The 72,089-nt window shown below is 46.3% G+C and overlaps 2 protein-coding genes across 2 annotated transcripts in view; both read left to right on the top strand.

The window, feature by feature from the left end:
• LOC136573670 (C-X-C motif chemokine 10-like) overlaps positions 1 to 1,657 on the top strand; it is a 15,636-nt gene extending 13,979 nt beyond the window's left edge. Inside the window, exon 4 of the mRNA XM_066574930.1 lies at positions 1,087 to 1,657. Coding sequence (XP_066431027.1) covers positions 1,087 to 1,129 — 43 coding nt within the window. The 3' untranslated portion in view covers positions 1,130 to 1,657. The remainder of the gene's footprint in view (positions 1 to 1,086) is intronic.
• Positions 1,658 to 29,540: 27,883 nt separating this feature from the next.
• LOC136573669 (C-X-C motif chemokine 13-like) lies at positions 29,541 to 60,148 on the top strand. Its single transcript, XM_066574929.1, has 4 exons — positions 29,541 to 29,676; positions 39,212 to 39,344; positions 49,113 to 49,191; positions 60,028 to 60,148. The coding sequence occupies exons 1-4, from the start codon at positions 29,613 to 29,615 to the stop codon at positions 60,073 to 60,075; spliced, it is 324 nt and encodes a 107-aa protein (XP_066431026.1). The 5' UTR covers positions 29,541 to 29,612; the 3' UTR covers positions 60,076 to 60,148.
• Positions 60,149 to 72,089: the final 11,941 nt, after the last annotated feature.

Raw genomic sequence — 72,089 nt, 5'->3', positions numbered from 1 at the left:
CACAATGTACATTACAAAGTGCATTAATATGGCCATACAGAAGTGTATAGACCCACTTGCTGCCTCGGGACAACCCCTTTAAACAAATGGCATGTTATAGTCCCATTATGTGGCCATAAAAAACACGGCTGCTTAACAGGTCGAAATGAAACCACTAATTTTGTTTAATTCCGCAGAGTTTGAATAACGTCGAGTGTACTAGCACATGCGCCTATGTGTTTTTGCTCTTAGGGTGGGTTCACACAAGAGTGTTTTTGTGCGTACATACGCACGCACAAAAACACGCTTCTATTTGCAACAATGCATTCCCTATGGTGTGTGCTTTAAATATAAGCTCTTCCCTGAAAAACAACCATTTTAGTGTAAAAAAAATATATATATATATAATATATATATATATATATATATATATATATATATATATATATACATACTTTCCTGTCCACAGCTGCCATGTCCCCCGCGGGGAATAAACAATTCCCTGCTGCACCTGTTACATCTGTGACAGCTGCAGCAAAGGAATTCTAAATCCCCGCGGGGAATAAAGAATTCCCTACCGCAGCTGTCACAGATGACACCTGCAGTAGGGGATCCAGCTGCCGGCACCCCGTAATTTTTTTTCAGGGAAGGGCTTTAAATATAAGCCCTTCCCTGAAAAACAAGGCAAGATAGTGTAAAAAAAAAAACCATACTCACCTTTGTTCAGCTGCCGGGGCTCAGCTGCGTCCTCTCTGCGCTGTCCCTGGCTCTGCAATGCAGTTCTTTGAGCAGGCGGGGATTTTAAATCCCCACCTGCTGAAAGAGCTGCTTGTGATTGGCTGAGTCACTCAGCCAATCACAGGCAGCTCTCGCCTGTCATTCATTCAGCGAGAGCTGCAAAAAAGCCTTGTTCATAGCGCAAAAAAGTTGTGCTAAGGCGTGTGAAGCCAGCTTAAAATACAAACCAATCATTTCATCAAAATAGTAGAAATAGTAGCTGACAAGATCTTTGTATTTGGCAGGGTTATTATGTCTCCCTTCTCACTACTTAGAAATATCTATACTGTAAAGACCTTCAATGATTTCATTGTGTTATCCCCTTTACAGAAGAGCGAGCAAACAACAAAAACCTCAGGACAAACAAGAATAAACTTCATTCTGAGATATTTTGCCTACAATCAAGACCTATTTTCCTCGGTGTGGTCTTGAAGATTAGATGCTACAATGAAGCAAATATAATGATTTGTATGCTTAAATGTTACTTCAGAAGTTTTTTTTGTAATGCCTTGGAAAAGGGTGGAAATAATTTCTTTATGCTTTGGCTGCAGCGTGACTAAAGGCTTGTTCATACTGGCCAATTATCTTCCTAATGTCCTCATCCCTGAGTAATCACAATGATAATCGGCCAGTGTATACGAAGAAGAGCAGCGATTAACAATAACGCTTTGATATGTATCATAGATCTTCATCAGTCGCTTTGCCATAAACATTTGCTTGGAGGTAAATGTCGCTCCTATCGTCTTTTTATAATCATGTAATAAAACTATTATAAAGATACAAAGTTACACCAAAAAGGAAATGTAATTTTACAATTTGGAGACATACAGCAGATTGTGCTCAAAACACCTAAAAGAGCAAATAAAGCATTTTGACAAAATAAAAGTAATTTTTGAACAATTATTTCAATGGAGTTGTGTAAAACCAAAGCATTGTATAAGTAGCCGCATTGTCAGCAATAAAGAAAATGACAAGTTATAATATATCAGCAGGGAAAGAAGTGATAATAACTAACGACAGTGTAAAGAATACCTTCAAACATGAATTACAGCAGTTCTAAAGAATCAATAGGGCATGGGAACAATTGGAAAGCTTGGTTTTCCCTATGTACATGGGCTTTCCTCCACAAACATAAGGCCTACTTGATTCCCAGGGCAAATCACAAGCCGGGGTCAGGAGTGGAGACAGGAACGTAGTCAAGGAAAGCCAATGTCAGGAAATCAGGGAGTCAAAACAACTTGAAAGCGCCTTGAGCAAACGACAAGGACCTTAAAACTCTGGCACCTTCCACAGGGAAGGATGCCTGATATAGGCAGGTTTCAATATTAATTGGAGAGGGAAGACTTTGTCTGAGTGCACTGGCCCTTTAAGAGTGCAGCTACATTCACACTCTCCAGACCACTGTCACAGCCAGTGCCAACGCCGCAGCCCAACTTCTCCTAGGATGAGGAATTGAAAACATGCCATAACCACCGGGATAGTTAAGGCCTCATGTCCACGGGCTTTAAATCCGCAGCATTTCTCCCGCACGCGGATCCGTGGCCCATAGGGATGCATTGGACACCCGCAGGTAGTTAAATACTTGCGGATGTCATTTTTCCCATCAGGCGCGGATCCGCGTGCGGGAAAAAAAATGGACATGCTCTATATTTGTGCGGGTCTCCCGCGGGGACGGCTCCCGCAGGCTTCTATTGAAGCCTATTGAAGCCGTCCGAATCCACGGGAGACCCGTACCAGAATTAAACTCACCTGCTCCGGGCGATGCGGTTCTTCCCTTCTTCGTGGCCGGATCTTCTTTCTTCGGCCCAGCAGATGTGCCCGGCGCATGCGTGTGGCACGCTGCCGGCATGCCGAGCACATCCGCCGGGCCAAAGAAAGAAGATCCGGCCGCAAAGAAGGGAAAAAACGCAGCGTCCGGAGCAGGTGAATTTATTCAGATTTTTAGGCCTCATGTCCGCGGGACAGGAGGGACCTGCTGCGGGATTCTACATGAAGAATCCATAGCGGGCCTGATTCGGCGGTAACAGTTGCACATTGTAATAAAACTGGTACTTTTATAAAAACATAATACACTAAAAGTCCAACATAGGTGCACCGAAATCACAAGCAACAAGCACAGCCTAACTGCCTTCACCCCTCTGTTCTTCTCCTTATGTGTTTTCCCCATTTTTTTTCATCTTCCCCCAACTGTTACTTTTGTTTCTGGACCATTTCGGCTGATTCTAACACCCCAAGGAATGCACCAATGAAAACACCACTTCAAAAACCAAATACCCCTCTCAACTTAATTCACATGAGCATATTTGCACAGTGGGATCCAGAGCGAACGTCTGGATCCCGCAGCAAATACTGCCAATAGGGCATGCTAAGCAAAATGCTTTTCCATGTCCACAAGCGGAAATTGACTGAGATTTTGTCCTATTCTAGTGCGAGCCTCGCACAGACCGCTTTAATTGTAGTCAATGGAAGCGGTCCGTCACGCGGCGAATCGTGGCAGATCCGCGTCATTGCCAGCGCAACTCTCTGCACTGCGAATGTGTGGCGGCGCACCAGCCGACACATCTGCAGAGCAGAGAGAAGACAAGACTGGTACACAATGCCGGGGCACAGGATCTGATTCCGCTGCAAGATCTCACAGTCGGAATCCAACCCAGCTGAGTCAGATTCCATATGCGAGAGACCACAGCAGAATCTGACCCCGTGCCCGGCCAGTTACCTGGCGTACCTGCCATTTTCTTCTTTTTTCGGTTCTTCAGATGGTCCAGCTGTTGGACATGCGCAGTACAGATTTACCCACGCTGTCACAGAACAAGAGATACCCAGGTTATACCAACATGGTCCATATCACTATATACAGGGAGATGTATAACTTATACCAGCTGTATGTATATAATTATATACAGGAAATACCCAGGTTATACCACCATGGTCCATATCACTATATACAGGGAGATGTATAACTTATACCAGCTGTACATATATAATTATATACAGGAGATACCCAGGTTATACTAGCACTATATACAGGGAGATGTGTATAGTGATATCAACCATGAGTAGTTCCTCAAAGGCAACAGGTATATATTTTTCTCAGTGATCTTACTCAGTCCCAGTAGTAGTTACATGGTTGAATGGAACCATCCTTCTCTTTCACTAAAAAGAATCAAGTTCCAGCTGGAGAAGAGGATATACTTACTGTTTGAAGCCCCTTTCCAAAGTTCCCTTAATGTATGCCTACATAGCTTCTATCTAGGGAAGAGACAGTGCTTTTACACAATCCCAAGGAGGGTTAGTGCCAGGTAGCAGTCATAAGGCCTGTAGGACCCCATTCACACTGAAAGATAATCACTCAAATGACAGTTTGAATGACAGTTTTGAGCAATCATCTTTGCAGAGTCTATAGTAGCTAGTTAGCTAATAAGGAGCTATGCAGGCAGCGCGGGACACCGCCCCTATCGCTCGGTGAACAATACAGCTGTTTTGCATAAGCAAACAGCTGCATTGTTCTCCGCGCTTACAGGTCGTGTCCCGCTGTGAACTACTGTATGAGCTGAAAAAATCTTATTAGCACTGCCGACTGTGATAACAGCCTGCACCGCTGATAAGAGTTCATTGCTCAATTCTAGAAAACTAGAATTGAGCGAGGAACGAATCATGCACGAAAACTTCATGATTTCTGTGCATTTAGACGCAACGGTTATCATGCAATAGATGGCTTTGAGCGAATTTTGAGTGAGAATTGCTGTGTCTAAATGGGCCTTAAGGTGGCAAAGTCTTTGCTTCCTTTTTTGTTCAAGACATCAGGAAAAATGTCTGAAAGACCAGACAGTTCTTTTTGTACAGGAACCTTTCAGACTAGACTCACTGAAGATGAACTACGAGGCTAACAAAATGGGCCCGAATGACTGATTTGTCTAAAACTCCAAGTGATGGAGTTCTCACTGGAGAATGTCTGCAAAGCCAAGACAAAACCAGGAGCAGAGCACTGAGTGACTTTGGCGGGGCATAGAAGCTGATATTCTCTCGAACCTAGAAAATCAGGTCTCCAACCTGGAGAATCAGAGCAGAGATAAAAAACTGGAAAACATCCATTCATGGAAGCGATGAGCAGTGGTTTTCCCAGACAAACTGTGATCCAGAGCCCCTGATTTTCACCCTTTAACCTCTACGATTGGGATTCGGTTTTTATCTGCAGGTATGCCTAGGCCATTACCCGAAGAGTAGTCTCGTTTATTGGTAGCTGATATGGGCAGCTCAGAAAAACCGTAGCACTATATCGAAGGGATGGGCAGAGAAGTAGTTGATATTCAGGCCAAGGTCATAATAGAGTTTTTTTGTGATGGTAAGGCAGGCAGAGAGTCAGGGCAAGCAGCGAACAGATATATTGTGGTTAAAGCACAAGCCGAGGTCAGGACTGGAAAAGACAGGAAAGCTGGGTGAATTGGGCACAAGTCAGAATCTACACCTTTGTAGGAACAAACAATACCTATTGCTGAGGCACTCTTTAGAGGGGGAGAGTACCTTAAGTTGCTAGGGATGGAAAAGCTGGCTGCATGGGTTGTTCTTTTAAGAGGCAGGCTGTGTGTGTGCGCACCTATGAGTGACAGTAACAACAGGGAAGATTGTACAGTGTCAGACATGCTCGAGTCACTGGCTGTGACTGACACAAGGGAGAGGTGAGATGGATCATCAGTTGTGGCTAGTAGCCACCGTACTTTCACGGATTAGACCATATCAGAACTTTCTACAATACAGGTAGGGAGGGAAGGAGTTCATTCCACGAGGTCCTCAGATATTGTGCATCTTGTTTCAATCAGACCTTAAAGGGATGTGTGGTGCAGGCAGTGAAATTACCGTCCTTAAAACAAGCTCCCCAGTTATGCTTGAGATTTCTTTCAGTAGATCCATACATTCTGTATCCTCTTGCCTAAATGATACTTTCTCTTGAAATCCCTAGAAATATAGAGCCTCTTTTTACCAATTTTTTTGTTCTCACTTTATATAAATAAGATAACAAATCGGGAAAGCAAAGAAGGCAATATGAGTCAATACATGATGCCCCAATTGCCATTGTTGGCTCTGAGGGCTCGGACCATCTCCTTAAGAAGCCTACCCACCATGGAGACTGCTGCTGGAGTTTGAAACAACAATTCATTTTCATTTCCAACTCCACTCTTATCAGCGGTCTCATGGTACTCTATCTGCCCCAAAACATTGCACCCAACTCTGCTACAGTGTATCCTTTTGTACAGGCACCCTATAGGCTGGTTTACACAGGCCGATGATCGCTCAAACGACAGTTTGAGTGACAGCCTTGAGAGATCATTTTGCATAAACTATTAAGTAGCTACTCAGCTACTTAATAGCAATTAGGTTTGCAAATGAAGCCTTAGCTGAAAGCAGTTAATAGCCCGAGGGCTCTAAACTGCATTCAGATCCTTTGTTCTCCAGGGGGAAACAATGCTATCAGCACTCCCATGGAGAACTGCTGATAAGGCTGAAGGATGATTTTTAGGTTGGACTGAATTTAACGATCAGCAAGCAGTGCCTGAAAAGCGCACGATGAGCGCACATTTAGACGCAAGAATTTTCGCTAAAGCAATCGCCGATTAGCGATTTTTTAGTGATCATTGGCTGGTGTAAATGGGCCTTAAGCCCATGGTACTTACCAGACGGCTTATAGCCTGGTGATACACATAGGTATGAGGCTGGTGGCATCATCAAAATGGCCACAACAAAAAATCATAAGAGCAGGGATATGAGTGTGATTCGGTTTTCTTCATCTGTGCAGACTGTCCTGTTCACTTTAATGTGACCATAAGGGGGCTAAATATACAGTGTGTACCCTTCACATCCTACTATTATTTACATAGATATATTTATCCTGCTCTACAATACAGTAGTGTTTGTTAGAATGTATTCTTTGCTACATACTTCCTCTCATTGTGATTTTCCCTAACTTACTTCCCATTTTCACTTAACTGGTAAGTAAAGGGGAGATTTTTCATTTTTCAATAAGACGACTTGTATTTCTATTCAAACATTCAATAGGCATTTGTATCTATTTGGCACAAACACATAATGTTTTCAGTATTTTAGTTCTTTATTAGCTTATTGTCTGTATTAACTGTTTTTTTTCATTGCTTTCTAAAGTTCTACTCCAATGTTTCCAAGTCTAAAAATATAAAAATCTGATTTCTCCAGGTGACTGAAGCTAAGAAACCGATTTCGATGAGGACAGGGAGCTTACCTGATATAGAAAGTTTGTGAAAGCCATAATTTACATGCCAGCATGTAGAGGAGATAATGAACAACTGGCAATATTTGGTGCTTCAAAGTGAATGGGTGGACTTCTAAATTGTCAAAGTCCACGTAGGTAAGACTTTGGAAGTGGGATGGACTTTCACCTTTTTGTCCAGGACAAAGGGTGCCTTTCTGCCATAGATCCCCTTTAATACATAAAACATACACTGATGTATAATAGATCCACGTTATAGTAGTAGAGAGGTTACATATGGCCTTAGCTTTCCTTAGAAGGTCTATGGAGAGTTAAGCCCAGATGTAACCTCTTCAATACTATAAGGTGGATTAATTACAAGTTAGTGTATGTTTTTTTTTTTACCAAAGGGGGTCTCTGGCAGGAAGGTGTTCATGTGACACTTTACACAAAGATTGAAAGTCCATTCCACTTCGAAAGTCTTACCTATGTGGACTCTGGTAATCTATAAGTCTATCCATTGACTTTGAAGCACCGAACATCTCTCCTTTTTGCCAGCTGTTCATTACCATTGTGTTATGGAGCTGTTAAGCAGGGTTGAGAGAGGGCTGCAGTTATATCAAAGTGGCGCTCGATCATTCACATCTCTGTGATTGGTTCATCAAGCGCTGGCACTGATTGGCTGAGTCAGCGGTGCTTGTGATCCAACCACAGCACTCGCTTGCTGGAGATGGGGTATTCAAAGCCCCATCACCAGAAAGAGAGTGATATGTCAGCACAGAGGACACAGAAGCCTGCCAGAGCGCCGGAGACTAGCATGTGGGACGCCGCTGGCTAGGTGAGTATAAGACACCCACTGAAAATAAGACACTGTGCCTCTTTTGTGGCAAAAATTAATATAAAACAGTGTCTTATTTTCAGGGAACACAGTAATAATAGTACTGTGTTTCCCCAAAATAAGACACATCCCTAAAGTAAGCCCTATCCTGGTTTCTAGCTATTTTAGGGCAGGCTTGAAATATAAGCCATATCCCAAAAATAAGCCCTATCTAGACTACTTAAAAAAATGAATACAACACCTAGCAGCAGTGGTCCGGGTCTCTTTCACTGCTCTCCAAAGTTCCATAGCTCCCCCGTGTGTCCTGTACTCCTCGGCCACTGACAGAACATCACTTGCTGGTCACAGGATTCCTAAAACCCTGCCTCCAAAAAGCGATGGCTCTGATTGGTTCAGCGAGTGCTGCTGTCAGCCAATCAATGCAATGCAGCACTCGCTGAATCAATCACAGCTGTCGCATCGGTTAAGCAAGCACTGATTGGCTGAATCAATCAGAGCCATTGTTTCCTGGAGGTGGGATGAATCCTGCGACCAGCAAGTAATGATTTGTCAGCGGCCAAGGAGTGCAGGATGCGCAGTGGAGCTACGGAACCTCAGAAAGCAATGGGAGGGACCTGATCCACAGCTGCTAGGTAAGCAAAATAAGCCATTCCTCAAAAATAAGACCTAGTGCCTCTTTTGGGGCAAAAATGAATATAAGGGTCTTATTTTCAGGGAAACACGGTACTACATGGCAAGCTGCTGTGTTTCTTGATCTAATATTATAAGGGCTCGGTCAGACAAGAGTGTTTTACGCGCTGCTACAGCAGTGTGTAAACCACGCTTCTATTGCAACCAATAGGTTACTATGGAAGCGCACATATGGACCCTTTTTAGAAGAGCAGAAAAGAGTCTTTCAGCTCCGTGGGGCACGCCATCCAGGCTGCCCGCATCACAGACATGTGACTGGGCTGCTCCACGGGGCTAGGGGCAGCCCATTCACGAGTATAATCCCTGCATGTCAGCAGCGTGGTTTACATGTTTCTTAGCAGCATGCAAACCACACTTGCCTGACCAAGCCCTAAAAAAAATCAAGGTTATCAGGCTTACTGTTGCTGAGAAACCTATTTGAATGTCAACAGAGGGCTTAGAATATCCTGCTGAAGTTTGTAGTCTTTGCAGTATAAATAAATGGTGGCAGTGAATAATTAGGAAGGATGCTGGGTCTAGAAAGTTTTAAGCATTTTATCAGTACCGAAAATAATCAGTTTTCCAAAAATTAGGAGACCAGCATCCTCACCACAATGTTAGCCTTGTTGAGTGCGGAATAGGATGCAGACATATTTATTTAACCTCTTAAGGACGCGGATCTTTTATTTTTTCCATTTTTGTCTCCCCCCCTTTTAAAAAATAGGTAACTCCTTTATTTATTCATCGACGTCGCTGTATGAGGGCTTGTTGTTTTTTGCAGGATGAGTTGTATTTTTCAATGGTACTACTTAATGTACCATATAATGTACTGAAAAACTTTTTAAAAAATTCTAAGTGGACTAAAATGAGAAAAAAAAAAGGCATTCCGCCATGTTTCAGTGCGTCTTGTTTCTACGGAGCACAAACTGCAACAAAAATCCCATGATAACTTTATTCTATGGGTCAGTATGATTACTACGATACCAAACTTGCATAGTTTTTTTTTTTTTTGCTGTACTACTTAAATTTTTTTTTTAAAGACATTTCATTTTTTAAAATTATTTTCTGCCGCCACCTTCTGCGTGCAATAACTTTTTTATTTTTCAATTGACATAACTGTAACACGGCTCATTTATTGTGAGACGTTCTGTAGTTTACGTTGGTACCATTTTGGAATACAGATGACTTTTTGATCACATTTTATTGCATTTTATCTGGGAGACCGGGTGACCAAAAAAGTACATTTCTGGCGTTCTTTATTTTTTTTCTTCATATGACGCTCACCGTGCGGGGTAAATAATACACTACTTTGATAAATCAGACTTTTACAGACGTGACAAATATGTATTTTTGTTTCACGATTTAGATTATTTTATTATAAATATGGTAAAAGGGGGGTGATTTAAACTTTTATTACTTTTTTTTTCCAATTAGTAAAACTTTATTGATCTTATTTTTATTTTCCTTTTTAGTCCTCCTAGGGGACCACAACTAGCAAAGCTTTGATCGCTCCTGTAGTATGATGTAATGCCATAGCATTACATCATACTGCAATCTGACAGGCAGTCTATCAAGCCTCCCCATGGGAATGGCTTGATAGTCAGTCTGCTAAGGCAGCCCTGGGGCCTTTCAGAAGGCCCCCAGCTGCCATGACACCCGCACGGCTCCCTGCAATCTCATCACGGGGGAAGGCGTACAGGACCAGGGGCTTTAAATGAGCGCTGTCAGAATTGATAGCAGCGTGCACCCCAGAGCTGACAAGCTCTTTTCTGCGCTTCTAAAAAGCTGATTGCAGCTATTAATCGCGAGTGTCAGCTGTAATAAACAGCCAGTGCCCACCCTGTATGAAGAGAGGTCACCCCACGATCTCCCTTGATACATACCCTGACGCTGCGGGACGTAACTCTGTCCTGTAGCGTTGAGGGGTTAAAACACCCCACATCTTGCCTGCACGCAGCTTTCTGGGTCGATCTTAATTTATGTGAGCTCTGTGCTGCCTGCTGATAAAATTACCTTTGATTCTTGGCGCTTCAGCATTGGAGAGGTGACTCAATCAGGGAAACAGCGCAGTGAAGAGCGATCCGGATTCTTCCCCGTCCCCTGAGCTGCACTCTCCTATTACTGTGGTCAATGCAACTCTTGGAGCAGTCTACTATATTGAACCTTTTTGTTTTTGAATAGCAATACTACATCTTCATTTGTAGATGTGGTGTTCACCGGTCTGGATTGTGACCAGTCTATATATAGGACCTATTATTTAACTTTTTTTCTGTTTACCCATCGCAATGGGTTTTATTTCCTCCTATTTTCAAATCAAGCATGAACTGGAAAATCCCTCCCGTTGATTCCCTAAAGTATGTACTAAAAGGGTGTTAAACAACAGGGTATAAGGTGCAAGCTGTAGACCTATATGAACACACCAACGAAATTATTGCTTAACTTCTCTATTTATTTTAAAGCCAGCACATATACACGCTTCGACGCTCGAAGGGCCTCTTCCTCTGTATTTGCTGGGGCACACTAAACATGAAACAATTTGATGAGAAAGGAATAGATGTGTTGCAGGTAGTAGAGAAATAAGATCAGAATATAAAACATAGAACAGAATAGTATTCAGTTACTACATAATAAAATGCAAAAAACAAATAACCAAAGAATAAAAATTAACCACATTCTTCTGTTGCATGTGAATATTTTTTGCAGAGCGGTGATGAGTTAATTAAATGAAATGAAGCAGGGGATGCTAAATTGTACACTTACCTAGTGGTTTTGCATATATATATATATCCCCTTCACAGTTTAGACTCAATAAAATATCAGATGCCTGTTCAGATTATGCGCACAGCAGAATAGTGTGCTGGCGTTAAAAAGGCGGCATAGATTATTCCAAGGTTGTGGGTGCTTAATAGCATCCAGATGGGAGTCTGTGTAGGTTTATGCAGCTTGCTGAACAGTGTAGAGAGGTCTCGATTGAATCTACTGGTTGTAGAGGAAAGTGGAACCTAACTTGTAGTAACGATATTCTCTACTAATCAATAACTATGATAATGATCTTCGACGCGTTTCCCTGTAAGATCAACGGTTCATCGGGAAGATTTGTATCAGTTAGGCCGCCTGCAGACAGGCGGGTCGGATCCGGCGGCGAGAATTCTCGCCGCGGGACCCAACCCCAGCGCCTGCAGGGAGGAGTGCGTACTCACCCGCGCCTGGCGGACCCGGCTCTTTCATGTGCCGGCTACCAGGCAGCCGGTGCATGCGCAGACCGGAGCCGGCGGCCGGGTGAGTGACGTTTCTGTGCGAGGCTCTGCGAGCCCCGCATAGAAATAGGACATGCCGCGGTTTGTTTGCCGCGCGACATTTCGTGCAGCCAAACCGCGGCCGTCTGCATAGGAGTGCATATTGTAATGCACTCCTATGCAGGCTTTCAGTGGCGGAAATCCCGCGGATAATCCCGCTGCGGGATTTCCGCCCGTGTGCAGGGGGCCTTAGAGAATGAATAATAAATAAAACGTCGATGAGGCAGTGGGAGGTAAGTATTGAGGGGGATTAACCCCTTAGAGTGTGCTCTTGGATACAGGAGTAAAAAGTGTGTGGTGAGGGGTCTATTCCTCCTAGGATTTGCGCGATCAGGGTCTGTATAATGACAGGACCCTGTCGTTAGCCATACGCTGAGCAGTAAAGTGCACCAAGGAGGGAGAGTCTAACTAGCCATCTGATATTGGGGGTGTTTATTCCTATTGTGACACCAGGATAATTTAAACGGCCTGTCTGATAGAGAAGCACTCCGACTGACATCACCGCACAGGGTTGCTATTCGGAGGCTAGCTTTCATGAGATTATTTATACGTCGACTATTCGTTCTATGTGTTGTATGTTAGGTGTGCCCTATGGTGGTTTATGTTTTTAAGGATTTACTATTAAACGTTATATTTTATTGAGTCTAAACTGTGAAGGGCTTCTACTGTAAGAATTAGACTTCTGCCCCCGTGAATTATGCATATATATATATATAGCTTAGTATTAGCTGCTAAAAAAATTTATAAAAACATTTTTTATTACATGTTCATATAAAAAATAATAACAGAAAAAGTATCGCTGCATGTGTACCTATATCTAATAACGTTTTTACGGCCATTCCAGATGTAAAGGGTATTGGTTAAAAAGATATGAACAATAATGAAGCTGATCACATGATCTAAGTTGTTCTAAATTCCTTCAATATTCAGCATAAAATGCAAAAAAATATGTATAGGTGCATTAATAGATATATTAATATATAAGAATGAATCAATTCATTAATTCAATGATCTGACAAATCTAAACAGTTCATTGTTGGAAAATATATAAATAATAAGAAACAATGTGTCCAATATATCTAAACAGCATGAAACCTATTTTTCGATATTTTCAAATACAAACCTTTAAAACAGTTCATTGTATAGAAGAGAGCTAATGCACAGATAAATAAATAAGGGCTCGGTCAGACAAGCGACTTTTTCACGCATATATAGGTGCAATTTTTAAATCGCATCTATATAGAACCAAGGGTTTGCAATGGAAGCGGTCACATGTGTGATTTTTACATGCGCTTAACCCTTTCCAATCCACTGTCTGATGTATGAAGGCATTATGATTCAAGGCTGTACAGCTGCGATGTATGAAGACGTCCGTTGGGGATCTCTTACTGTATATTGCCAGCCTCTCTGCTGTCGGAGCCTATCCAATGTATTACCTCATGCAGTACTGGCTTTAGCCAGCAGATAGCGCCGTTGTATAACGGCTTAAAAAGAGTAAGCCCCCTAGGAAAACCAGGATACAAATTGGATTAGAAAGGGTTAAAATTCGCACCTGCAAAAGATAGAACATATGGGTGTCAATGGACGTGGTCACGGGTAAAAATCGCTCGTCTGACCGAGCCCTTAATACATAAACAGAACATTGGATGTTAAATGAATGAATTGTAGATCTATCTGCATGAGTAATTAAATATTTTTAGTTTGGACCAAAGGACTTCTACAGAGACCGCAATCAAATGGACTAAATAGGTATATGGCTGTTTTTAACAGTTACCGTCAATTTTTTTTCAACTCACATCCCCATTGCAATAGATGTGATAGGATTTTAACAAACAGAGTACTTAATATGGAAGAAGAACTACTTCTCAAAATATTGGACAAACTTTATACACACTGTAATGATTATAAAATGAATAACACAACATCTCGGAAGAAAAAGAAACCGGAATTATGGTCCAGCCCTGTAACTACCCGGAAATACCCTAATACTAACTCCACTCAGGGGTCTGATGCAAACTGTAGACCAAAGATAACACAAATGGGAAATATTAGAGAAGCACCTCCCTTACCTACCTGACCCCTACTTCCACGTTCCTCAGATTAGGAGCCAGACCAAAAAGTCAAACTCCACAACCTAGACAGAATCTTTAAACCCTAGGACTGATGGACTATCAGAAGAACATAGAAAACCTGAAGAAAAAGAAACATCATGACAGATAATTTACATAGTAACATAGTATGTTAGGCTGAATGAAGACAATGCCCATCTAGTTCAGCCTGTTTCAACCCCCTTGTTGATCCAGGGGAGGGCAAAAAGCCCCAAAAGGCGGAAGTCAATTAGCCCATTCAGGGGAAAATTCCTTCCCAACTCCATAATGGCAGTCAGAATAATCCCAGGATCAACCTTGATAGTTCCTACCTGAATGTAAGACCCGGAACTACAACCCTGCTGGTCACCTAATGTCTGTATTCTGTAATATCATAGCGCTCTAGAAAGACATCTAGTCCCCTCATAAACTCCTCTATGGATTTTGCCATCACCACATCCTCAGGCAGAGAGTTCCACAGTCTCACTGCTCTTACAGTAAAGAACCCTCTTCTGTGCTGGAGATGAAACCTGCTTTCTTCTAGACGTAGCGGATGCCTTCTTGTTACCGTCGCAGTCCTGGGTATAAACAGATCATGGGAGAGATCTTTGTATTGTCCCCTCATGTATTTATACAGAGTTATTTGGTCGCCCCTTAGCCGTCTTTTTTTCAGGGTGAATAATTCTAATTTTGATGCCTCTCTGGATATTCCAGTCCTCCCATTCATTAATTTAGTTGCCCTTCTTTGAACCACCTCAAGCACTGCAACATCATTCCTGGGCACCGGTGTCCAGAACTGTACGCAGTATTCCATGTGGGGCCTGACAAGTGCCTTGTATAGTTGAAGAATAATATTTTCGTCCCTCGCCCCTATACCTCTTTTAATGCACCCTAAGACTTTATTAGCTTTTGCAGAAGCTGACTGACATTGATTGCTCCACTTAAATCTACAACCCACTAGTACCCTATATGACTTTATCCTAGCAGTACCCCATTTAGTGTATATTGGTGACATCCGTTTCTCCTGCCCATGTGCAGAACCTTACATTTATCAACATTGAACTCCATTTGCCATTTTTCTGTCCAAGCCCCCGGCTTATCCAGGTCCGTTTGTAGCCGTACCTTGTCCTCCGTTGTATTAATTGTCTCATATAATTTTGTATCATCTGCAAATATTGATATTTTACTGTGCAGCCCCTCTATCAGGTCATTGATAAATATATTGAACAGAATGGGGCCTAATACTGAGCCCTCATCACAGAGTATAATGCACTCAAATATGACCCCAAAATATGAATGAACAGGAACAGATTATTAGTAGAGATGAGCGAGCGTACTCGGAAAAGCACTACTCGCTCGAGTAATGTGCTTTATCCGAGTATCGCTGTGCTCGTCCCTGAAGATTCGGGTGCCGGCACGGAGCGGGGAGCTGCAGGGGAGAGCGGGGAGGAACGGAGGGGAGATCTTTCTCTCCCTCTCTCCCGCCCGCTCTCCCCTGCTCCCCGCTGCGACTCACCTGTCAGCCGCAGCGGCACCCGAATCTTCAGGGACGAGCACAGCGATACTCGGATAAAGCACATTACTCGAGCGAGTAGTGCTTATCCGAGTACGCTCGCTCATCTCTAATTATTAGATCTCCATTAGACCTAGCTAGCTCTAGCATTTGCAACAACTCCTTATCTTTTTTAGAGCTTCCCACATAACCCAAACTTCAACGCAACAGACCAAACTAAGCCCCGAAACATCTCAAATCACAAGGTTCTTCCACCTGATCGGCCAAAAGAGGTAATTACACACAAAAGGGGAAGAAAGAGAGGAAAAAGAGGAAGAAGGAAAACAATCAACCCCAAAGAGAAACCAAACTATACAATAAGGATATTTAATCACTCAAACCATGTTCTGTCAGGACCAGAATACAATGTTTTGAAAAAAGGCCCCTCTGTTTGATCAAATTAGAAGTTCAAGAAATTCAATTTAGACGGAAGAAATACATCGCCGAATGGAAAATCAAATAGAATTTCAAGAAGTGCAATCAATACACCGTCTCTATTCCATACGGAATTGAGGCCTAAGTCCACATTCTACCCCATACACCATAGTTTCATTGAATTCAAAGGAATTAATAGCTGTCAGCCGAAACATAATCTTAACCCTTTCCAGTCCACTGTCTGACCTCTGAAGACATTATGATTTAAGGCTGTACAGCTCTGATGTTGGAAGACATCCGTCAGGGTTCTCTTACTGTATATTGCCAGCCTCTCTGCTGTCAGAGCCTATCCAACGTATCACCTCATGCAGTACTGGCTTTAGCCAGCATATAGTGCCGTTGTATAATGGCAGAAAAAGAGTAAGCCCCCTAGGAAAACCAGAATACAAATTGGATTGGAAAGGGTTAAAAAGAAAGAACAACAGACTGTGTTGGGGAAACCTGGGTGTTCCAGAGTCGGGGGATCACCGTTTTTATGGCTAGAAGAAAGAATCTAAGAATATCCATTTTACTAGCAGTGATAGAACCAGTCATGATCGATAACAAAACAATCTTGGGGGTGAGTACTAGTGAACCCCATAACAGGGTGTTCTACAGGACCGTTATCTCTGACCATAAGCCAGAAATTCTAGTACAGGACCACCAGATATGTGTAAACATGCCTACCCCACCCAAGCACCTCCAGCACGCATCCGAAGATGCAGGGTGTATTCTAGCTCCTCCCCACACAAAACGTGCCCCTCCTCTTTTTAGTTTAAGAAAATAATTACGCAGGATCTGTATAGGTAAGATCTGGAAGAGATACAGAAGCTTTGGGAAAGAGTTCATCTTAGCAGTGTTAATTCTACCAAACCATAAGAGTGTTAATGGGCGCTATCTTTCGAAGTCTTCCACTATAGAGGGGTATATGGGCTTGTAGTTTAGGTCGTATAGTCGTTAAAGGTGGAAGATAGCACAACCCCCAGGTATTTTATGTGATTTTCACGCCATTTCAGGGGAAATAGAGACTTGAGTTACGTTATTTCAGCGGATGGAAGCGTTATATTTAGGATTTCAGATTTATGCAGATTGATTTTGAAGTTGGTGACCCTGCTATAATGATCGATTTCTTGTAAGATGGTGGGTAGAGCCTGCCTGGGATTTGAGATGTAAACCAAGAATTTGTCAGCAAACGAGGCCACCTTGTGTTCAGTTTGTGCTGCTCTGTAACCCCGTACATGGGGGATTGCTCTAATTGCATTAGTGAGAGATTCCATGACCAGCACATACAGGGTCGCAGAGAGTGGGCATCCCTGTCGCGTTCCTAATATTGATTGGGTGGGAGAGTTTTCCATTTACCCGTACCTGGGCCGTGGGATTGTCATATGAGGCCATTATCCGATTTCTCAATCTGTCACCCAAAACCTATCTTCTGTAGGGTGGCCTCCAGAAATGCCCAGCTTATTCGGTCAAACGCCTTCTCAGCGTCAATCAAGAGGTGGCATAGAGGGCTTTTTGCTTCGTGTGCTCTTTCTATCAAGGAGAAGGTCCTAAAGGTGTTGTCCTTGGCCTCTCAACCAAGAACAAAGCCCACCTGGTCTCTGTGTATAAGTCTAGAAACAAGAGGTTCCAGGCATGTAGCAATGGTCCTCGCAAAATTTTATATCCACGTTTAATAAAGAAATAGGTCAGTAATTCCCACAAGAAAAGGGGTCTCTGGATAACTGTAATGATTGGCGTGGAAAGGGACAATTCGCCGAGACCGCATTAAAGGCCCTACAGAGTAAGGGTTATTAATGTAGGATGTAGTTTTTGTGCATATTCGCCAGGATCTAGCCCCTTTTAGCAGAGCTGTTCAGATCTCTGACGTTATAGGTACAAAAGGAGAGACCAGTCATGGGGGTTGTCTGAGGATGTTAGGAAGTGCCGCCAGGGCACTCAAGGCGCTAGGCAGAAAGAGTGCAGGAATGAAGGAAGAGGCAGAAGACAAGGAAAGATTAAGGGTATGATGACAGAAGAGATGTGTTCTGTCGATTGGGGTACAGTATCCCAATCTTTCAGGGTGAGGTTCTTGCCTAAGGTCAGAATCAGACGGCATCATAGTGCCATCAACCCAGTAGGGAAGGAAGGTTGAGAATTCGGAGCAACCCTGCCTGCCACACCTATCCAACATCGAGAGCTCAATCTGATTACTCAAGTGTGTGTGAGAGAACCTGTATTGGAATATAAGCAAGTGTGAGGCAAACTGGCTACCAGAAGAAAAATAAGAGGGAAAGGGGTTTGAAAGTGACATAATCAGGCCAACTAAGAGCCTAGTGAACTAGGCTCCTGAGTCAGACCTGGGCAATGTAACATACTACAACATATTGAAAATATTTGTGAGGCAAACTAAGGAGAGGTAATGGACATCACGGAATAACAGTGTTAGTCTACATAGTGTCTAGAGATGAGCGAGCACACTCGTCCGAGCTTGATGCTTGTTCGAGTATTAGGGTACTCGAGATGAACACCACGCGGTACCCGCATGTTTAGTGCCATTTTTTAGCCAATAAACATGCGGGGAAGGCATTACCACTTCCTGCTGTGACGTGCCAGCCCTATGCCACCCCCCAGCAGTGATTGGCTGGGCCGATCAGGCGACTGCCAAATACTCGCCCACAGGTTAGGGAAAGAGCTGCAGCTGAGATAGGGAAAGTATTAGAGTAGGGATCCTCTCTTCAAGAACACAAACGGTCCTTCTTAGGGCTACTCCTCGTTGTGTGCATTACTTTTGTGGCTGGTTGGGAGCAGTAGTGCACCATTTTTTTTTAAAGCATCTAGGCCTGTGCAGAGCATTTCACCTATACCATTCTCTGTGTGCAGTGCACTAGGCAGAGTTCTCATTGCTAAACAGTACGCTAATTTTTCCTGGGCCACTGCAGAGCATTTCAGCTATACCGCTCTCTGTGTGCAGTGCATTCGGCAGAGTTCTCATCGCTAAACAGTACGCAAATTTTTCCTGGGCCACTGCAGAGCATTTCAGATATACCATTCTCTGTGTGCAGTGCATGAGGCAGAGTTCTCATTCCTAAACAGTACGCTAATATTCCCTGGGACCCTGCAGTGCATTTCACAGCTAGCGTTCCCTGTGTGCAGTGCATATGGCAGAGTTCTCATCGCTAAACAGTATGCAAATTTTTCCTGGGCCACTGCGGAGCATTTCACCTATACCATTCTCTGTGTGCAGTGCATTCGGCAAAGTTCTCATTGCTAAACAGTACGCTAATATTCCCTGGGCCCCTGCAGAGCACTTCAGCTATACCATTCTCTGTGTGCAGTGCATTCGACAAACTTCTCATCACTAAACGGTGTGCTAATATTCCGTGGTATATATATATATATATATTTATATATGCTAATATTATAGTTTTTTGCCCCTGTGCAGAGCGTCTCACAATACGCTTTCCTTGGGGGGGTTGAGGTAGCCGAAGTTACCAGCACTATCCACTGGCTTTATAGTTTTCTGCCACTCCATACACTCTCTCTTATCTACAAGTCTCTGTGAGCGGTAAATGACCCCTAGGTATCAGCGCAAGGCAGCGGTTTAATTTTTTCTGGTCACAGCATAGAGCCTCTGCTATCTACAAGTCTCTGTGTGTGGTGAATTAGCCCCAGTTCTCAGCGCTATACAGTTGGGTAATTTATTTTGGCCCTGCTCTTTCCATAATCCAACATGATGAGGATTAGGGGTAAGGGTCGAGGACGTGGACAAGGACGCGGGCGTCCAAGTGAGGGTGTGGGCACAGGCCGAGGTCCTGGGCGGGGTGAATCACAACTTGCTACTGAGGGATTAGGAGAGCACCAAGTCTCTACGCTTTCCAGCTTCATATCACAATTTTCAGGTCCGCATGGTAGACCTTTATTACAAACAGAGCAGTGTGAGCAGGTCCTGTCGTGGATCGCAGATAACACGTCCAGCAGTGTATCGAACCCCCCAGGCTTCTACGCAGTACACTGCTCCCGGCCTAGGGACTGCATCTCTGAATCCTCTGGCTACTACTCCTTCCTCCCAGCCTCCTCACTCCATGAAAATTACAGATTCTGAGTATGCAGACTCCCAGGAACTGTTCTTGGGTCTCTGCCCTGAGTGGGAAAAAATAGTTCCTCTCTTACCTGAGGAGTTTGTCGTGACCGATGCCCAACATTTGTAAAGTTTCCAGAGTCCGGCTAATGAGGCTGGGGACTTCCGGCAACTGTCTCCACAGCTTTTTGTGGATGAGGATGATGAGACAGAGTTGTCTCTCAGTGAGGTCATTGTAAGGGCAGGAAGTCTGAGGGAGGAGTGCACAGAGGATTCGGAGGAAGAGCTGCTGGACCATGAGGTGACTGACCCCACCTGGCTTGCTAAGCCTACTGGAGACAGGGTGTCAGAGGGGGAGGCAAGTGCAGCAGCAGGACAGATTAGAAGAGGCAGTGGGGTGGCCAGGGGTAGAGGCAGGGCCAGAGCGAAGAATCCCCCAATTGTTTCCAAAAGCACCCCCTCGCGGCAAGCCTCTGTGCAGAGGGCTAGGTGTTCAAAGGTGTGGATCTTTTTTAGTGAGAGCGTGGACAACAGACGAACAGTGGTGTGCAATCTGTGCCTCACCAAGATCAGCCGGGGAGCCACCAATACCAGCCTCACCACCACCAGCATGAGCAGGCATATGATGGCCAAGCACCCCACAAGGTGGGACAAATGCCATTCACTGCCTCTGGGTCACACCACTGCCTCTTCCCCTGTGCTACAACCTGCCACACAGATCCACTTCCCCTTGCAGGACACAAGCACGAGCGCCTACCGGCCTGCACCCACACCCTCACCTCTACAGTCCTCCACTTCATCCAGCAATGTCTCTCAGCGCAGCGGTCAGCTGTCGCTAACACGAGCGTTGGAGATATTACTCCTCCTCAAACAGCACGTCATCACGCTGAACTGCCAATTTTTCTGTGGGCCAAAAGGCTCTGTTAAAACCAATGTTTTGGGAGGGCTGCCTCCAGGCTCTGTTAGAAATTAAGCAACAACGAGCTGTATCTTTAAAAAATGTTTATGGGTTTCACCTGCCCTCTGGGTTAAGGAATTTACACTTGTGCTTTTGGTACACTAATTTATCAGGGTCTTGCCTATACTCTTGCTACAGAAATGTTTCAGGGGTCCGCCTATACTGTGGGTGCACAAAGGTTTCCCATTGCGGTGTTCAGCTGTCTGGCACAAATACACTGAATGACTTGAAGTGCAGAAGTGTGGGCCGAGGCCGAGGTCTTAGGTGGGGTGAAACTCTGCCATGTTTGGGCACTCATTTCTTCATGTGTAATACTGTCTTTGGGTTTCATGGGCTTGCCTATGCTATGGGTGCGCAAAGGTTTTCCAACCCGGTGTTCAGCTATCTGACACATACACCGAATGAATTGTGTGGGGACACATGGATTTTCCACAGCTATGTAACTCACGGTACATTGGGTCAACCAGGTGGAGGCTCGGACCAAGCCTGACCCTGGGCCCGCTCACGTGCTTCCCACACAGAGTATTGCGGGTTCTAGCTCGGTCACAGTTTATCGGGCTTATTATGCCACCTCCTCCTCCTGCTTGGGGTCTGGGGATCATGTATTATTTCTTGTGCTACAAAATACCACAGTTATCCGAGATACTGGATTGGAGCGTTCACAGGAAGCAAAATGGATTTCATGAGACTTTCACCCGGTCATTGTATACCTGTGGTGGCTACTTTTGCAACACCTCCTGTTTCAAACCAATCTTTGGTGTTAGTATGCGCTGCTGCATTGTGGAGATGTGTAGAAGTGCTGGCACCTCAGTCCCCCTTATGCCCACGTTTGCGGCTCCTGACAATTTTGTGATGGAGGTGGCACGGGATTGGAATTATGATCGGACGTCAATTTATCATCAATTCCCATCAGCATTGTGGGCTATCGCCCACACTTTGAAAGAGGGTCGCTGCCTGGCCCTGCCAACCCTCTGCAGTGTGTGCCTCTGGTTCCTCCTCATCGCAGACGCACTTATAAATAGACATGAGGGTGGTGTGACTATCAAGCGAGCGTGTGGCATGAGGGCAGCTGAAGGCTGCACAGGGAAAATTTTGTGTGCGCTGTGGATGCAGGGTTGTGTGCGCTGTGGACACAGGGTTATGCGGGGGGTTGGACAGCAATGTCAGCATGTAACCCAGGAGAAGAGGCAGCGGTGTCACCCGCAGGCAGTGATTGTCCTTGGTTGCAGCTAGTGTGGTGCTTAGCTAAGATGTGCCAGCGAGTTCGCCGTGCTGCTTATTGTCAGGGGAGTGACCGCCAGGCTCTTGCCCCTAATTTGGCTTAATAGTGCGACCTGGGAGCCTCAGATGCACCCATGCATGCTGCCCCTGACGTTCCCTAACCGTGTCTTTGGTCTTTCCATAATTTTGTGATGTTTTCAGGTGTTTCACACAACCTCCCCCATGCGGAGCATCGGTCAGCTTGAAAAATGCTCGAGTCTCCCATTGACTTCAATGGGGTTCGTTACTCGAAACGAGCTCTCGAGCATTACGAAAAGTTTGACTCGAGTAACGAGCACCCGAGCATTTTGGTATTTGCTCATCTCTAATAGTGTCCTAATAACACAGGTCCAAGTCGATGGTCCCTCTTCTTTATCACTCAGGGCAGCATGACTTTTGCCTTTATAGCATCTTGACCAAACCTCCTGCCATGACTCTTTGAGCGTCATGGTAGGCAATGCTGGGATATGCATCAAACCTGGAATCGCAACAATGGAAAGTTCTAGGGCGCCTAGAAACTTGGGAAGGTACGCAGGTGATGTAAATACCGCCGATCTACCATTTCTTGAAACAATAAGCTGGAAGGGGTACCCCCATCTGTAGATTGTATTATTGGCTCGAAGGACATCAAGAATTGGTCTTACTGCTCTGCGAAGTTGAAAAGTACGTCAAGTCAGATCAGGATAGACCGCTATAGGGGCACCATTATGGATGAGAGAGTCTTTCCTGTCACGGCACATCGCAGGATAGCCTCTTTATCTCTGAAGAAATGTGTCCAAAGCAGGATATCCCAAGGTCTACCTGGGTCATCCGGTCTGGGACTGAGGGTTCTGTGAATGCGGTCTATCTCGATGGGCTGATCTGCGTTTCATTGTACTAATGAACTAAAGAAATTACGGGAAGATTTGACATCACTGAGAACTTGAATATGCATCTCCTCCAGATGAGAAAGACATGGTAGGTAAGTGGAGACAGTTGTTGGATGGCTGAAGTATTTACATTTGTATCCCAAAAAATAGTCTTGAGGCTAAGAAGGATGCTTCTATTTCTACTCTTAAGCCAGCAGACATGAGGGGATTTGTGATAGTTGAGCTGCCAGAAAATATTTTCGCCTCTGACCCTTTTATGCAAATACATAATTTTTTGTTTCATGTGGGTTCTCTTATTTCTCCATATTAAATGGAAGATTACCTGTTGCATTTCCTTTAGGTCGGCAGTGGGAACATTGTTGGGGAGTAGAGATGAGCGAACGTACTCGGTAAGGGCGATTTTGCAATCGAGCACCGCGATTTTCGAGTACTTCACTACTCGGGTGAAAAGTACTCGGGTGCGCTGTGGGTGAGCGGGGGGTTGCAGCGGGGAGTGGGGGGAGAGGGAGAGAGAGAGGGCTCCCCCCTGTTCCCTGCTGCTACCCCCCAGTCACCCACGGCGCCCCCCGACCCCCCCCCCGGCGACCCCGAGTACTTTTCACTCGAGTACTGAAGTACTCAAAAATGGCGGTACTCGTTCAAGTAATTACTCGAAACAAGTACGTTCGCTCATCTCTATTGGGGAGACATCTAAAAAGGCAGAGGAGGCATGGTAGTACTGTCATTTTGATGGAATTTATATGTCCTACCCAGGAGAGGGTGGGTTGGTCCCATTTCTTCTTGTCAGCTTTAATTTTGCTAAATAGTGGAGGGTAGTTCCATTTATATAGTAATTCTAAGGAGAGGGAGAGTTTGATACCTAGATAGATAATGTAATGTGGGGGAACTTGAAAACCGAAGTTAAAGGGGTTGTCCCGTGCCGAAAAGTTTTTTGTTTTTTTTTTGCATAGGCCCCCCGTTCAGCGCAGGACAAACCTAAGGGATGTGTTGAAATTAAAAAAAAAAATTTTACTTACCCAAATCCCCTCTCTGCAACTTCTTCCTTCTTTTCCTCCAAGATGGCCACCAGGATCTTCACCCACAATGCACCACGGGTCTTCTCCCATGGTGCACCGTGGGCTCTGTGCGGTCCATTGCCGATTCCAGCCTCCTGATTGGCTGGAATCGGTACATGTGATGGGGCGGAGCTATGCAATGATGCATAGAAGGGGGCGGAGCCAGGACGCCGCTCGTGCCCGGACCGACCAGAAGGGAGAAGACCCTTCTGCGCAAGCGCGTCTAAATGGGCGATTAGACGCTGAAATTAGGCAGAGCCATGGAGACGGGGACGCCAGCAACAGAGTGGGTAAGTGAATAACTTCTGTATGGCTCATATTTAATGCACGATGTATATTACAAAGTGCATTAATATGGCCATACAGAAGTGCTTAACCCCACTTGATTTCGCGAGACAACCCCTTTAAGCTCTATGAGATTCTACATGTGTGAGAGTATGTTGTGAAAAAGGGCTTTTGTTTTATCAGTATTAACCACTAAACGTTTAGTGTAGCCATTAAGTTTTGGGAGAGAAGTGAGGAGCTTGATATGGGTGAGGAGTAGTGATGAGCGAGTATACTCGCTAAGGGCAATTACTCGATTGAGCATTGCCCTTAGCGAGTACTTGCCTGCTCGGAAGAAAAGGTTCGGCTGCCAGCGGCGGGCAGGGAGTGGCGGGGGAGCGGGGAGGAATGGAGGGGAGATCTCTCCCTCCCTCTCTCCCCCCTGCTACCCCCTGCTCACTGCTGCAACTCACCTCTCACCCGCGCCGGCAGCCGAACCTTTTCTTCCGAGCGGGCAGGTACTCGCTAAGGGCAATACCTCGATCGGGTAATTGTCCATAGCAACTATGCTCGCTCATCTCTAGTGAGGAGGATGTCGTCTGCGAATAAACTAATATTGTAATTCTGTTTCCCTGCTTCAATGCCTGAAATGTTTGGATAGTGTCTGATAATACATGCCAGAGGCTCCATTGCCAAGTCACAGAGAGTTAGGGACAGGGCTGATCCTTGTCTTGTACTTCATCATATGAGTATTGTCTGAGGTTTAGAGCAAGGAGGTTTTAGCTGTTTTGAGGGGGTAGAGTATAGAGCACGTAGCACTGTGACATAGGCTCCATGGATACCAGTTTCTCTAGAACTGCAAAGAGATAGTCCCAGGAGAGACGGTCGAAAGCTTTTTCGATATCTAAAGCTAAGACTACTAGTGGGGTTTTTGTCGATGTGAGACATGGATGAGGGTTAAGGATTTTTCTTACATTGTCTGGGGCTTGTCACGCTGGGATAAAGCTACTTGATCTCTATGTATCAGAAAGGGAAGGAAACAGTTAAGTCGGGTGGTCAGTATACTTGGGAGGATTTTATAGTCTAGATTTAATAGTGAAAATGGGCAATAGTTTTTAGGAGAGGTGTGATCTTTATTTGGTTTGGGGATAACTGTTATGTGGGCACTTACAAAATTCCTCTGGAATATCTTTCTGAGTAGTATATAATTGTAGAAGTGTGTTAATGAACGTGAGAGGGAAGTGATACATTTTTTGTAGTAGAGGGCTGTCAGTACATCTGGACCAGGGGCTTTGCCTAATTTGAGGTCTGTAATGGTTTTCTTCACTTCCTCATTGGCGATCGTTTGTTTAAGTTGTGTGTTTTGTTGTGCGGTGATTTTCAGGAGTGAGGCAGTTTTCAGGAGATCTGGCGTGGTAGGTGGAGTTTTTTGGGGTTTGTATTTATATAGAGTGCTGTAAAAATCATAGAATGTTTTTAGCGATTTTGTCTAGGTTCGAAGTGGGAGAGACATTTTCGGATCTGATGGAATGTGCTGTATTGATTCTCTTTTTCGCACTAGTCCCGCTGCTAACAATTTGTCATATTTATTGGCTAGTCTGAAATTGGTGGCTTTGGTCCAGTGGAGGGCTTTTTCTGCCATAGAGATGTATAGGAGATTAAGTTTTAGTTTTGTGTCCTTAATGTCTTTTATTAGTGATATACTGGATCTTTGTTGGTTGGCCAGTTCTAATGGGGCAAGACGTCTTTCCAGTCCAAGTTGGGTCTGAGATTTTTCTCTCTGTGTCACCTTGTGTGGAAACAACATCAAACATGAATAAATCAACATTTTGTTATTAAAGAACAGTATTGGGTCTATAGACCCAAGGTAGCCCAAACTCATTACACCTCCAAATAAATATGTGAGGCGCATCTTGTGTCTGTAAGGAAGAGAGCATCAAATCTCTGCCCCAACCTAGCGAATTGTTAAGATATGTAAGGTTTAAACTAAATAACTAGCGGACTGGAAACATTTGTCAGTGAACCCTTTAACCCCCTGAGTGGCACGCCTGGAAATTTTCCGTTATGAACTCCACTGCCCATAGCGATATAGCCCGGAAGATTTCTGGGCTATGTATCACTATGGCAGCTGCAGAGCACAATGCCACAAGCTGTGACATTGTGCTCTGCCTGCACAGACCCACAGAGAACAAAGCAAGGGCTTTGAAAAACCAGCAGAAGATATTGCCGATATGCCGGCAATCTCCTGCTTTGTTTACAGGTTGCTATAGAGACCATCGGCTTGTCAGAAGCAAGCCGATGGTCTCTGTGGCAGGGAGAGCTTGGTGCTTGGCTGTCAGAGGACAGCTAGGTACCTGCTCTTACAGCAGAGATCAGAGAAAACCTCCGATCTCTACTGTGCTAACCCTTTACATGCGGCAGTCTATGTGACTGTAGCATGTAAAGGGCTGTCACTGCAGCATGTAAAGGGCTGTCACCATCGGACCCCCGGAATGTGATCAGGGGGTCCTGATGAATCCCTGTGGAAGTCCCCTAAAGGGACAAAAAAAATTAAAATAAAAAAAAAGGTAAAAAATTATTTTAAAAAATTATAAAAACACTTGTCTCCCTTTACTTTGTAAAAAATCAAAAATATAATCACACATGTGGTATCCATGCGTCGTAATGACCCAGAGAAGGAAGTTAATACATTATTTAACCCCTTAATGACATGGCCCCTTTTTTTCTTTTTTCCCCATTTCTTTTTTTCCTCCCCCCTGTTTAAAAAAATCACAACTTGTCCTGCAAAAAACAAGCCCTCATATGGCCATGCCAATGGAAAAATGAAAAAGTTATGGCTCTTGAGACGCAACTGCAAAATTAGTTGAAATTCAATGATTAGACCATTTTAAAAAACCTGCCCTGGTGGTCACAACAGGGTGGTAGGAAACCCGCCACTCAAGGGGTTAAATGTGTCAGGTATCTAATAAATCTGAAATTAGAGAACCTAACATCTTAATCATTCAAAGTTTATTAACACGTATCTTGCTTCAGAGTTTTTGATTGCGTTGTAAAGGAGCTGGGTTGGTTCTTTGGTTGATGCGGACAGATAGTGCAAACAGGAAGTTCCACCTGTATTTGATGTTTGCTCTTTGCAATCCAAGGTGATGGGTCTCAGGGTCCTTCTTTTTGCAAGGGTGTAGGGAGCAATATCAGCGTAGATTGGGACTGAGGCTCGTATGCCTGGAAGAAAGGAAAGGTCGCGAGCGGTGGATAGAATTTGATCTCTCATCTCGGAGTAGTGGAGCATTAAGATGATGTCTCTTGAGCCAATTTAGTAAAGGCACAATGGATTCTATCCATACAGAGGGTTTCCTTGGTAGCTTGTGGGAGGAGAGCAGAGAAAAGGTTGGTAGCTATTTTTTTAGGTTAGTGATGGTCTCAGGGAGGCCTTCAATCCTTATATTCACCCTTCTGCTTCTATTTTTGATGTCTTCGCATTTTAGCTCAAGGGCTTCAACCCCATCATCCCATTTAGCTCCTTCTTGGTCCAGTGCGTCAATTATCTTGCCTGTTTTTTGTTTAAGGTCGTTTGTGCTCTGGCCTAGGTTGGATATTTGCTTGGAGATGTCGCAAACTGCTTATTGTAGTTCATCCCGGAATATTTTTTGATGTGGCTAAAGAGCATTGTGTCTGTGTTGGAGAGTTCTGTATTTGGGGTGTTTTTTGCTGGTTCGCTATCTTGCCAACTTGCGGGCTGGTCCCTTGAGTTGTTGAAGTCGGAGCTCTGGGGAGAGGGAGCCATTTGAGTGGAAGCAGTGGACTGAGATGCTCAGAAAAGTTCTGATAGGGTATTCTGGGATGACGTAGGAAGCGATTTGTTCTGTCTGCTGCCTTCTTGTAATTTCACATCCGTAACCTGGGGGGAGAGGCTTAAGGAGTGGTAGTTGAAATTTCTGTTTAGCTGTCTAGGACAGGGTCAGAGCACAGCTCAGAGGAGGACAGCAGTCATCCCAGTGGCCGTGTATAAGCTCATCCCACAGGGGGGAATCAATTCGTTTACAGCATGGCCTCCTTACTGAGGCACAGATTTTTAAACTTGTTGCTTTGTTAAATTATAAGCTGTCAGATATGTCAAATTTGGAAAGCTCTGTTGGGACCGGGCCCCACAGGGCCAGAGAGAACTTCCTCTCCTTTCCCCCTCTTTCTCCATCAAACCTCCACAAAAAGGAATGGAAGCTGGGTATATGTATGGTAGTTGCTGGAATGAGCTTCTAGGGGAGAGAGGGAAGGGGTTCCACCGCTTTTTATAGCAGGTAGTCACTCAGTCCTGCGCTTGGTTATTTCTCCTTGCTATGTCTGGCAGTGTAGTTTGGCACTGAGGTCTATTCCCCACAAAGGCTTCTGCAGCCCACAAAGTGGGAGCCTCCTTGTCATCAATATTCCCCAGATGGGACTGCTTGAGAGTGCTACTCCGGATATTCTTCACTGCAGTGGCGCCACTTATCATGCAGCACCGCTGTTTGTGATTTTTGTGGGGACTGGGCTGTTGGGACCCTGAGAGGGCCATTACAAACGTGGCAATACCAGATTTATGATTTTTTTTCCATAGTAAATTGGAAAAGGTGGGGTTTTTAGATTTTTTAAAATAGTTTTTTAACTTTTCATTTTTGTCCCACTAGGGGACCTGAATATCACCATCTTTTCTCATTCTTATAATACACTGCTACACTGAGTATAGCAGTGTATTATAAAGCCTATGAAGAGCAGCCTTATAAGCTACCCTACCTGGCAGACCTAGAGGCAATATTCAAGCCTCTGGGTTCCATAGCAAGCCATTGACACATTACAATCACATGGCGGGGGTCCATTGGATGACAGAGGGATCTCCCTCTCTTTGTCAAACTTTTACATGCCACAGCCACATTGACAAGGAGGCGTGCTGTAGAGTATAGCAATCATAGCCACTTGCACACAGGAGCTGATGCTTCACTCAGTTACATGTGACAAGCTGAGATTGCTTTTGTGTTTTGAATACAGCTATTCCAAAGGGGAATCCAGTAAGAAATGTGGACTTCTTGTGTGGGCATGGTATTTCAGCCTTTTTATGCCCTGCCATTGACATTTACAATGGCCGTATTCACAGTGCTGCTGTTACCATAAATAAACTATAGAAATCTATTTATACACATACAATGCTGTCTATTGTACCTGTTTATTAGGTGCATTTCTTTTTTTTCTAATCTGCTTCCAATTAGATCACTTCCTTGTTCCATATGGTAATCACATAAGTATGGTTTAGGACGACCAACAAAGTCACAACAGGTCCGAAGTCAAGATGAGAAGCAACTTTCTTTTGCTGTGGATCATTTTATCTCTCCATTGCTTCTTCTCTACATTTGGTGAGCTTTTTAAATTTACCTTTGTTTTCCAATAACGTACTTCTAACCAGCGGTTCAACTTATTAGACAGGCAGAAATGTTCACCATAGACTGATACATGTTATATAATAGACTGCCTGGAAGTGATTACCTTTTAGGCTACTTGCACAGGGGCATATTTAAAGTTGTGTCCCAGATTCTCAAGCTCACCTTGGACATAGTCCCACTGGTGGCTTTTCTGGTGTGCTGCGGGACTCTACTTTGGATACTTTTGGACAGCATTCAGACGTCCGTGTGCTGTCCGTTGTGCTGAACATCGCAGATTGAAATGTGCTACTCTCGTTCACAAATCGGACAAGAATAGGGCATGCTGCGTTTTTTTTTTTGGTTTTTGTATTTTACTCAGACTATTACAAGCAATTCCCTCTTTTGCTTCACCTGGACGGAAAGCCGATAAGCAATTCAAAAAGAAATAGGATGACACTCTTGAAGCACTTTTTACGAAAGAGCACGAAGATATAATGATGCCCTTCACTTACAGATCAGAAGTAGAGGTGAGCAAACGTACTCGGTTCAGGTGTTTTTGTAACTGACTACTCGGACGAAAAGATTTGGGGGGCGCCGGGGGGCGGCGTGGTGGAGCAGGGGGTAGCAGTGGGGAACAAGGGGGAGCTCTCTCTCCCCCCACTCCCCTCTGCAATCCCTCACTCACCCCCGGCGCCCCCCGAATCTTTTCGTCCGATTAGTCAGGTACTCGGAAAAAGCGGTGCTCGAGTGCAAAAACACCCGAAAACAGTACGTTCGCTCATCTCTAATCAGAAGGTTTAGATCTTGCTGTTCCTTTGTCAATTTAGGATTAGATGTCTTTGGTATCATCCAGTGCCCATATCCTATAAGGAAGGGGTGAGATGATGGGGCAAGAAGGGATTTCAACATACTTTTTGTGAGCGCTTACCCGACAGGAATGCAGTTCATTCTGAATAGTCCTCACTTTGCTGGAGACTTCTAGGAGTATTTTGCCCATTCCCAGTAGTAAGGTCCATATTCATGCCATACGTATAATGTATCCATGTATAAAAGCTTTACTTGATATGGTTGTTTGAGGTCGAGTAGCATCAATGTACATGACTTGACATACACCATAGACAGGGAAGTATTGCAGTCTTGGGATGCTTCCTTTTGACTCTAGTTTTATGCAACGTGTAAGTTTTATGTATTTTGTAAATGTGGAATTTTGACTTTTGTCATATTGTAACTAATACTGGATTTCATGATTGGGTAAGGCTGCTTTCATATCTGAGCTGGAGTCTTGTTCAGAGGTTCCATCGCAGATCCGGCACAAAATTCCTGGAAGAAATAGTGCTGCATGCAGAACTCTTTTGTCTGGTAAGATGGCAGTCAGCTGAACGGAATCTGAACAAACCCCATTATAGTCAATGGGGTTCATCCGGCGCTGTTCGGTTCCGTCATAAGACGGGTATAATCGGCCAGGGCCCTTTTCTGCTCCCATAATGGAACCCCCTACGCAGATGGGAAGCAGCCTAAACCATTTTATTACTCTTTAATTATGTATCATATAAAAAACATAGAATTTTTTTGTTTTTTTTCTTTATTGTATTATGTACAAATATGTGTTAAATAAGGTCCTATGGAAAAGGGAAGGGAAAAAAAATGCCAGGTACATTTAATCTTCATGAGTTCTACAGAAGTCAAGCTAGCTTCAATCAGACCAATGAACCTACAGTATATAATTTTGAGACTGCGGTTGCAAAAGGGTGCATATACTATAAAGAAAGCTGCTAAGAGGGGAATGGTTCCTTATTTGAAAAATAATTCCCATCCTTGATTTACATGAATTTTTGGGCAAAGGAACTGATTAAATCCTATTTTTATAGCATTTAAAGGAGTATTCCCATTTGGGCTCTTGACCCCCATCCTCATGTCCCTGTTGCCTGAAGTGGCCAGATTTTAGTCAAGGGAACTGTTCAATGTTATTTCCAATACTTCCATAGAAGTGAATGGCAATTAGGTTATAAAAAAGTGAGCTGTGGTGTTTCCATAACTACTGAGATGTGGAAACAGTGAACAATGCTGCATGGGTTACACAACTCCCATTCACTTCTATGGGAGTTATAGAAACAGCATAGAATATGCTGGGCTGTTTCCCTTGCCACTACAGGCAGTCTGAATGCAGTGCTTAAAACAAGTCAGCCAGGACGGGGTCAGTTTTTGAGATAGTTGTGGGTCTCCAGAGGTGGGACTGGCATCTATCAGATATTCATAGCATATACTGTGGATATTAATGTCTGACATAGGTATACCCCTTTAATTATTAGCAACCACTTTAATAATATACATACAAGCAATAATCTATCCTTGTGAAATGGTTGACAGTTATGTGACCTTAACCTTCAGTACATATACATAATTAGCAATCGTGTGATGTTCATTAGAAAAGTAGTAGTGGACCGCCATCATCTGGCAATGATCTGCCTGGTTGCCCCCAATATATATTTTTATCGTTGTCAGCAGCACATCCCCTGTTTATATGGAGAGCTGTGCTGCCGACAATGATGATTATTGCAGCAGTACAAAAGAACCAATGAGACAAATAAAAAGCGTTGGATTTTTCCACAGATTCCGAAAATGACGTTCAAAATTCTGTATCACATCAGGTTTTTTCACAAACCACGAAAATGTGAAAATTGCAAAAAACGTAATTTTTTAATGACATTTGTAACGTGTGAAGATGCAAACATACCTAATAGAGATGAGCGAACGTACTCGGTAAGGCCGATTTCGCAATCGAGCACCTCGATTTTCGAGTACTTCACTACTCGGGTGAAAAGATTCGGGGGGGCGGGGCGTGGCGTGGTGGAGCGGGGGAGAGAGCTCCCCCCTGTTCCGCGCTGCTACCCCCCGCTCCACCACGCCACGCCCCGCCACACAGCGCCCCCGAGTACTTTTCACCCGAGTAGTGAAGTACTCGAAAATCGCGGTGCTCGATTGCGAAATCGGCCTTACCGAGTACGTTCGCTCATCTCTAATACCTGTTTTTATGTGCGCCCGCTGTTGCCGTAAAAATGCGTGAACGGGCGCACAAATCTAACGTTTGTGCACCCGTTCAGACAACATGGGCCTGGCGCATATACGCCAAGGCCGGACGCCATGCCGTTGTTCTTCCCTCCTCCTCGACGGCTCATCTCCTCTTTCCTCCCCTCCGACTGTTTGCAAGAGGAGGGGGCAAAGCTAAGTCCCACCCCATCCCGCCACCCCCCACTGCAAACGCTGCTAAACTCCCACCCACCTCCTGTTTCCAGCCGCTGTCATTGGCTACCATAGGAGCCCATGCAGCAGCTGACGTATTCTGTCCAGGAAGATAGTTTCAGGACTATCTTTTCGGCCCAACGTAAAAGCGCCTGGGCTATATTGGCCGGCCGGGTGCTTTTACGTCGCAGGAATAAGGCCATGTGATCTGATTAGAGATGAGCGAACGTACTCGGTAAGGCCGATTTCGCAATCGAGCACCGCGATTTTCGAGTACTTCACTACTCGGGGGAAAAGATTCGTGGGTCGCCGGTGGGTGGGGCGTGGCGTGGTGGAGTGGGGGGTAGCAGCGCGGAACAGGGGGGAGCTCTCTCTCTCCCTCTCCCCCCCACTCCCCTCTGCAACCCCCCGCTCACCCACGGCGCCCCCCGAATCTTTTCACCCGAGTAGTGAAGTACTTGAAAATCGCAGTGCTCGATTGCGAAATCAGCCTTACCGAGTACGTTCGCTCATCTCTAGATCTGATGCATTGGAATCCAATGCATTAGATCGTAGAGTATATCAGCCAACCGTGCAGACCGCTTTGTTCTGATCTGCCAGTTTAATCCCAAAGTATTGAAAATAAGGTTTTTTTCATCAAACGCATAATATTTTTCCTCTGTTTTCCTGTCGCATAACAGCCACATATGTAGCAAAATATTTGATGATTGACACAACCACATGAAGCCATTGCAGACGCCAGAAGGGAGAGGCGGCGAGAGGAAGGAGTCATACTGGCGTGGCAAGATTACTTCCTCTCATGTTTAGGCTGCCTGTCCACGGGCGTTGCGGTATCCCGAGGCGGATCTCCGGCGCAGGAGCCGCCGCCGGGAGCAGGAGCCGGCAGATGGATCTCCACAGTCAGCCTATCTGACAGATAGGCTGACCACGGAGAATCGCTGCGAATCGCAGCATGCTGCGATTTGCTGGCCACGAGTGGAAAATTGCAACAATTCTTCGCTCGTGGACGGGGGAAAGGCTCTCCATAGCAATGCTATGGAGAGCTTTCACTGCGCTCCCCGCGGCCGGATTATCACCGCTGGGAACGCAATGAAAACCTGCCTGTGGACAGGCAGCCTTCGGCTTTGTGAGTGCGGCTAATCTTGACGCGATACAGGTAAATCAATTCCATTTTCGTTATCAGCTACATATTTATGTCTATCTATTCCTTCCACATTCATTCCATCCCTCCAGAGAACTTTATCACTTGTTACAAACTTTGTCCTATATCAACGTCATTTTAAAAATTCCGTTTTTCTTTTAAATTTTCACATTTTTGTGATTTATAAAAAAAAAAAACCTGATGTGATAGGAAATTTTGAAGGTCATTTTCGGAATCTGCAGAAAAAAATCCATCATCTTTATTTAAAAACAATAGAGATGAGCGAGCACGCTCGGGTAAAACAGATCTCTCTCACTCCCCCCCCCCCCCCACTCTGTGCTGCCCCCCGAGCCTGCTCGGACCAGTAAGTAGTTACTCGAGAAGAGCGATGCTCGCTTGAGTAACTGCTTTATCCGAGCGTGCTCGCTCATCTCTAAAAAAAAAAATAATTGCAGTGTAGGAGGACAGGCGGGTAAAAACCAAACCTGCCCAATTTGTTTTCCAGGATCTCGCTACACCCTCTCTATGTATATAACAGCCTCTTACGTAATTAGAATTATGAGAATTATTAAAATGTGTTCGGATGCAGATAATCTTAAAATTAAAACAGGGAAACCACATGTTAAAAACCTGTAATTCTGGCACGCTTTTTATTTTTAACGGCGTTCACCACGCAGTATAAGGCCTTAGTCACACGGGCGTTTTTTCACGCGATTTGCGGATCGCATGATGGATGCGCATCCGCAAATCGCGTGACCGGTGCGCGCAAGTCGCCCGCAAATCGCCCGAAAATTTGCTCCTAGCCGCGTTTCATTAGAAACGGGCCGGAGCTGTCCAGCGCATTGCATTCAATGGAGACGGCAATAGAGCCGGCTCCATTTAAAGCAATGCGCTGCGGGCGAGCGAGGGATGAATTGTCGGGAAGGGCTTAAATATATAAGCCCTTCCCTGCAATTCATCCTAAAATGTGTAAAAATAAAAAATATATATATACTCACCTTCTCCCGGCAGCCAGAGCTCCGCGCGGTCGTCCTGCAGTGGATGTGAAGGGGGTGTGAGTCAGACCTGCCCCCTGATTGGCTCAGCACTGAGCCAATCAGAGGCATGTCTCACTCACACCTATTCATGAATTCATGAATGGTTGTGAGTCAGACCTGCCCCTGATTGGCTCAGCGCTGAGAGGCAGCAGTCACTCACCCATTCATGAATTCATGAATGGGTGTGTGAGTGAAACCTGCCTCTGATTGGTCAGGGCTGTGACCAATCAGAGGCAGATCATTCAGCAGGCGGGGATTTCGGCTAAATAGTGCCGAGAAGCAGTTCAGGAGAACTGGACTCCGGCTGCAGCGGAAAGGTGAGTATACAATTTTTTTTTATTTTAACACATTTTAGGATGAATTGCAGGGACGGGCTTATATATTTAAGCCCTTCCCGACAATTCACCCCGCGCACGCCGGCAGCCCATTGCTTTCAATGGAGCGGCTGTATTGCCGGCTCCATTGAATTCAATGGGCAAACATCGTTCTTCTCTGCTACAGCTGTTACAGCTGTGGCAGAGAAGAATGATTTGTCTTTTATATGTTCTCAATGGGGTCGGCGCTGCTGCCGCCGGCCTCATTGAGCGCATATAGAGAAGAGAACAAGAATCGCAGATCGCAGATAGGTGCGATCTGCGATTTCTGTTCTATAATTTATCGGACGAGCGCATAAAAAGCGCTCATGTGTCCGATACCATTGCAAAGCAATGGTTTTATAAAATCGCCGGACTCATGCGCATGCGCAAATCGCGGCTAAAAACGCCCGTCTGGCTAAGGCCTAAATAATACGTTAAATTAATTCTACAGGCCGGTACGATTATGCCAATACCAAGTTTATATAGTTGTTTTTTAAATTTTTTTCACACTTTTTAATTTTTTCTTATTGCTGCAAAGGCCCCTAACATTCAGCTTTCTTTTGTCAGCGGCGCTGTGCGAGGGTTTTTCTTTCTGCAGGATGAGTTGCACTTTTTAATGGGACCATTTGTTAATCCCTACAGCGTTCTGATTGCTTTCTGTTCTCTGTTTTGTAAGGCAAGACGAGCAAAATTGGATATGTTCGCCATGTTTTTTGCATTATTTTTCATGGTGTTCACCGTGCGTGTTAAATACTTTTTTTTTCTCTGGGTCGCTAGACTCGCTACAAACGATTAAAAAAAAAAAATTCTTTACAAAGTAAGGCTGCCTTCACACTGGCGTGAAAATCACGCAAGACTTGTGAGTTGCGAGACGCACAAATATGAACCCCATTCTCTTCAATGGTGTCATACAGATTAGCGATGCTTTCCTACATGCAACCGTAATGCGATGCTATGGAGGAAACAAATAACAGCATGTTCTATCTTGCTGCAAGATCTCGCATCGAAGCGCCCATTGTTTTCAATGGGGCCGGCGGCGGCAGCGCTGGCCCCATTGGAAGCAATGGGAGAACTCCGCGATCCTTTGCCACAGCTGTGACAGCCACAGGGGGGATTCTCTTCATCAGTGATGTGAGGCTGTTCTCACATTAAAATGCCTCAATTCCAAGGGACTTTCACATGGTGAGGAGCGCGATATGGGGGCCACATTCACCGACCGAAATCGCCATTGCCAGTGTGAAGTTTGCCTAAGGCTGCCTGTTCACGGGCATTAGTTCATTGCATTACCCATGGCGATAATCCGGTCGGGGGGAATGCAGTGAACGCTTTGCATAGACTTTCTATGAAAAGCGCAGCCCCGACGTCCACAAATGTAGAATCATAGCGATTCTCAGCTCGCGGGATTCAAATTGCATCTGTCAGATAAGCTCACTGCAGGGACCTGACAGCCATACCCCCTGCTCCCCTGCAGTGGCATATCGCTAGTGATATTCCGTCACGGCCGTGAACAGGGAGCCTTAGGGGGGAAATGTGACATTTATATATATAGATGTATATATATATATATATATATATATATATATATATATATATATATACTGTATATATATATATATATATATATACTGTATATATATATATATATATATATATTTATTTTTTTTATTATTATTATTATTTTAATTTTTTTTTACTTTTTTAAAAATACTTTTTAAACTTTTTATTTTTGCCCCACTAGGGGACCGGAGTATCACCTTCTTCTATCATTCCTATTGTACATTTCTTATGAATTTAAAAAAGGTAGATATTTGCTTTCTGTTTCTAACGCCAAACTCCACTTATAAATGACTGAATGCTGTTCTGGTCTTAATTCACATATATGTAACTTCAGCAGATAGTAAATCAACCCTGGAAAGTCCATAGCGAATTATGCTGAAAATCAGCAGCAGTAAGAACCACACTCACATGGTGCGCTGGAAAATCGCATGAATAAAGAATAGCAGCGAACAAGTCCCAATCTCAATTAGTGTATTTTCTGCCATTTACACGGGCGGCTGCAGCCTATGGTCAAAGAAATACGCTGCAGCCCAAAAATCCCTCGATCGGCAGAAATCCTCGGAATGACTGCTAATACTTAAATAGAGGCAGCTGTCTTCTTTTTCCAGCGTTGTACGCAGCTAAACTTCCTCCCCCCCCCCATCCTTTTTCCAGTTTCCATAGAAGTCTATGGGAGCTTCCTGCGTATCTTGGCGCAATTATACAGTGTTGCACGCATCTCCTTGACTTCTATGCAAACCTTTGGTGTGCAAATAGAGCTTGCTGCATTTTCTTTTTGTGCTCAACCGAAATGCGTGTACAACATACAGAGATGCGAATGAATCCATTGAAATTAGTGGGTTCTATTCTATGCGTATTGCTAATGCAAATTTTGCCCGCGCAGATATGCCTGCGTAAAGTTGGCCTTAGCCTAGATTCACATGGATGTATTTGCGTGCGCAAAATTTACGCACGAATTCCTAGAGAATAGAGCCCATTGACTACAATGGATTCTTTCACATGCGCATATTCAACCGGCGCATTTTGGTCGCACAAAAAAATATGCAGCGTGCTCTATTTTCCTGTGCATTTGCGCACTTAAGATTTCCATTGAAGTAAACGGGGGGACGCAAATGCGCATGCAATACACAAGGAGATGTAGGATATGCTACGTGATTGCGCTTGCTGAAGAACACTCTTGGAACTCATTAGACTAATTAGCCATTTTAATCAGTGAGCCTTTGCCGTGCGCAAATGAACATGCCTTACAGGCGCAAAGCGTATAGTAAAATACGCCGTTGTGCGCAAAAAAAAGCATAGTTCATTCCACAACTATGCAGCATTCAGGAGCGTGCAAATATGCATACGCTCGTGTGTATCTGGCCTTAGGATAGAGTCACACAGCTGAATGTGAGATGCGCCTAAGATCCTTTGGCACAACTTGCATCAGACGGCACACGGACGTATATTTACTGCTCAATATCCGTTTTTTCTTCCCATTCAGCATAAATTAGTATGCAGCTGAATATATACTGTATGCCGGGAGCATTTCCTACAATATAGCGCCTATACGCAGCATGAACGCTACCACGCTTCTCATTACTTCTACGGGATGCATTAAAGGGGTTGTCCTGCGCCGAAACGGGTTTTTTTTTTTTCAATAGCCCCCCCCGTTCGGCGCGAGACAAACCCAATGCATGTTATAAAAAAAAAACGTCCAGTACTTACCCGAATCCCCGCGCTCCGGCGACTTCTTACTTACCTTAGTAAGATGGCCGCCGGGATCTTCACCCACGATGCACCGCAGGTCTTCTCCCATGGTGCACCGTGGGCTCTGTGCGGTCCATTGCCGATTCCAGCCTCCTGATTGGCTGGAATCGGCACACGTGACGGGGCGGAGCTACAAGGAGCAGCTCTCCAGCACGAGCGGCCCCATTCGGAAGGGAGAAGACCGGACTGCGCAAGCGCGTCTAATCGGGAGATTAGACGCTGAAGATTAGACGGATCCATGGAGACGAGGACGCTAGCAACGGAACAGGTAAGTGAATAACTTCTGTATGGCTCATAATTAATGCACGATGTACATTACAAAGTGCATTAATATGGCCATACAGAAGTGTATAACCCCACTTGCTTTCGCGGGACAACCCCTTTAAATCGCAAACTTTCCGTTCCAGATTAGGCTTTTTCACAACAAAATGTTATTTTCCACTTCACAGGCATTTGGGAGAGCATGTATGTTAGAAGGAGGTGCAAATGTTTAAGAACAACCAATGACTTCATTCACCAGCAACACTTTCATCGTATTAATATTTATCATGAAAGAGAGAACTGCAGAAGAAAAGAAATCATGTAAGTTTGGAGGACCGTCTTACTTGCTAATTTGTTAAGCGACTGACTAATTATTATTAGGGTGCTTTAACCCTTTCCAATCCAATTTGTATCCTGGTTTTCCTAGGGGGCTTGCTCTTTTCCTGCTGTTATACAACAGCGCTATCTGCTGGCTAAAGCCAGTACTGCATGAGGTGACACGTTGGATAGGCTCCGACAGCAGAGAGGCTGGCAATATACAGTAAGAGAACCCGGACGGACGTCTTCCAACATCGGAGCTGTACAGCCTTAAATCATAATGTCTTCAGATGTCAGACAGTGGATTGGAGAGGGTTAAGATGGAACGGTTAGCGTTCAAAAAAGGGCAAAAGTAGACGATAACACTGGTCAACAAACATTTTGGTGCCAGTTACATCAGAGTGATTTTAGTTGAATTGAGGATGGTGAATGCTAATACGGCAACGGGTTTGCTAGATTGGCTCTAGTTTTTGAGATATTGTAAGTTCTTTACAACAGAGACAAAACTACACCGTGAAGATGCTTCGATGTCAAGTTATGACTTTACTGAAATTGGAATCGTTGATGGGCTTTGGAATTTCAGGACCATCGAATATTCCTGCTTTCAGGTTTCCACTACTGAGTCCAGGGAAGGATTTGCAAATGTACTTGAAGCAATTAGAATTGTTGTCCAAGGCCTTAATTGCTTCATGAGGCCTAACTGTATATGGAGCCGGGGGAAGAATGACTTTTTTCCTATTAACCAAAGGCTCATTTAGGATGTTCGCTGCACCAACTGTCATATTTTCCCTTAAAGGTCATGTCCCCTTTCTCCAATGATCTTGGAAAAAGACCTACTAGATGAAGCATGGGTGCTTTGTGTATCCACTTTGCTGCCCAAGCAAGAAGTTGACCATCTTCAAATCAATGCTGATGATAACCAAGTTTCTGCTGAACCATCTTAATGTTGTTGTATTCTTCACAAAGTTTTGTTGAGTGGGCAAGTGGGATAGTTGTATAGCGATTACCATTGTGAAATAGCACACATTTTAAGCTTTTGATGGACTTGTCTATAAAGAGTCGCCAGTCTTCTGGTCGATACTCTGGAAGACCAATCTCAAGAAGTAGTCCCGGGACATTACTGCAGTATACAATTTCATCATCTTCACTTGTCCGGTAAGCTATAATATTAGCTTCTGGCAGTTCTTTTCCTTCAGTCTGGATTCCAAGAGTTCAGATGCTTGTTTAGACAGACTGAAGTCTCGTATCAAGTCACTGAGATCTTCCTGGGAGAACTCAGGAAGTCCTGCAAGTCTTCAACTTCTGACGATGAAAGTTCAGGAAGTGTGATAAATACTGGCACTGGAACAACTTCGCTATGTGGCACAGGTCGCCTTGCTGACTCCGAATCAGGATACTCCCACTTATGTTTCTTGTACCTATTGATGCCTTTTACATTCACAACACAAAAATAACAGTCGTCATGGTGATTTCGTGGCTCTCTCCATACCGTAGACACTCCAAGGTTTAAACTTTTGTGTTTTTTGATTTGTCCACTTTCGTAGACCCTCCCCACAGGTTTTACAAACCTTATGAGGAGCCCAAGATGAATCCCGAAATATGCAAGATATGCTTGCTTTACAAAGTCAATGATGTTCTTTCTGTTCTTCTGAGGAGTGTATTCACCACAAACATAACAGAACTCATCAAGGCAGTCCAAGCAACCTCTTGGGGAAGAACTCATATTTCATTTAAAAAAAAAAATAGAAATTGTGAAATTAATATTTAATTTAACAAAATATAATGTTACCAACAAATAAACAATAAAACAGAAATTAAGAAACAGTAAGCTCCTCCTACATAAGTCGGTGGAGACAGGTAATGTCAGAATACAAAGCTTATTTGATGAGCAGCCTGTATTTTAAAAACTAGAGCCAATTTGGAAAAACCAATGGCAGATTCAACAATACCAAAATACCCCATATTCGTTGTTCATAATGCAGGCATAAAAATCAGTGTTGGCTTGTTCACTTATCAATCTGTTTGAACAGCCATCATTCGGTCTTTCACATTAGCAGGTCTGAAAGACTGAACAATACAGAACGGTTCTTCTTGATCAAGTCAACGATGAATCTGCCTGTCTAACAGGCTGCATGAGAACGCATGAGCTAGTGGGGACGTCTTCCACTCGTTGAGACGAGAATCGGCTTGTCTAGAAGGAACCTTACTGAACAACTCAGTAAATATTATTAAATATGTAGAATCATGGAGGTCAACTTTGTATTGTTTTCTGTTTATGTTTGCGATTAGAGATGAGCGAACGTACTCGTGAAGGGCTATTTCGCAATCGAGCATCGCTATTTTCGAGAACCTGACTGCTCGAGTGAAAAGATTCGGGGGGTGCTGGGGGTGAGCGGGGGGTTGCAGAGGGGAGTGGGGAGAGAGAGAGCTCCCCCCGCTCCACCACGCTGCCCCCCAAATCTTTTCACCCGAGTAGCCAGGTACTCGAAAATAGCGATGCTCGATTGCGAAATCGCCCTTAACGAGTACGTTCACTCATCTCTATTTGCGATGTATATTAATAGGAAACAAGATTCATCAAAGAGTCCTTGTCAAGAACATTGTTGGATATCTTTGTCATTGTGAGGCAAAGACCGACCTTTGGATTTGTCACTGGATGTAGAATACTACAAGAGATGATAAGCTACAAATAGTATACTGCAACCCTCGGCATAGTATAACATCTTGATCTAGAAGGGAAATACTACAGTGGAACCTTCTTCGTGAAAGTTGTTCAAATACGAATGACTGTGACTTTACACCAGAGAACTTTTGATCATTGGCAACTATTATTTTTTTGTAAGCCGAAACGAACCGACTATTAACTTATTGCTCATCACAGTCGGTGGCCATGTTTACACTGAATGACTACACTGTGCAACACAATTTTTGTAACCGATATAGGCTTATAGTAACTTTACTGCGCTGAATTCAAATATGATCTGTTTTTTTCTGCCATGTAAGGTTTTCCAATTATAGGGAATAATGTAATCCAATTGCCGTTGCATTGTAGTTTTTAAAATCTGCCTATACAATTAATCCAGTCGGCTGAAATATAAGACCTCCCTCGAAAATAAGACCTAGCTAACCTGCATTTAAAAAAAAATCTATACTTAACTTGTCCATGGTGTCCCGATGCCTCCCGATGGTCTCCAGCGGCTCTGCGGCAAACTGTGTCTTCCCCATCCCACAGGTGAGCTTCTTCCTGGTGACAGGGCTTTGAATACCCCGCCTCCAGCAAAGCACGCGCTGTGATTGGCTTATTGAGCCGCAGCCAGCCAATCACAGCCGGCGCTCGATGAGCCAATCGCAGCACTCACAGCTCAGCTGTGAGATGGGGAGGACGCAGTTTACTGCAGTGCCGCTGAAGACCTTAGGGAGGCATCGGGATGCCACAGACCAGGTGAATTTAAGCCCCCTTCCCCCCCCCCAAAAAAAAATTAAATAAGACACTGTGCCTCTTTGGGGCAAAAATTAATATAAGACAGTGTCTTATTTTCGGGAGAAAGACAGTATATAATTCTTGTTGAGGATTGCATGTAGTTAATGGATTCTATTCCTCACAGACTAGGTACATTTTTTCTATTTCCACAAAACCTAGTGATACCATGTAGACGTAAGCGAATCTACAGTCATTCACAGTGTAAACTTTTCACTATTTACAGATATATTAGGCCCATTTACTGTAATATTTTTGTTTATATACTGATAGTTGACTACATATCTGTAACTATGCTTTAAGCAGGTTATCCAGGCTACTCTTTTACCTATAAAGGGCGTATTTAGGAGAAAAAGCACATGCCTCCTAATTTCCTGACACTCCAGCACTACTGATTTTTTTTTGTATTTTTGGCTAAATTGCACCAATATCATAAACTAGTGTTTGGAATTGACTCATTGACTTCAATGGGAGAATTTTATTTGTGGCATCTGTGCATGGAGGGGGAAGAGGTGAGCAGTTTCCAATAACAGCTTGCAACATTGGGATAATGGCAGGGCACAGAATGTTAGGCTGAAATACTATGTACACAGAATAATCCTATACAGTAGCATTAAGCCTTCCTATAAAATTCCCAAACTTTTAGGTCACCTCCAGATTTCTTACTGGATTCCCCTTTGGAATAGCTGTGTTCAAAACACAAAAAAATCTCAGCTCGTCACATGTAATTGAGTGAAGCATCAGCTCTTGTGTGCAAGTAGCTCTGATTGTTACATCCTGTAGCATGCTTCCTTGTGTCCAGTGTCAGACAAAGCATTCTTTGGTCCACCTTCAATCAATATGATACATTCACATATGGTGGAATTGTAGATTCCTTCCTGGAAATCCATTGCAATGCACTGCACAGAAGATGGAGGGTTTTTTAAACCCTTTTATTACATACAACCAACCAGACTCTTGTTCTTAGACTCTGCCAAACTAGAGTACCTACCACGCTCCCCAATAATAGGACCTACCCCGATAATAAGACCTACCCCCTTTTTCGGGGAAGGCTTGAAATACAAGGCCTCCCTCGAAAATAAGACCCAGATAACCTGTATAAAAAAAGAAATCAATACTCACCTGGTCTGCGGCGTCCCAATGATGTCCAGCGGCGCTGCGGCAAACTGCAGAGTCCTCCCCGTCTGGCATCTCCGCTTCTTTCTGGTGACGGGGCTTTGAATACCCCACTCTCAGCAAAGCAAGTGCTGTGATTGGCTGATCGAGCGCCAGCAGCCAATCACAGCCGGCGCTCGATCAGCCAATCACAGCCACTCAGTGAATGACATCGCTGAATGGCTGTGATTGACACATCGAGCGTCAGGTGTGATTGACTGCTGGCGCTCGATCAGCCAATCACAGCGCTTGCTTTGCTGGAGGTGGGGTATTCAAGCCCCGGCACCAGAAGAAGCTGAGATGGCAGACGGGTAGGACACTGCAGTTTGCCGCAGCGCCGCCTGAGACCATCGCGAGGATTCGAGACGCCGCGGACCAGGTGAGTATAAGGCCCCCCCAAAAGTAAGACACTATGCCTCTTTTGGGGCAAAAATTACTATAAGACAGTGTCTTATTTTGGGGGAAACACAGTAGGGTCCACCAGGAGAACTGACTCAGTGGGGCCATCATACAGTTATATGCAAATATCTGTTTATTCATGCACACACAAATTAGGGTAGCAGAAGCAAGCGTACTGCATTAATATAATACCAGAACCAAGCTTACTACATGGATATGGTATCATAACTGAGCTAATTACATAGATATAGTACCAGAAGCAAGCTTAGAACATACATCCACTCAGGGGCTGGCTGACCTGGGGGACCAAGCACATACTACGGGCCCATACCACATGAGTAGAGGCGCATTCTAAACTATGCCCACCTACTAATTGCAGGACTAATTGTTCCATCTTCCTTGTATATTTCCCAGAGGAGCATGCATGGCCTTATAAGTCTCTTCACTCACCTTCTAGGTGCTCTCCTTAAGGAGAGATGATACACTTCCCGATCCATGTCACAGGCCTCTCACTAGCCAATCCAGGATCCTACTGCACAGTGATGAGGGGCAAAAACCCTGAAACAGCTGTCTGTGTATGGATTCTGGTTTTTGGTTAATTCCCAATCATATAAAGACTTGTTTAAAGAGTCAGGGTGCGTTCCCACGAACGTATATCGGCTCGTTTTTCATGCCGAGCCGATATACGTTGTCCTCGTGTGCAGAGGGGGGAGGCTGGAAGAGCCCAGGAGCAGAAACTCAGCTCCCGCCCCCTCTCTGCCTCCTCTCCACCCCTCTGCACTATTTGCAATGGGGAGAGGTGGAACGGGGGCGGGGCTAATTCCTGGAACTTAGCCCCGCCCCCGTTCCGCCTCCTCTCATTGCAAATAGTGCAGAGGGGCGGAGAGGAGGCAGAGAGGGGGCGGGAGCTCAGTTCCTGCTCCTGGGCTCTTCCAGCCTCCCCCCTCTGCACACGAGGACAACGTATATCGGCTCGGCGTGAAAACTGAGCCGATATACGTTCGTGGGAACGCACCCTCATACATTGATTTGCAGGAATGCTGCCATCCAATAGGTGGCGCTGCAGAGGTATTGTTCCATCCTCCTTATTTGCATGCCTTTGCTTATCCACAAGGCCTCTATCACACGGGCTACAAAACGCATGTATGTGAAGCTCATGGTTTCCAATAGTTTCAGGCTACAAAACATCTCATGTGAAAGAACCCATTGCAAACCATGAGCTTCACATACATGCGTTTTTCATAGCGATATCGCATCTCTACAAAATCTCACATTTTTGTAGCCCCTGTGAGAGAGGCCAAAAACACAAACTGTGAAATTTTAACCTCTAGCCACAAAAAGCAATACACTTTAACATATTGTTGTGGTAACTGCAACAGGTTGTGTGTCAAATCTATAAAACTTTATAGGAGAGGCAAAAAAAACCCATACCCATTTTGCCCCCATCATCTTGATTCATCCTGGGAGGGAATTTAAAGATTTCTCATTGGTCTGTTGACATACAACAAATTGCAGTTGGTGTAGTTCACTAGATTGGCCACCAGGGTGCAATAAGCCAAAAATGTTTTTTTTTTTTTTTTTACATACGACCTATTGCAGTTACCACAACCATATGCAGACAGTGGCACGCTTTTACACATACAGTACATGTAAGCATACATCCAAAGGCACACTTTTGCACATGTAGACACAGACAGCCACACAATTACCACATACATGTATACTCACAGATAGAAATAAATATTTTTATAAACAATTGACTGCTCAAAAAAGTTTGCATGGGTCACCCACTTCAGTCATTTACAGCCATGTTCTCCACTTCATAGATGCTTTCAGTGGGCTATCTTGGCTTGCTTCTATGACCACTTAAAAAAGGCCAGTCTGTTCCATTTCGGTGACCCTTCTTGAGTTTTGGGGCCTCGGACCACAACAAGATCTATAGTCTGCCACCTTTACAGCCTGACATTCTAATGCATTCCCGGGCAGTAAGCAGAGATGGAGGACACGTTGAGTTGAAAGAATGAGCAGCCGACGGCGGTGCGTGCCAGCAGGGAGGACGCTGTGTGCCGCCTCTGGCATGTGTGCCATAGGTTCGCCACCACTGAGATAGGGAATGAAGCACATGAATCTTGTGTAAATAAAATGGGTTTTGGGTTTGGGGGATGCACCAGCTTCCCGATGGGCTAGTTCGAGCCTGCTTAGACTGTCAAGGCTGGAGACGCTGCTACGTCTTCTATTTTGTTCTCTTACCAACATACCTCTAATTAAGCTGTTAGTTATAGTAAGCAATAGCCACAGCAGAATTAGTAACAGCGATTAGGCAGGTTGTTATTATTTTCTCCTTATTGAGTAAGCAGCGTTCATCTGGTGGCATTCGTAACACTGATGCGGGACTGCGACTGGTTCCATTAGAAGTACTTTCTCCTAGCACTAATGGACATTGTCCTTATTGGTATTTACTAACACTATGGGACAATACTTGGTTCGCTACTAGAGATGAGCGAGTATACTCGCTAAGGCACATTACTCGAGCGAGTAGTGCCTTAGCCGGCGCCGGTGACAGGTGAGTTGTGGCGGGGAGCGGGGGAAGAGGGAGAGAGAGGGAGAGAGAGATCTCCCCTCCGTTCCTCCACGCTCTCCCCGCCCCCCGAATCTTTAAAGACGAGCGGGGAGATACTCGGCTAAGGCACTACTGACTCAAGTAATGTGCCTTAGCGAGTATACTCGCTCATCTCTATTCGCTACTATAAGGGCATTGAGCCAACTAACGAATAAGAACCTTTTTTTCTGAACCACATCTGGAAATTATCCAGAATTAGTGTTTTCCTGGTGTCCTGTGTCATTGGTACACTAGTAGATTATATTCTTTCAAGATAATATTTGGTTAAAGGGGTTGTCTCGAGGCCACAGTGATTTTTTTTTTTCTTGCCCAGTCCCCCTTCTTAAGCATACATTACTATGCAGCAGTGTAAACGGCTTTTAAAGCCGGTTTCTACTCACAGTTCTGGTGTTTCACCAACTTATAAAACGGTTCCCAAAGATGGCCGCTGGTCTTTTTTCCCAAGGTGCACCGCGGTTTTCTCCCATGGTGCACCGCGCTTGCTGTAGCCCGACGTGCGCGCTCCCGAGACGCTAACAGCTGTGTCTCCCTGACAACCAGACGCCCGCAGCCGCCGACCGGACCCCACAGCCACCGACCGGGCCTCAGGATTGAACGCGGCCGACCACGGCACACGCTCTTGGGCCACAGTCACCCACCGCCAGGCAGCAGGTAACCGGCGCTAGGCCCCGGCTCCCCCGCGCTAGGCCCCTGGCCCTAGCGGTAGGCCCCTGGCCCCAGCGGTAGTCCCCTGACAACAGACGAAGGCTCCGGGGCCCAGCGGTAGGCCCCGGGGCCCAGCGGCAGTCCCCTGACAACAGACGAAGGCTCCGGGGCCCAGCGGTAGGCCCCGGGGCCCAGCGGTAGGCTCCGGGGCCACAGCGGTAGGCTCCGGGGCCACAGCGATAGGCTCCGGGGCCACAGCGGTACAGTCCCCCCTGCGCACACATCACCCCCGACCCCTCACTTACATGGGCGGCTGGGCGGCTTCACGGCAGGGCTGCTGGGCGGCTTCACGGCAGGGCTGCTGGGCTGCTCAAGTTTCTGCACCCCTCTCTAAGAGAGGATGGTAGCAGAATGGCCGCTCCAGCGCGCTCCCGAGAAGTTACAGCTCGTCTGCGCATGCGCAAAAGAGCTGTAGCGGCGAGCACGCTGAAGCGGCTCGTGCTCAGAGCAGAAGACCGGACTGCGCAAGCGCGTCTAAAAAAGCAAGAAGCCAGCGAAATTAGACGGAGCCATGGAGACGAGGACGCCAGCACCGGAGGGGTAAGTGAATAACTTCTGTATGGCTCATAATTAATGCACGATGTATATTACAAAGTGCATTAATATGGCCATACAGAAGTGTATAACCCCACTTGGTTTCGCGAGACAACCCCTTTAATTAACCAGTTTGATAGATACTAGATCAGTCACTGGCTAGTGTCTTAGCTTTGACATTAGGCAAGGACAAAAGCCAGACTCCTATTGGTTAGTTGCACCAGGATGCGGTCCCGGGGCTAGGGTTTGTACGTCAACCTGTACCTGGCTCGCACCCTTGTTCATAAGTAGACAAGCCTTGTTGCTTTGTACACTGGTAATCCGATATCACTCATTTGTTCGGTAATAGGATAAGGGACGGTGGTGCTTCCTACTATATTGTGACGGCACTCATTGATGACTAGAGGGAGTTGACTTGGTACCCAACACGTTAGACTTTACGTTGTTTGTCCTTAAAGCCTTTATTTTTTTTTTATATTTATACTAGTAAAAGTTATGTTTTAACCCTATCCAATCCACTGTCTCATGTCTGAAGACATTCTGATTGAAGCCTGCACAGCTCCGATGTCGGAAGACGTCCGGCAGGGTATTCTTACTGTATATTACTGGCTGCTCTGTTGGCAGTGGCCTCTCCAGCATGTCCCATATCGCAGTACTTGCTCTAGCCAGCAGATGGCGCCATTGTATAATGGCAGAAAGAGAAAGACCCCTAGGAAACCCTGAATCCAAAATTGGATTGCAAAGGGTTAAAGGAGTCAAGTCAGTGAAGGTGCTTAGACTATCACGTGTGTTAAAAGTAATAGATCTCTTCTATAGAAATCCTTTTATTTCATTGTCCTCTTTGTATATAATGTACCATTTACTGGTATTTTTGCTTTAGCATTTTTCTAAAGAACAGAAATCGTGTGTGTGTGAATCCGGAAGCCGAATGGGTTCAAGTGCAGATATTAAACAAAAAGGTAAGATTAAACTTATACTATATAACATTATACTATGTGATATAATCACATCAAACTCTCAGGCCTTAGTCAGACGGGCGTTTTTTGCCGCGATTTGCGCATGCGCATGCGTCCGGCGATTTTATAAAACCATTGCTTTGCAATGGTATCGGACACATGAGCGCTTTTTATGCGCTCGTCCGATAAATTATAGAACAAAAAATCGCAGATCGCACCTATCTGCGATCTGCGATTCCTGTTCTCTTCTCTATATGCGCTCAATGGGGCCGGCGGCAGCAGCGCCGGCCCCATTGAGAACATATAGAAGACAAATCATTCTTCTCTGCCACAGCTGTAACAGCTGTGACAGAGAAGAACGATGTTTGCCCATTGAATTCAATGGAGCCGGCAATACAGCCGCTCCATTGAAAGCAATGGGCTGCCGGCGTGCGCGGGGTTAATTGTCGGGAAGGGCTTAAATATATAAGCCCTTCCCTGCAATTCATCCTAAAATGTGTTAAAATAAAAAAAAATTGTATACTCACCTTTCCGCTGCAGCCGGAGTCCAGCCGCGGCCGCTGTCAGTTCTCCTGAACTGCTTCTCGGCACTATTCAGCCGGCAGGGCTTTAAAATCCCCGCCTGCTGAATGATCTGCCTCTGATTGGTCACAGCCCTGACCAATCAGAGGCCGGTTTCACTCACACACCCATTCATGAATTCATGTGACGTGTGTGTGACTGCTGCCTCTCAGCGCTGAGCCAATCAGGGGCAGGTCTGACTCACATCCATTCATGAATTTATGAATGGGTGTGAGTGAGGCATGCCTCTGATTGGCTCAGCGCTGAGCCAATCAGGGGGCAGGTCTGACTCACACCCCCTTCACACCCACTGCAGGACGGCCGCGCGGAGCTCTGGCTGCCGGGAGAAGGTGGGTATACAATTTTTTTTATTTTAACACATTTTAGGATGAATTGCACGGAAGGGCTTATATATTTAAGCCCTTACCGACAATTCATCCCGGGCTCGCCCGCAGCGCATTGCTTTAAATGGAGGCGGCTCTATTGCCGTCTCCATTGAATGCAATGCGCTGGACAGCTCCGGCCCGTTTCTAATGAAACGCGGCTAGGAGCAGATTTTCGAGCGATTTGCGGGCGACTTGCGCGCACCGCTCACGCGATTTGCGGATGCGCATCCGTCATGCGATCCGCAAATCGCGCGAAAAAACGCCCGTCTGACTAAGGCCTCATATAGAGACCAGACAAACAGAAAACTAATTCATTTCAGTCATAACAATCTGATTGGTGAGATTCCGACCTCCACTGATCTCATAGATGTTCTGCAGTTCTTCTGTTCAGTGGTGTTCCCAGACACCGGCAGTGCAGGTAACAGCAGTACAGCTCTGTTGAAGTGAATGCCACTGCAAGGCCGGATTCACAAGAGTGTTTTTGCACACGAACAATTGTGCAGAAAATAGAACCCATTGATTTTAATGCCTTCGTTTACATGTGTGTATTTGGCGTGTGCAATCCGTCATGCCAAAAAATACATAGGATGCTCCAGTTTCCTGTGCCTTTGCGCAGGAAATGACACGTCTTGAATTCATTAAACTAATTGGCCGTTTCAATGGCTGAGAACTTCTGTGTGTGTTTTTTTGTGCATGCACTTGCACACGACTTGCGCGTGCAAAAAGTACAATAAAAAATGCAATTGGTGTGCAAATATGTAACAACTAGAGATGAGCGAACACCAAAATGTTCGGGTGTTCGTTATTCGTAACGAACTTCCCGTGATGCTCGAGGGTTCGTTTCGAACAACGAACCCCATTGAAGTCAATGGGCGACCAGAACATTTTTGTATTTCGCCGATGCTCGCTAAGGTTTTCATGTGTGAAAATCTGGGCAATTCAAGAAAGTGATGGGAATGACACAGTGACGGATAGGGCAGGCGAGGGGCTACATGTTGGGCTGCATCTCAAGTTCACAGGTCCCACTATTAAGCCACAATAGCGGCAAGAGTGGGCCCCCCCCCCTCCCAACAACTTTTACTTCTGAAAAGCCCTCATTAGCATGGCATACCTTTGCTAAGCACCACACTACCTCCAACAAAGCACAATCACTGCCTGCATGACACTCCACTGACACTTCTCCTGGGTTACATGCTGCCCAACCGCCCCCCCTCCCCCCCACAGCGCACACCAAAGTGTCCCTGGGCAGCCTTCAGCTGCCCTCATGCCACACCACGCTCATGTCTATTTAGAATTGCGTCTGCCATGACGAGGGACCGCAGGCACACACTGCAGAGGTTGGCACGGCTAGGCAGCGACCCTCTTTAAAAGTGGCGGAGCGATAGCCCACAATGCTGTACAGAAGCAATGAGAAATAGAATCCTGTGCCACCGCCATCAGGAGCTGCACACGTGGGCATAACAATGGGGAACCTATGTGCCACACACTATTCATTCTGTCAAGGTGTCTGCATGCCCCAGTCAGACCGGGCTTTTTAATTCATAGACACAGGCAGGTACAACTCCCTATTGTGAAGTCCCTGTCGACCCACAGCATGGGTGGCTCCCTGGAACCCACCGGCGGTACACAGAAATATCCCATTGCATTGCCCAACACAGCTGAGGTAGTAATGTCGTGCTTAATGCAGGTGGGCTTCGGCCCACACTGCATGCCCCAGTCTGACTGGGGTTCTTTAGAAGTGTACAGATGTAGTAAAAACTCCGTGTGCACCTACAGCATGGGTGGGTGCCAGGAAGCCACCGGCGGTACATAGAAATATCCCATTGCATTGCCCAACACAGCTGAGGTAGTAATGTTGTGCTTAACCCTTTCCAATCCAATTTGTATATGGTTTTCCTAGGGGGCTTACTCTTTTTCTGCCGTTATACAACGGCGCTATATGCTGGCTAAAGCCAGTACTGCATGAGCTGACACGTAGGATAGGCTCCGACAGCAGAGAGGCTGGCAATATACAGTAAGAGAACCCCGACGGACGTCTACCAACAACGCATTGCCCAACACAGCTGAGGTTACGTCAGCTGTAATGCAGGTGGGCTAAAAATTAATTTGATTACACTGTAGGCGAGGGCCCACAAAAATTGCTGTATCAACAGTACTAATGTACATCCCAAAAATTGGCCATGGCCAGCCAAGAGGGCAGGTGAAACACATTAATCGCTTTGGTTAATGTGGCTTAAGTGGTAACTAGGCCTGGAGGCAGCCCAGTGTAACGAAAAATTGGTTCAAGTTAAAGTTCCAACGCTTTTAAGCGCATTGAAACTTTTAAAAATTGTTCTGAAAAATTATTTGACTGAGCCTTGTGGCCCTAAGAAAAATTGCCCGTTCAGCGTGATTACGTGAGGTTTCAGGAGGAGGAGCAGGAGGAGGAGGAGGAGGAATATTAGACACAGATTGATGAAGCAGAAATGTCCCCGTTTTGGATGGTGAGAGAGAACGTAGCTTCCATCCGCGGGTGCAGCCTACGTATTGCTTACGTATCGCTGCTGTCCGCTGGTGGAGAACAGAAGTCTGGGGAAATCCAGCCTTTGTTCATCTTGATGAGTGTTAGCCTGTCGGCACTGTCGGTTGACAAGCGGCTACGCTTATCTGTGATGATTCCCCCAGCCGCACTAAACACCCTCTCCGACAAGACGCTAGCCGCAGGACAAGCAAGCACCTCCAGGGCATACAGCGCGAGTTCAGGCCACGTGTCCAGCTTCGACACCCAGTAGTTGTAGGGGGCAGAGGCGTCACCAAGGATGGTCGTGCGATCCGCTACGTACTCCCTCACCATCCTTTTACAGTGCTCCCGCCGACTCAGCCGTGACTGGGGAGCGGTGACACAGTCTTGGTGGGGAGCCATAAAGCTGGCCAGGCCCTTAAAGACTGTTGCACTGCCTGGGATGTACATGCTGCTCGATCTACGCACCTCCCCTGCTACCTTGCCCTCGGTACTGCGCCTTCTGCCACTAGCGCTGTCGGCTGGGAATTTTACCATCAGCTTGTCCGCAAGGGTCCTGTGGTATAGCAACACTCTCGAACCCCTTTCCTCTTCGGGAATCAGAGTGGGCAGGTTCTCCTTATACCGTGGATCGAGCAGTGTGTACACCCAGTAATCCGTCGTGGCCAGAATACGTGCAACGCGAGGGTCACGAGAAAGGCATCCTAACATGAAGTCAGCCATGTGTGCCAGGGTACCAGTACGCAACACATGGCTGTCCTCACTAGGAAGATCACTTTCAGGATCCTCCTCCTCCTCCTCCTCCTCCTCCTCCTCAGGCCATACACGCTGAAAGGATGACAGGCAATCAGCCGGTGTACCGTCAGCAGCGGCCCAAGCTGTCTCTTCCCCCTCCTCCTCATCCTCCTCATGCTCCTCCTCCTCCTCCTGTACGCGCTGAGAAATAGACAGGAGGGTGCCCTGACTATCCAGCGGCATACTGTCTTCCCCCGCCCCCGTTTCCGAGCGCAAAGCAGCTGCCTTTATGGTTTGCAGGGAATTTCTCAAGATGCATAGCAGAGGAATGGTGACGCTAATGATTGTAGCATCGCCGCTCACCACCTGGGTAGACTCCTCAAAATTACCAAGGACATGGCAGATGTCTGCCAACCAGGCCCACTCTTCTGAAAGGAATTGAGGAGGCTGACTCCCACTGCGCCGCCCATGTTGGAGTTGGTATTCGACTATAGCTCTCCGTTGTTCATAGAGCCTGGCCAACATGTGGAGCGTAGAGTTCCACCGTGTGGGCACGTCGCACAGCAGTCGGTGCACTGGCAGCTTAAAGTGATGTTGCAGGGTGCGCAGGGTGGCAGCGTCCGTGTGGGACTTGCGGAAATGTGCGCAGAGCCGGCGCGCCTTTACGAGCAGGTCTGACAAGCGTGGGTAGCTTTTCAGAAAGCGCTGAACCACCAAATTAAAGACGTGGGCCAGGCATGGCACGTGCGTGAGGCTGCCGAGCTGCAGAGCCGCCACCAGGTTACGGCCGTTGTCACACACGACCATGCCCGGTTGGAGGCTCAGCGGCGCAAGCCAGCGGTCGGTCTGCTGTGTCAGACCCTGCAGCAGTTCGTGGGCCGTGTGCCTCTTATCGCCTAAGCTGAGTAGTTTCAGCACGGCCTGCTGACGCTTGCCCACCGCTGTGCTGCCACACCGCGCGACACCGACTGCTGGCGACATGCTGCTGCTAACACATCTTGATTGCGAGACAGAGGAGGAGGAGGAGGAGGAGGGTGCTTTAGTGGAGGAAGCATACACCTCCGCAGATACCAGCACCGAGCTGGGGCCCGCAATTCTGGGGGTGGGTAGGACGTGAGCGGTCCCAGGCTCTGACTCTGTCCCAGCCTCCACTAAATTCACCCAATGTGCCGTCAGGGAGATGTAGTGGCCCTGCCCGCCTGTGCTTGTCCACGTGTCCGTAGTTAAGTGGACCGTGGCAGTAACCGCGTTGGTGAGGGCGCGTACAATGTTGCGGGAGACGTGGTCGTGCAGGGCTGGGACGGCACATCGGGAAAAGTAGTGGCGACTGGGAACTGAGTAGCGCGGGGCCGCCGCCTCCATGATACTTTTGAAGGACTCCGTTTCCACAACCCTATACGGCAGCATCTCAAGGCTGATGAATTTTGCGATGCGGACGGTTAACGTTTGAGCGTGCGGGTGCGTGGCGGCGTACTTGCGCTTGCGCTCGAACACTTGCGCAAGCGACGGCTGGACGGTGCGCTGAACTACACTGCTGGATGGGGCCGAGGACAGCGGAGATGAGGGTGTGGGTGCAGGCCATGAGGCGGTAGTGCCTGTGTCCTGAGAGGGGGGTTGCATCTCAGTGGCAGGTTGGGGCACAGGGGGAGAGGCAGGGGTGCAAACCGGAGGCGCTGAACGGCCTTCGTCCCACCTTGTGGGGTGCTTGGCCATCATATGTCTGCGCATGGTGGTGGTGGTGAGGCTGTTGGTGTTGGCTCCCCGGCTGAGCTTTGCGCAACAAAGGTTGCACACCACTGTTCGTCGGTCGTCAGGCGTCTCTGTGAAAAACTGCCAGACCTTAGAGCACCTCGGCCTCTGCAGGGTGGCATGGCGCGAGGGGGCGCTTTGGGAAACACTTGGTGGATTATTCGGTCTGGCCCTGCCTCTACCCCTGCCTCTTGCAACCTGCCCTGCTGATGCCCTTGACTCCCCCTCTGAAGACCTGTCCTCCTGAGTAAGCGTTGCACACCAGGTGGGGTCAGTCACCTCATCGTCCTGCTGCTCTTCCTCCGAATCCTCTGTGCGCTGCTCCCTCGGACTTACTGCCCTTACTACTACCTCACTGCAAGACAACTGTGTATGATCGTCATCGTCCTCCTCACCCACAGAAAGTTGTTGAGACAGTTGGCGGAAGTCCCCAGCCTCATCCCCCGGACCCCGGGAACTTTCGAATGGTTGGGCATCAGTGACTATAAACTCCTCTGGTGGGAGAGGAACCGCTGCTGCCCAATCTGAGCAGGGGCCCGAGAACAGTTCCTGGGAGTGTTCCCGCTCCTGAGCAGGTGTCATTGTAGTGGAGTGAGGAGGCTGGGAGGAAGGAGGAGCAGCAGACAGAGGATTCGGATTTGCAGCAGTGGACGGCGCAGAACTGCGTGTTGACGATAGGTTGCTCGAAGCACTTTCTGCCATCCAGGACAGGACCTGCTCACACTGCTCATTTTCTAATAACCGTCTCCCGCGTGGACCCATTAATTGGGCGATGAATGTGGGGACGCCAGAAACGTGCCTCTCTCCTAATCGCGCAGCAGTCGGCTGCGACACACCGGGATCAGGAGCTCGGCCTGTGCCCACACCCTGACTTGGCCCTCCGCGTCCTCGGCCACGTCCACGTCCTCTAGGCCTACCCCTACCCCTCAGCATGCTGTATTACCAGTGATTTGATTTCACAGGCAGGAAATAAATTGGCGCAAGACTGCAGGCCAAATATAATTTTTGCCCTTTTTGGAAAACGAAAGGCCCCACTGCCTCTAGTGAATGAATAATCTAAGTTTAATAACTGTGCTGTGTCCCTGCTTATGTGTCACAGAACGTGAGGGTAGCAGAGTTATTATAACTCTGGCAGAGCAGGAATTTTTTTTCCCAATTAAGGAAAGCAAATGGCGAAGCCAGCAGTAAAGCGTAGCTGGGTGCGTATGATTTAGCACTGTTCTTCACGCAGCTCACACGTCTCCACCGCCCGTAAGGACGGACAGAGGCTGGACAAATAGATTTGTTTTCAGTTTTTTCCCACCAAAAGGCAGCACTGCGTATATTCAATGAACATGAGAAGTTTAATAACTGTGCTGTGTTCCTGCTTATGTGTCACAGAACGTGAGGGTAGCAGAGTTATTATAACTCTGGCAGAGCAGGTATTTTTTTTCCCAATTAAGGAAAGCAAATGGCGAAGCCAGCAGTAAAGCGTAGCTGGGTGCGTATGATTTAGCACTGTTCTTCACGCAGCTCACACGTCTCCACCGCCCGTAAGGACGGACAGAGGCTGGACAAATAGATTTGTTTTCAGTTTTTTCCCACCAAAAGGCAGCACTGCGTATATTCAATGAACATGAGAAGTTTAATAACTGTGCTGTGTCCCTGCTTATGTGTCACAGAACGTGAGGGTAGCAGAGTTATTATAACTCTGGCAGAGCAGGAATTTTTTTTCCCAATTAAGGAAAGCAAATGGCGAAGCCAGCAGTAAAGCGTAGCTGGGTGCGTATGATTTAGCAATGTTTTTCACGCAGCTCACACGTGTCCACAGCCCTTAGGACGGACAGAGGCTGGACAAATAGATTTGTTTTCAGTTTTTTCCCACCAAAAGGCAGCACTGCGTATATTCAATGAACATGAGAAGTTTAATAACTGTGCTGTGTCCCTGCTTATGTGTCACAGAACGTGAGGGTAGCAGAGTTATTATAACTCTGGCAGAGCAGGTATTTTTTTTCCCAATTAAGGAAAGCAAATGGCGAAGCCAGCAGTAAAGCGTAGCTGGGTGCGTATGATTTAGCACTGTTCTTCACGCAGCTCACACGTCTCCACCGCCCGTAAGGACGGACAGAGGCTGGACAAATAGATTTGTTTTCAGTTTTTTCCCACCAAAAGGCAGCACTGCGTATATTCAATGAACATGAGAAGTTTAATAACTGTGCTGTGTCCCTGCTTATGTGTCACAGAACGTGAGGGTAGCAGAGTTATTATAACTCTGGCAGAGCAGGTATTTTTTTTCCCAATTAAGGAAAGCAAATGGCGAAGCCAGCAGTAAAGCGTAGCTGGGTGCGTATGATTTAGCACTGTTCTTCACGCAGCTCACACGTCTCCACCGCCCGTAAGGACGGACAGAGGCTGGACAAATAGATTTGTTTTCAGTTTTTTCCCACCAAAAGGCAGCACTGCGTATATTCAATGAACATGAGAAGTTTAATAACTGTGCTGTGTCCCTGCTTATGTGTCACAGAACGTGAGGGTAGCAGAGTTATTATAACTCTGGCAGAGCAGGAATTTTTTTTCCCAATTAAGGAAAGCAAATGGCGAAGCCAGCAGTAAAGCGTAGCTGGGTGCGTATGATTTAGCAATGTTTTTCACGCAGCTCACACGTGTCCACAGCCCTTAGGACGGACAGAGGCTGGACAAATAGATTTGTTTTCAGTTTTTTCCCACCAAAAGGCAGCACTGCGTATATTCTATGAATAATAACTGTGTTGTGGCCCTGCCTATACAATTCTTTCCCTGCAGTATCAATGGAGGGTGGAATGCTCTGCAGAGGCGATTTTGAGAAGCCCAAAAAAAATGCAGCACAGCCAACAGCAGCCTGGACAGTACTGCACACGGATAAATATGGCCCTAGAAAGGACCGTTGAGGTTCTTGAAGGCTACACTCACTCCTAACACTCTCCCTGCCTATGCAGCACTTCTGTCCCTAATGCCAGGTGCAACGGTCTGCAGAGGCGATTTTGAGAAAAAAAAAAATCCCACTGCTAACAGCAGCCAACACACAGCTATCAGTGGCCCTAATAAGGACCTTTGGGGGGTCTTGAAGCCTACACTAACTACCAATTCTTTCCCTACAGCAGCTCCGGTACAAACAGCACTGTCCCTCATCTAACTCACACCGCATCTGAGGCGAGCCGCGGGAGGGGCCGACTTTTATATTAGGCGAACACCTGATCTCGCCAGCCACTCACAGCAGGGGGGTGGTATAGGGCTTAAACGTTGCAGGGGGAAGTTGTAATGCCTTCCCTGTCTTTCAATTGGCCAGAAAAGCGCGCTAACGTCTCAGGGAAGGAAGTGAAAGTAACCAGAACACCGCATGGTGTTCGTTACGAATAACGAACATCCCGAACACCCTAATATTCGCACGAATATCAAGCTCGGACGAACGCGTTCGCTCATCTCTAGTAACAACCAATGTGCAAAAAGGTCTCTGAGGCTTTGTTCCCACAAGCACATATATTTCCCGTTTTCACGCCCGGGCGCATATACGGTACCCATGTGAAGCATTGGTTTCCAATGCAGCCGTTCACATGAGCGAATATACAGCACGTAAATACACCGGCAGCGTGAAAAATAGAACATATACGCGGCCGGCGTATATACGCTAAGCCAAAACATAGTTCTGGAACTATCATTTGGCCACTATACGCCGGTGTTTCCTATAGACTCCTATGGGAGCAGGGAAAGAGAAGGGAGGCGGGAGGCATCTTCGCAGCGTCCAACGCTGTGAAAAGCTTACAAGTGCCCCTATATAGGCACTGGAAGGCATCCCGAGGATTTTGGCAGAGCGAGAGTTTTCTGGGGTGCAGTGTATTTTTTCGCTAAAAATGATGCTCGCGGATGTCATGTGAATGGGTGAGAAAACGCTGTCCGTGATCGCGGAAAAACGCCCATTTAGACGCCTATACGGAGTAGGAGTAAAAACGTTGTTGCCGTTTATGCGCTCATGGAAAAGAGCCCTGAAATGTGCATACACTTGTATGAATCCGTCCTTATAGCTTCTTGCACAGCATGTGACTAGGAGCATCACTGTGAAGGGAAAGATGGTGAAGGAGCTGCAGTGCTGAAATCCTTAATTCTGAGGTTTAGTACACGTTGTGGCAGCCTATCCCCCACTACTTAGAAAGTGATTGTATATTCTAGCACTATAAGCATTACTTCCTACAGAGTAAAATCCCTTTAACTAGTGGCTTCCTTAAAACTACTATTTGGCATGTAAGCAAAGAAAGAGGGGGCTATCAAAAGACAGAATGAAGGGAATGGTAGAGAGAAAAAGTTCTCTCAATTCAAAAAATTGTGAGGTGCCACTGGGTTTAATTAAAGTTGCAGTTCCTACTCTTGGGCTTCAAGGGGTCCTGTCATTAGAAAACAAAAATTCCATACTTACCTATTCTTCCCCCGTCAATCTTCTTACCGCATCTTCTCCTGCCTCCTGCAGCCCCAGCCCCCCTCCCCGTTCATAGTCTAGCAGGGAGTGCTGAGCTATTTCTGAGGCTGCACATGCGTGCTGTCTCTCTGCAATAGCATATGAACTCTTATGGCAAGACAGCGCGCATGCGCAGTCTCGGCAATAGATCGGCATTCCTTCCTAGGCAGTGACGTTACATCTTTTAGTAGTTGCCCAGTACTAGAAGAACACGGCTTTTTTAAAGGAACAGTACATCATCTGTCCATAGATTGTGTCTGATATACTTCAAACCCTTCCACTTCAATGGAACGGTGTGGCGCGGTTTCTCGGAGAAAGTAGCTATGTTTTTCTAATACTGAACAACCCCTTTAACTATACAGTAGTGGCAGCAGCAGGGGGGAAACCTATGAAAAAGAACAACTTACAAAAAGTATTAACATTTTTTTTCTGTCTTTTCGAAGGGGATAAAAGAAGAGAAGATCTTTGAATACTTTTTTCTGTCATCCTAATGAGTTTTCATGTTGCATAAAAAGCAAACTGTAACCTTCTCGAAGCTTTTCATAATAAACATTTTATCACCTTATCATCTTATTTGCTTCCTAAAAGAATTATGCATTAGGAAACCCTGAACTGACCCTAACGCAGGTGTGAGAGCGGCCTCACACTTGTATGAACAGGATACTACCAGACTCAGGGCTTATTTAGACGACCGTATATCGGCTCGGTTTTCACGCCGAGCCGATATATGGTGTCCTTGTCTGCATGGGGGGGGTGGGAGGGGGATGGAAGAGCCAGGAGAAGGAACTGAGCTCCCGCCCCTTCCCTGCCCCTCGCCACTATTTGCAAAGGGAGACCCCCGTCTCGCCCCCTCCTATTGCAAATAGTGGCAAGGGGCGGAGAGGGGGCGGGAGCTCCGTTCCTGCTCCTGACTCCCCCCCCCCCCCACAGACAAGGACACCGTATATCGGCTTGGCGTGAAAACTGAGCCGATATACGGTCGTCTAAATAAGCCCTTAAACTTGTGATACATTCACATGGACAAGAAAATTGTAGTAGTTTTGTGTACTGCAAGCTGCATAAACCTTGCAAGAAAATAGAACCCATTATTTGTAACGGGTGTATTTACATGGGTATGTAGCTGCGAGACTTGTACAAAAATGGAACATGCTTTGATTTTTCGAGTATTGCGCACGAATAAAACATGCAGATACGTAGCCTCCCACGGGGTGTCTGTGTGCTGCGAGTCACGCCCGAAAATGTTGGGCACGACTTGCTGTCGCCCATGTTGAATGCATCCTCAGCTATCTGCATTCAGGTATTCCTAGCTAGTTAGCCTGCTATTAGCTCTATTAATGGCACTAAGTGCTGGGTGGCACCAGCGCTTGCAGCTGTATCGGCAAGGGTTTCCCATTATTTTCAATGGGAAACTTCACATCGCACTTGCATGTGCCTCACAGGCTTGTAAGGTGCTTTAGCCGGCCTCGTTGAAAACAATGGGTGATGCCGAGGGAACGTAAAAGGATAGGACATGTTGGGATTTTCCAGTACGCAACCCTGGGGGGGGGGAGTTCCTTCCACTGCTACATAGTGCTCAGTGAGTGCTATGTACTGAAAAGTGAACGTGTTTCTTCCACTATGCGAGTCGGCAGTCATGTGACCACTGGGAGCCCCCTGTTACAGCAGAGGCAGACCCTGATCAGCTCTGTCAGTGACTATTGTCATGAAAAAAAAATAATAATAATTTTGGTAGCTAAGGGTGAAAAAAAAATAGTTTGTAAAACCACCACATGGGTAAAATGCCTAAAAAGTGTCTACACCAAAACAGCCTGGTCCTTAAGGGAGTTAACAATATGAGTGATTATACTCTCACGGCAGTGTGAGGGGGAGCGCGGCACGTCCTATTTTTAGCCAATTCTGTTCACAAGTTGCCCATTTATCCTACGGGAGCCAAAACAGGAAAAAAAAGGGCATTGCACTCATGCGAATTCGATCTTCATGCAAGTTTTGTTTCTCTTATTTTAAATATTGCAACAAACATGCTTCTGTGCCTTGGGGGTGGGGGGGGAGTGAGAGAAGGGGAAAGACCACACCACATGTATAGCAATGAGCTTCTCACAAAGAATTTCACTCGCAGACCAAAAAAGAAGATTGCAGGTTTACAAGTTCAACATTACTGGTTGGTCTGTGAAAATCAGCGCAATATCGCACTCGCCCGTGTATCACACAGGCATCGGCGCTTTTACGTTCGCCCACTGGCGACATAAAAACGTGTGAACGGGCGCACAAATCTAACGTTTGTGCGCCCGTTCAAACGGCCCTGGCCTGGCACATATACGCCGAGGGCGCAAAGGTGGTTGGAGAAATTTAGCTGTGCTAAACTGTCTCCTCTTTCCCTCTCCTGGCAAGGGGATGGGGCGGGACGGGGCGGGAGCTAGTGTGCTACACTTCTGCCACCTTTCCGCCCCTTGTCACAGCCAGCAATGGGAGGGGGCAGGACAGGGGTGGAGCTAAGCCCCCTCCCACTGCAAACAGCAGGCAAGGAGTCACGCTGCTAAACTCCATCCCCCCTCCCATCTTCGGCCGCTGTCATAGGCCGAGTCTATGCAGTCGCCGGCGGCGTAAAAGCGCCCTTGGCCGTCTGGGCGCTTTTACGCCACGGAAATACGCCCATGTGCACTGATGCATTGTAAACCAATGCATCAGAGGGGCAGCGTATATCGGCAGGGCGTGAAACCCCGGCCGATATATGCCTGGGTAAATCCAACCTAACACAGGGCTTCACTTTTTCCCTCTGTGGTATGGCCATTTATTCAAGGTGTCCAATAAAGTATGACTGTTACAACCATGATGGTACTCAGATTAGGTTTGCCTAGGTCTTCGGCCACAACCCTCATCATGGGGCCAAAGATCACAGTATTGCCGTGCAAGATCACAATAGAGGGTGAAGGCAGTTGCTACGAGCCACAGCTCATAAGTATGGTGAACTTACTGGATTCCCTGTAATGGTTAGCTTGAGGCAACTTGCTAGCTACAAACACAATGTTTGGTTATCAAACAATTGAAGAATCCAGGCAATTGCAAAAAGTTCACTTTTTTTGTAAATGTGTATGCATGCTATTATACTGAGGCAAAAACCCATCCACAAAAATAAACCAAGCGCCTGGGAGTAATCGGTATTTTCCTTCTAAACTCAGCATGCAGCTAAGGGATATGCAAAGGATTAGAGTTGCGTTGTGTATACACAGTCTTGCCACCTATGGCCCATAAAAAGGCTCACAAAAGGCAACCTATATGTAGCGGACCTCTTGGGTAGAGCTTTGATGATGACCACTAGATGCCTCTACAATGCAATTGAACAGATTTTGTCCATTTAATGGTTTGAGAGAGGGCAGATTATTGGAATGCGAGAAGCTGGATGGCTGTATTGATGAATCGCTCACCACCTGGGCTGTTCCGAACAGGTTGGTAGAAGGTATTGAGATCGGTGGATGCCCGAGAGCACGCACACAAGAGGACCAGGCTCAGTATGCCCTCGACAGGCCACCAGCAGTGGAGCATCTGACAAGCATGAGTAGCTCCAACTATTTCGTTGTCCGTCATCATTACAGGTCTCGGTCTGAACTTTTCAAGGCACTCGGCTGGACATTTGGTCTTATAACACCCATTATATGTACCAACACCCATCATCATGCTGTTTGCAGTGGTGTGAACGATGAAACTGGACTGCTACGGAGTAGAACCAGGTTGTCTTCAGTGACAAATGCAAGTTTAGTTTGGGCATGGGCACCTAAGGGTGAGTGCCTCAATCCTGCCTTTGCTGTAGAGCAGCACACTGCTGGTGTGATGGTCTGGAGGGCTATCACAATCAACAGTCGGTCACCCCTAGTAGTGGTACGAAGGACAAGGGCAGATCAGCGATATGTTCAGAACATCCTGAAGTCACATGTATTCTTCTCATGGTGGCTTCCAAGAGAGAGAAGGATAATGCTTGGCTGCACACACAAAGGAAAGGGGGGGGCACACAAATGCCTCCACAACATTGTCACACTTCCGGGGCTTCCCTGGCACCAGATTTAATTGCCAAAAAAACATGTATGGGAACATCTGGATACCACTTCAGTCAGAAGGGCATGCACGTAACTGAACAGCTGCATTATCTATTACAAGGTGAAATACTAGGGTAGTAACACGCAGAAGCACTTTGCATATCGCTTATGTGCTGTAGAGAAGGCAGAACCGCTATAGAGTCTTAAGACTCATTTAGACACAACGAGAATCGCTTAAAATCTTTAGAGCGATTCTCGTTCTGTCTAAATGCAGGAACATCGTGCAGTTTTCATGCATGAGTTGTTGATTGCTCAATTTCAGCAAGCTAGAATTCAGCGATCAGCTGTTATCAGCGGTGCCGGCTGCACAGATAAGATTCTCTGTGCCTGTGTCCTGCTGTGAATTCATGGCGAGGCACGGTCTGTAAGCGCAGAGAACACTACAGCTGTTTGCTTATGCAAAGCAGCTGTAGTGTTCGGTGAGAGATAGTGGCGGTGTCCCACTGCGCCTGCATAATAGCTAATTAGCTTCTATACAGTATGCAAAGGTGATCGCTCAAAACTGTCACTGCAACTTCTGAGCAATCATCTTGTTAGTGTAAATGGGGTATTACACGTCACTGTAACACCCAGCTAAAACTAAACGCTAAAAGGCCCAGTTCAAAATGAGATAAAAGAGATTAGAGGTAAAAGTGATCTCTCCACCTACAGTTATCGTAGGACAAAGCTCCTAGTAAATACTCAACAGCAGGTGGCAGCATATTCCTTTAACAAGTTTTAGAGCACCGACTCACCCCTTCAGATGTAAAAACCTGATTGAACTGAATCTTCAACAGATTTGCGCTGAAAAATCTCTTCAAAAGTGCTGACCACTAGGGGGCTTCCTTCTAGTTTGTAGCCAGTGATGACTTTACAGGAGAATAGGCTGCAAACAGCAAACACCCCAGGTTGCTAAGAAGTTTGGGTGTGCTCTTCTCATGCTGCCCACAGTCATCGATGAGGGAGGGGAAGCAGCAGCAGTGAGACAGACATGACAGCAGGTAAGTGTGTACAGCAGTACTGAGCAGTGCAATGTCCTCAATGATGCTGTTACTCATGAAGGTGTGCTAGAGAGAAGACATCCTGCTCCAGGGTACATAGGAACTCACAGCAGCACTCTCCACCAACCAGCTCAGAGAAAGCTGAGAATCAACCCCTACAGATGGGGGAAAAAAAGTGGTAAAAAATTCCAAATACAAGTCAATAGCAAAAAATAATGCTAGTCGTGTGCACATTAGTCTGAATAGTTACCTGATAAGTTAGATACTTTAAGTTTTGGGCAAGTCTCACTTTTTTTTTAGTTGTGAATCACAGCAAAAACAAAACAAAAAATCAATCCATTCATTCCAAACTCATTCGTGCCCACCAGGGCAGGTTTTTTTAAATGGTCTAATCATTGAATTTCAACTAATTTTGCAGTTGCGTCTCAAGAGCCATAACTTTTTCATTTTTCCATTGACATGGCCATATAAGGGCTTGTTTTTTGCGGGACAAGTTTTGATTTTTTTAAACAGGGGGGAGGAAAAAAAGAAATGGGGAAAAAAGAAAAAAAGGGGCCATGTCATTAAGGGGTTAAATAATGCATTAACTTCCTTCTCTGGGTCATTACGACGCATGGATACCACATGTGTGATTGTATTTTTGATTTTTTACAAAGCAAAGGGAGACAAGTGTTTTTATAATTTTTTAAATAATTTTTAAACTTTTTTTTTTGTCCCTTTAGGGGACTTCCACAGGGACCCATCAGGACCCCCTGATCACATTCCGGGGGTCCGATGGTGACAGCCCTTTACATGCTGCAGTCACATAGACTGCCGCATGTAAAGAGTTAACACAGCAGAGATCGGAGGTTTTCTCTGATCTCTGCTGTAAGAGCTGGTACCTAGCTGTCCTCTGACAGCCAAGCACCAGCTCTCCCTGCCACAGAGACCATCGGCTTGCTTCTGACAAGCCGATGGTCTCTATGGCAACCTGTAAACAAAGCAGGAGATTGCCGGCATATCAACAATATCTTCTGCTTGTTTTTCAAAGCCCTTGCTTTGTTCTCTGTGGGTCTGTGCAGGCAGAGCACACTGTCACAGCTTGTGGCATTGTGCTCTGCAGCTCCCATAGTGATACATAGCTCGGAAATCTTCCGGGCTATGTCGCTATGAGCAGTGGAGCTCGTCCCGGAAGGGGTTAAAGAACACTGAAGTAAAATTAAAACACTCAAATGTGAAGTCAGCTGTACATGTGGGTTTGAAAGAATATGAAGCTTTGTAATTCATCTTATTAGGTATTGTGGCATCTGCATAACCTTCCAGCGAACCAGTACTTCCTCTACTCTCTGCAGGTTCACAAACATCAAGGACTAAAGGTCCATTTACCCACATAGATGATCGCTGAAAATTTGTAGGAAGCTGGACAGCTTTGAAGGATCATTTTGCATCAGCTACTAATGGGCTAAATCATGTAGCTTCATTTGCATGTATTTAGAGAACAGTGGGTGGTCTGCTCTTTAAATACATCACTAGTGTTCTCCAGCTGGACAGCTGCTGAAAGAATGTTATCAGCGCTGCTCATGGAGAACTCAGCATGCCGTCCATCTTATGAGTCTTGATGGATTTTAAGCTGAGCTCAGCGATAGACGAAAAGTGCACGGTAAGTGCACGATGGGCACACATTTACAAGCAACGATTATTGCTCAAAAGATGGCTTGAACAAACCTTGAGCGATAATCGTAGCTTATAAATGGATGGTCAGGCCCAATATCCACAGGCAAATTTGAACTGCGTGGCACCCGTGCAGTGAAGACCCAGACAGGTAAGTACGGTCCTCGGCCACGGGTAGGGTTGAATTCCGCTGTTGACGCCCGCATACGGAATCAGGACGTGCCTGTAAACATGAGGCCTTAAGCAGAGCAGGAAAAGGAGGGAGTTTACACAGGCTCAAATCTCTCCCTTGACATGCAGGTATAAGCATAAATTTGAGAAGGGGACCCCTCCACGAAATGTATCCTTTCACTAAGCTTAGATGAGTTTTCTCTTGCACGTCAGCAAGGCAGAGAAGTAATGCAGCATGGGACTTTCCTATGAACAATGATGGGACAACAAGGGACTCGGTTGTACTATAAAATTTTTTAAAAAATTAAAGGTTTTGCTTTATTGCCAAATTACTCACACAGCCACATTCTTCTTCGACCTTAAAATCTGAAGTTACAATGTTTGAAAATGAATAATTAATTAAGTTTTTTTTTAATTTTTATTAGGGCACTAAAGATGAGCGAGCACACTCGTCTGAGCTTGATGCTCGTTCGAGCATTAGGCTACTCAAGATGCTCGTTACTAGAGGCGAGTACCACGCGGTACTCGAGTCACTTTCATTTCCATTCCCGCATGTTTAGCGCCATTTTTTAGCGAATAAACATGCGGGGAAGGCATTACCACTTCCTGCTGTGACGTGCCAGCCCTCCCCCCTCTCCCACAGTAGTGAGTGGCTGAGCCAATCAGGTGACCACCAAGTACTTAAACTGGTGCCGCCCGTGGCTCGCCTCAGACGCATGCTGGCAGAGGTTAGGGAAAGAGCTGCTGATGCTGAGATAGGGAAAGTGCTAGTGCAGGGTGCGGTTAGGCAGGGTTTCTGACATCAAGAACCCAACAGTCCTTCTTAGGGCTACTCCTCATTGTGTGCATTACTTTTGTGGCTGGCTGGGAGCAGTAGTGCACCAATTTTTATTTTCAAGCATCTAGGCCTGTACAGAGCATTTCACCTATACCATTCTCTGTGTGCAGTGTATTAGGCAGAGTTCTCATCGCTAAACAGTATGCTAATTTTTCCTGGACCTGTACAGAGCATTTCACATCTACCATTCTCTGTGTTGGGTGAAGTAGCCGCAGTTATCAGCACTATCCACTGGGTTAATAGTTTTCGGCCACTCCATACAGCCTCTCTTATCTTATCTTAAGGCTCTGTGAGCGGTAAATTACCCAAAGCTATCAGCACAAGACAGCGGTTAAAATTTTTCTGGCACAGCGTAGAGCCTCCGTTATCCACAAGTCTCTGTGTGGGGTAAATTAGCCGCAGTTCTTAGCACTATACAGTGGGTTAATTTATTTTGGCCCCGCTCTATCCTTTATTCGACATGATGAGGAGTAGGGGTAAGGGTCGAGGACATGGATGCGGGCGTCCAAGTGAGGGTGTGGGCACAGGCCGAGGTCCTGGGCGGGATGAATCACAACCAGCTGCAGAAGAATTAGGAGAGTGCCGTGACTCTCTGCTCCCCAGTTTCATATCACAATTTGCGGTTCCTCGTGGCAGACCTTTACTACAAGCACAGAAGTGTGAGCAGGTCCTGTCGTAGATCGCGAAAAACGCGGATAACGCGTCCAGCAATGTAGCAACCACCCAGTCTTCTATGCAGTCCACTACTCCCGGCCTAGGGCCTGCACCTCTGAATCCTCTGGCTGCTCCTCCTTCCTCCCAGCCTCATCACTCCAGGAAAATGACAGATTCTGAGCAGGCAGACTCCCAGGAACTGTTCTCGGGACCCTGCCTTGAGTGGAAAAAAATAGTTCCTCACCCACCTGAGGAGTTTGTCGTGACCGATGCCCAACATTTGGAAATTTCCCAGAGTCCGGGTGATGAGGCTGGGGACTTCCGACAACTGTCTCAAGAGCTTTTTGTGGATGAGGATGATGAGACACAGTTGTCTGTCAGTGAGGTAGTAGTAAGGGCAGTAAGTTCAAGGGAGGAGCGCACAGAGGATTCAGAGGATGAGCTGCTGGATGATGAGGTGACTGACCCCACCTGGCTTGCTAAGCCTACTGAAGACAGGGCTTCAGAGGGGGAGGCAAGTGCAGCAACAGAGCAGGTTGGAAGAGCAGTGGGGTGGCCAGGGAGAGAGGCAGGCCCAGAGCCAATAATCCCCCAACTGTTTCCCACAGCACCCCCTCGCGGCAAGCCTCCATGCAGAGGGCTAGGTGTTCAAAGCTGTGGATGTTTTTATAGTGAGAGCGCGGATGACCAATGAACAGTGGTGTGCAACCTATGCCGCACCAAGATCAGCCAGGAAGCCACCACTACCAGCCTCACCACCACCAGCATGTGCAGGCATATGATGGCCAAGCACCCCACAAGGTGGGACGAAGGCCGTTCACCGCCTTTGGGTCACATCACTGTCTCTTCCTCTGTGCCACAACCTGGCACACAGATCAAATCCCCCTCCCAGGATGCAGGCACGAGCACCTCCCGGCCTGCAACCACACCCTCACCTCCACGGCCTCTGGCAATGTCTCCCAGGGCAGCATTCAGCTGTCACTAACACAAGCGTTGGAGTGAAAGCGGAAATACACCGCCACCCACTCGCATGCTCAAGCTTTAAACGTGCACATTGCCAAATTAATCAGCCTGGAGATGCTGCCGCACAGGCTTGTGGAAATGGAGGCTTTCAAAAACATGATGGCGGCGGTCCCGTGTTACTCAGTCCCCAGTCGCCACTATTTTTCCCGGTGTGCCGTCCCTGCCCTACACCAGCACGTCTATTGCAACATAAACCGTGCCCTCACCAAGGCGGTTACTGGGAAGGTCCACTTAACGACGGACACGTGGACAAATACTGGTGGGCAGGGACACTATATCTCCCTGACGGCACATTGGGTGAACTTGGTGGAGGCTGGGACTGAGTCAGAGCCTGGGACTGCTCACATTCTACCCACACTGAGAATAGCGGGTCCTACCTTGGTGATGGTTTCTGTGGCGTATTATGCCACCTCCTACAACCCCTCCCCCCCTCTGCCACCTCCACCTCAATTAGGAAGTGTGAGCACGTCGCCAGCAGTCGGCAACACAGCAGTGGGCAAGCATCAGCAAGCCGTGCTAAAACTAATCAGCTTAGGTGACAAGAGGCACACGCCCTGCAAGCTGTTACAGGGTCTGACGGAGCAGACCGACCTCTGGCTTTCGCTGCTGAGCCTCTAACCTGGCATGGTCGTGTGTGACAACGGCCATAACCTGGTGGCGGCTCTGCAGCTTTACACATGTGCTATGCCTGGCCCACGTCTTCAATCTGGTGGTTCAGTGGTTTCTGAAAAACTACCCCCACTTGTCTGACCTGCTTGGCAAGGTGCGCCGCATGAGCGCACATTTCCGCAAGTCCACCATGGATGCGGCCACCCTCAGGACACTTTAACATTGGTTTCAGCTGCTAGAGCACCGACTGCTGTGCGACGAGCCCACGCGCTGGAATTCTACGCTGCACATGTTGGCCAGGCTTTACAAGCAGCGTACAGCAATTGTGGAATACCAGCTGCAACATGGCCAGCAGAGTGGTAGTCAGCCTCCGCAGTTCTTCACAGAGAAGTGGGCATCGTTGGCAGACATCTGTCAGGTCCTCGGAAACTTTAAGGAGTCTACCCAAATGGTGAGCGGCGATGCGGCCATAATTAGCGTTACCATCCCGCTGCTTTACCTGCAGAGAAGTTTGCTGCTAAGCATAAAGGCCGACGCTTTGCGATTACAACAGGAGATGGGGGATGACAGTATGTCACTTGATAGCCAGACCACCCTCACATCTGTATATCAGCACGTTTTGGAGGAGGGGGAAGAGACTGCTGCTCACGCTGCAGAGGGTACCCATGCTGCTTCCTTCTCATCTGTTCAGCATGTATGGGCTGAAGAAGAGGAGGAGGACAGCGATGTATTGCTGGCCAACACGGATTACTGGGTGTACACCCTTCTCGACCCATGGTATAAGGAGAACCTTTCCACTCTCATTCCTGAAGAGGAAAATGGTCCGAGAGTGATGCAATACCACAGAGCCCTGGTGGAAAAAGTGATGCTAAAGTTCCCATCTGACAGTGCTAGCGATAGAAGACGCAGTTCAGAGGGCCAACTAGCAGGGGAGGCGCGGGGATCAGGCAGCATGTCCAGCGCCGGCAGGGGAACACTTGCCAAGGCCTTTGCCAGCTTAATGGCTCCCCAGCAAGACTGTGTCACCACTCCCCAGTCAAGACTAAGTCGGAAGGAGCACTGTAAAAAGATGGTGAATGAGTACATAGCCGATCGTACCACCGTCCTCCGCGATCCCTCAGCTCCATACAACTATTGGGTGTCAAAGCTGGACACGTGGCACAAACTAGCGCTGTACGCCCTGGAGGTGCTGGCCTGCCCTGCCACTAGCATCTTGTCAGAGAGGGTGTTTAGTGCAGCTGGAGGGGATCATCACGGATAAGCTTACCCGCCTGTCAACGGGCAGCACCGACATGCTTACATTCATGAAGATGAACAAAGGCTGGATTTCCCCAGACTTCTCTTCTCCACCTAAAGATTTTTTTAGCTGCAACAGGAGAAATATGCATCCTCTCTCTAACCCCAAAAAAGGGGAGAAGTAGCTTGGTCTATCCCTTTCGGATCTTTCTCCTCCTAAAACAGCATGTCATTACACTGAACTGCCAATTTTTCTGCAGGCCAAAAGGCTCTGTTAAAATCAATTTTTTGGAGGGCTGCCTCCAGGCTCTGTTACAAATTAAGCAACAACTAACTTTTTAAAAAATATTAACGGGTTTCACCTGCCCTCGGGGTAAACCAATTTTTCAGGGGTACACTTGTACTCTTGGTACACCAATTTTTCAGGCATTCGCCTATGCTCTTAGCCAAGTAATTTTTCCAGCCTTCGCCTATATTGTTGGTAAACTAATTTACTTGCTACAGAAATGTTTCAGGGGTCCACCTATACTCTTGGTACACAAATGTTTCAAGGGTTTGCCTATACTATTGCTACAGAAAGGTTTGAGGGGTTTGCCTATACACTTGCTACAGAAAGGTTTGAGGGGCCCGCCTATACTCTTGCTACAGAAATGTTTTAGGGGTCTGCCTATACTCTTGCTACAGAAAGGTTTGAGGGGCCCACCTACACACTTGCTACTGAAAGGTTTCTGGGGTCCGCCTATACACTTGCCACAGACATGTTCTTCTGGTGCTCGCCTATACTCTAGCAAGAGTATAGGTGAACCCCAGAAACCTTTCTGTAGCAAGAGACATGTTTCAGGGGTCTGCCTATACTCTTGCTACAGAAAGGTTTCTGGGGTTCACCTATACTCTTGGTACAGAAATGTTTCAGGGGTTCGCTTATACTGAGTGCACAAAAGTTTCCCATAGCAGTGTTCAGCTGTCTGGCACAAATACACTGAATGACTTGGGCAGAAGTGTGGGCCAAGGCCGAGGTCCTGGGTGGGGTCAAACTCTGCCATGTTTGGGCACTCATTTCATGTGTAATACTGTCTTTGGGTTTCATGGGCTTGCCTATGCTGTGGGTGCACAAAGGTTTCCCAGCACGGTGTTCAGCTATCTGGCACAAATACACTGAATGACTTGGCTAGGGTGCAGATTGCTTTCCCATAGCGCTGTTCAGCTGTCTGGCACAAATAAACTAAATTACTTGGGTAGGGTGCAGATTGCTTTCC

This window comes from Eleutherodactylus coqui, chromosome 7, assembly GCF_035609145.1.
Source record: "Eleutherodactylus coqui strain aEleCoq1 chromosome 7, aEleCoq1.hap1, whole genome shotgun sequence".
NCBI lineage: Eukaryota > Metazoa > Chordata > Amphibia > Anura > Eleutherodactylidae > Eleutherodactylus > Eleutherodactylus coqui.
Note: the sequence above shows the minus strand (reverse complement) of the source record. Positions and strands in the feature narration are given on the sequence as shown.

Bases quoted from the DNA above. Each gene is read 5' to 3' on its own strand.
- LOC136573669 (XM_066574929.1), top strand. From the start codon at position 29,613: ATGAGAAGCAACTTTCTTTTGCTGTGGATCATTTTATCTCTCCATTGC. The intron at 39,345-49,112 runs GTAAGTTTGGAG...TTTTTGCTTTAG, and splicing joins TGCAGAAGAAAAGAAATCAT to CATTTTTCTAAAGAACAGAA. The intron at 49,192-60,027 runs GTAAGATTAAAC...GTCTTTTCGAAG, and splicing joins TGCAGATATTAAACAAAAAG to GGGATAAAAGAAGAGAAGAT.